This window comes from Polypterus senegalus, chromosome 15 (assembly GCF_016835505.1).
Source record: "Polypterus senegalus isolate Bchr_013 chromosome 15, ASM1683550v1, whole genome shotgun sequence".
NCBI classification, from domain to species: domain Eukaryota; kingdom Metazoa; phylum Chordata; class Cladistia; order Polypteriformes; family Polypteridae; genus Polypterus; species Polypterus senegalus.
In genome coordinates, this window is record NC_053168.1 from 70,628,401 (window position 1) to 70,700,489 (window position 72,089).

The window sequence follows — 72,089 nt, forward strand, 5'->3', positions numbered from 1 at the left end:
CCCTATAAAAATTTCTTACATCATATTATTGTCAGAGGACAGTGCATAATATAACAACTTTATTCTCGGTGAAGTTTAATCTACATATTTAAGTACATATAGGTTGTATTATTGTTTTTATAAGCATTAGTTTAACAATTTTATGGTTGTACTCACAGCTCCTTCAGTGTAAACTTAAGACAGAGTGACAAAAATCTGTTTGCTTTGTGCTCATTAAAAAGATTTTAAAAGAACATCAAATGTTAAATTAAAACATGTTTATGTGAAAACATCATACACTTAATCGTTTTCTTTTCATTCAGATTTGTTCTAGGAAAAGTGAATACTTAAACACACTGGCAATATTAGTACAGTGTAGCATTGTTAATCAGTCATGTTTGCTGCCCAAATATCAATAGCATTTTTGGTCTAAAAATATCGGAAATGTGCTACCTCAACTTTCTCTTATACTAAGATAGAAGAAAAGGTCATCAGAACCACTTCCAGTTGCCCAGTATTTCTCAAATATCATATCTGTTTCTGATCATAAATAATTGATAATATCGATACACAATCATTTATATCTATTTATGATCAAACTTAATATTAAAATAATATTTTTACCGTTAGGGAGGTCGAAAATGGTAGTGGAATTTTTTCATGATTACATATGCATTATCTAGATTACATGCAAAGTAAGAAGAGTTATAGTCACCTAAAAACATAGAAAAAGTGTTAGTATTATATCATATTTGTTGCAATAAAAATTTGGATGGTTGTTTAAATAAAATACTACTTCTGGTTGAGTAATTTTTCTCAAATTTCATATCTGTTTGCTTTTTATCATTATAAATATCTATACAAAATTTGAATCATCTATCTGCAATTATAACCATAGTTTACTTGAAAATTCACAACAGTATTCAGGTAAAGTACCATTTCCTGTTGTCGGAAGTGGCCCAAAAGTTGATAGGGTTCCATATTTTTGATATAAATAAAGTAGGTGTACAAAATCTGATTGACCTAGGTCAAAGCGTTTTTGACTTATTGTGTTTACACACAGACGCACAGACAGATAATTTCAAAATAAGTATTTTCGGGCTCAGGAAGGTCTAAAACATCAAGATTCATCGAAATCTCGAGGCGAATTTTTTCATGATTCCTATACTTTATCTATTCTATGTATACATGAAAGTAAAAATCTACCTCTGCACATGTGTACTTTTTAAAGCTTTTCTTAAAAAATTAAAGTACTAGCTGGATGTGGTCTTCAGGACAAAAAACAATCAGATGACTTTCTAGCAGTGTTATTATATTTGTGAGCTTGGAGTGGCATCAGCTGTTAAGAATTACTCAGTGCAGAAGATGTAGAACCACCTGTGCTTGCTGCTCCACTGGCTTTCGTAAGAAGACACTGGTGATACCATATCTTAGCTGTATCGCTAGCATATGAGTCTTATCAATCTTTGTCTTAAGAAAATAGCTCCAAATAGACAATGTTTTTAGTTGAAAATCTTGTCATATGTTGCTAAGGTGTTTCACTTTGTTTCATCATGGTGGCTCTGCATCTGTGTCATTAGCATGATGTAGTTGTTGTGTGGTGGTATTTACTGAACACAGGTGTTTCGTAATGAGAAGTGAGGTGAATGCATGCACAGAAAAAATTTTAAAGAGTATGTATGCTCTGTTCACACATAGGTCTTTTGTTTATATATGTCTAATTACAACGTTATAAATTACAGAACTATAATACTAATGCAGACTACAAAACATCAAGTTTTTTTTGTTTTTTAATTTGTGAAGTGAAGATAGACTTGTACAGTATATTAGAGAGTACAGATCTTTATTGTCACATGCACTGCAAGAGAATAAATATTGTAAGTAAACAATAGTAGCAGAAGATAAATACATAATGAGTTATAGAGTAACATACAGTACAATTACACATAAACCAGTGCAGGGTAGGTAAGATCAGGTTACTGGGAGTTTAGTCACCTTATGGTCTGGGGAAGAAGCTGTTCATGTAGCGGATGGAGTGAGTGGTGAGGCTCTGGTGGCTCTGGCTACTTTCCAGAAGGTAGAAGTGAAAACATGGAATAAGCTGGACGGCTGTCATCATTAACGATGGATTCAGCTCTCCTCTGAAATCTGGTTGAGTAGATGGTATGAAGCGATGGAAAGTCAGCCCCAGTGATTTTAGAAACTGTACAGACAATTGTTTGGAGGAGTTTGCAATCCTGGCATGTCAGGTTACCAAGCTTCACTATGATGCCTCTAGTAAGAATAATTTTAATAGTATAGTGATAAAAGTGTACAAGTGTTTTGTTCTCACCTCAAAACTCTTTAACCTCCTCTGGAAAAAGAACACTTGCTGAGGCATTTTGAATATGCAGTGGCATTGACTGACTATGAAGGATCTGGACTCCCAGAAACCTGAACCTGCTAACTGTCTGAAGAAGGGAGCTGTTGATGTGGAGTGGAGCTTGACTGCCTTAGTTCTTCATGAAGTTGGGTCTTTTACCTTTCTCCTGTAGGCAGCCTCATTATTCTCACTGATGAGGATAATCACAGTGGGTCGTCTGTTAACTTAATGATGCTGTTGTTCTCATGCATTGCTACACAGCTGTAGGTCCATGTATAGCGCTGACCTGAGGCAGCAGCCTTGCAGGACCATGATGTTGGTGAACAACATGAAGGAGTTATTTCTGCCAATCTTTACTGACTGGTGTTTATTTGTCAGGACGTCAGATACCCTGCCACAAATGACACTGCTCAGACCAAGGTCTCTGAGCTTTAGCACCAGGCTGGAGGGCACAAAGGTATTCATATACAAGAAAATATGAAATCAAAATGTGCATGGTTAGTTTGTCACAGTGTTTATTGCCCTTTGTGCACCATATTTCATAATAAATATAAATATGAGTCTGGTTGGACATGAGCATTGTTTTGTGAAATGACGTAAAATTCTTCAGAAATTCAGTTTTACAAAGCATAATATTGCATTATTCATTAAGACTGTAGTCCAACAGAGCCAACTGTAGGTGCTGAATGCCAGAATGAAATAGAAGCTACAGAAATACTACTTGACAAATATGCTTGCAATTCTAATGCTTGTTTTATTAATAGGTACATAACAAACAACAATCCCTCAAACACAACTAAGAACTTGTTGCTTGAATAATATGTTCCCTTTTCTATTGTTTTTTTGTGGAAAAAGACACCCTTAAGTCTAGGTTTTCTTCTTTGTAATACCTTGAATTATTCTTAGCACTAAAGCATTGAAGGAGAGATCCAAAGAGCTTTAATTTGTCTATGCATAAACTCACAAAATGTCAACAGCTACAGGGATCCTAGCCCATGCTGACTGTTTAGATAAAGATCAGATTCCCTGTAGCTACAAAAAAAGCCAAATTATAAGAGCGCAGTATTGCTTATAATGGTTGTCAGTCTGATCTTCATTCTTCTTTCTGCTGCTGCCTCCAGCAGGTCAAGAGTGTGTCCCTTAACTGAGCTTGCCTTTTTAATTAACTTTTTAATTTGGCAAGCCTAGAAAATTACAGTGACCATCACAAGACTGCAGAAAATGATAACCAGGCAGGTGTGGCTTCGGTGGACTTCTGTCATTTTCCAGTGTTTTAGTGTATGAATATTTGCAGCCCAGTAACAGAACTGCAAGTTAGGCAGTACCATGTTGCCTTCAGCATTAGATCTCAGTAGAGATGCCTTTTTGATGATGTGGCTGTTTTGAATGCCAGATGAGTGACATTACAGCTGAGTCTAACTTTCATAAGGAAGGATTTGTTAATATATTTAGGGATGCTCTGGAAAAGATACAGGAACTGTGGCTGGTTATTCATTTTGACAGTTTTCAGGGAGGGCCATTTATGAACAACTTGTTTATTATTTTATATAGTACTACTGAAATTATGCTTAAAGAGATCATTTCATTTTCTTGTAATAATAATTGCAAGGTATTTAAACTCTTCTGTTGAAATGAGAAAAAAGTAAAAAGTAATTCAGCTTGGTCTAACGTGCAAGAGAATTGCATGTAAAATGAATAGTCTCATTCAAATTAATTTTGAATCCAGACACTTTGTGACAGAAGAACTTCGTATTTCTTACTAACGGCAAACATGAGCATGAGTCTCACATATAGAGCACCATACCATAAATATAAAGACATTTTCCATTATGATCCCTTTTACTTCTCGATTGTAACAGATTTGATAGCAAAAAAACATTGGTGATAATGAACATCCCTCTCTGATTCTACCTTCTAATTTGTAACAACCTGGATTTTTATAGTATTATTTATATGGACTGAGGTTCATGGACTATTATAGAGCATTTAATCCATGATAGAAAAAAATAACAAAATTAAATCTAAAATCTATAGAGAAAAAATAATTAACATTAACAAAAATAATTGTTCTGCGTGGCTGTGATTGTGTGAGTTGGCTACATGCTCCTGTTGCGCCTGGGAGCCTCTTGAACCCTCCACATTCAATAACGTTACCAAGATGAGCTGGGCAAATGAGGACACATACACATAGCAAAGGGTAGGTGCAAAAAGTTGAACAGTGCTTTTATTTAAAATCCAGCAATCAAACAGTGTCCAAATGTTCAGTGCTCCATCCATGTCATTAAACCAATAAATAAATAATCCAATTAAATTGTGTTCAGTGGTGGTTAAAAACAAAATCCATCCACTAAATAATCATTTTACAAAAATTGGGTAAAAAAAATCCTTTGACTACCTTTGCCATGTCCGGCCTTGTGGGGGAGTCATCCAGAGTATTGTGGTTGCTCCTGCTCCCTGGCCTCTTAGCAGGAGCAACCAGTCCCCTCTTCAGTGGTGGCCGCAAGCTCCAATCCCAGGGCTCCATTTCTGTGCAACTGCTTCCCTTTTACATGTACTCGCTTGTGAACTCGTTCTTGCCTTTCTTTCTCCATCTGTTAACCTCTGTTTTCTTTTGTTTTCATCTCTTCATTCTTTCATTCTCTTTCTGTTCTACTGACTCCCTCTTATATGCCTCCGCTTGGTGCAGCGCCTCAGTCGTGAACCACAGAAAGACAATGAAGCAATCAAGACAGACCACAACCTCACGTGCAGGATTTCTGTTTCAATCACCCTACCAAAATCCTGCAGACATGTGAGCATGCACACCCACACCCGCAGAGATCAAGTCAGCTATTCAAATATTTATTTATTTCAAAACAGGCTCTGAGCTGTTTAGCCGTGGATCCACTATTCCACAGTGACAAGTCTAGAAAAACAATTGTTTCCAACATACTCATTCTGACTTGTCTAGTGCCTACAGCAAAGCTGCATAAAATGCTGTGCAAACTTCTGCCCTTTCCATTCACACTCTGAATGACACATACAATCCAACTTGCCTTAAACAAAACTATCTGCACATGTGGTGCTATCACTGATAGAGAATTCAGTTACATGGGAAGAGCAGGTAACAAGTTACCCTCTTTGTGCATATTATAATAGTAATTTATGTTTAGTGAAAGTAAAACAAAAAACAAGGAAAACTGAGTTAGGAACAGGTAGATAGGAAAACCTTAACAATTTTGTTTTTTTAATTACTGTATATACTCGTGTATAAGTCAGGTCTTGGAACCCGAAAAATCGATCATAAAATCAGACCCCGACTTATACACCTATTCAAAAATATGACACTTCTCAGACACATCAAATTTTGTTGCAGCAGCGCAGTTACCAATTTCTTTCACCACTTCAATGACTTTTAGTTTAAAACCATCTTCATATTTTCTTCTGATCGAACGCTCCATCGTAGATAAGGGATGCTGTTACAATAAAGGTGTATGAGGGCGTGAGATACAAAAAGCACAAAACAGTGCAAATGCCGCTTCGGAATTATTTGGGTATTACCGTGTGGTCACGTAGGCACAATGCATAGAAAAAAAAGTCAGTGTGCTCCATAGTTACTCTCTCAGGTGGGCGTCAGCATATTATAATCTCTTAGATCAATAGCGTGAGTTTGACTTATACAACCAACATTATAAAATACCGTAAATTAACCGGTAAAATAAAACCCAGACTTATCCGCGGGAGAACTTAAACACAAGTATATACAGTATGTGGTCTATGTTACAACCAATAAGCATGCTTTTCCATTCAAGTATATATTCTTAGGTAAGATATCCAGGTAACATAAGTTGGCAATATAAACCAAAAACAGACACAAGTACATGGGCAAGGTTCAAATGTAAACAACTGTAGATGAGAGAAGGCAGAAATAACAAAACCTGTAGTTCCTTAGCTTTAAATTTGTTAACATTTTATTTCACTGATATTGAACACTGGCAACCACAAACCCTTACCTCAGATGGTGTTGTGTCTTCAAAATTCTCACAATTGACATTATCAGCAAACATTAACAAAATTAATATTAAGGAATCCAAACATGGCAAAAATCACAAAGTCCCATTATGCTCTCAGAGATCTATAGATCCTGACATCTCTGTGGAACCAGGCACAAGTTCAAATGCATTTATTTCCAACTTGTTTGGAAACAATTGATAATTATACATTAAATCAAATCTAAATTAAATCTAGCAACCTTGTGATTATTTATATTAAAGCTAGAAGCTACAAAAAGGAATTTAAGACTTGTAACTTTGCTGAAAAACATGAACATGATATTGGATATCCAATAGTAACATTTCAATCAAAAATGATATTACCTTCATAGCCCTGTTGTGTGAAGTGCATGTTTGTTTGCATTCTATTTGAATATATAATTTATATGTGCAAAGCAAGTTTTCAGTGTTGATTTATTTTTTATAATTATGTCTTTCATTTTTCTATTCTTTAATATGTAAAGCACTTTGAGCTACTGTTTGTATGAAAATGTGCTATATAAATAAATGTTGTTGTTGTTCAGTCAGCTTTAAAACAACTGGACCCAAGACTTGCATGGATGTATTCAGCAGTTAAAACCAGCCTATAATGTACAATTGTGGAAAAAGTCAACAAATCAATTAGCAAATACAAAAGGCAATAAAAAGGTGCTAGTATAATGGGGAATGTAACAGCTTTGGAGACATAAGGCTTCTGTTAGAAAATAAATACTATATTATCAGAATAAACCATTTTATACTCCCTCTATACATGATTGCTTCTCAGCTGTTATACCTAGACATTTCTTCTATTCTATTTCTTTATGGCTTTTACATACTGTATATGGTTTTCTGTCATTTTGCCCTGATCTCTTCCTGAGCGCTGCTGACAGACATCTGCAAAAGCATATTAATAGGTATACTATTTCATTTAAATCAAGTTAAAAAGATCTGCAAATTTAAAACTGATGCATTAAAATATAATAAACTGTGCAGCGTACAGATACATACTGTCCATACTGGGTATGTATAGTATGACGGGCAGCCGGGTCCCATTCTCGGCCGGGATGCCCCTTCTACACATGTTCCGGGGGAGCAATCATGGACTGCTCAATACCTTCCCCGGGACGCTTGGTGGCAGCCTCCCTGGCTGAGGATGGTGCCTCAGTTTCCTGCAGGGCTCCATGTTTACAATTGTTTGTTAAGTCTCCTAATAGTAGCAATAGTAGATTGTAATGTCAATCAGTGACTGTGTGCTATTTTGAGAGAAAGAAACAAAGAGGTATAGGAGGGGTGATGTTGACATCATAAATGAAAAATGTTTTAGGTTTTAGTTATAGCTGTGAATCTGGTGAGAATTAACTTTTTGAAATCTGTGATTTTTCTCATAACACATGTCGAAAGACATAATACATTTACTTTTAAATGAAATGTAGAAAACCTTGTGCAACTACTCATTTCAAATAAAAACAGACTAGGGTATTTAAAAAAATCTGAGAAAATAATAGCATATTCATGCAACATCTTTTTGGTTTTAGGTTTATGACAAATAACAGCTTGCTGCCATTTTCTAATTATTCAGTTTTATGTAGGTGTATGTGTTTAATGACATCAGCCACCATTTTCTCTCTAGGTCAAACAACAGTTCCTTATGCAATATATCTTAACAGTAGCCTATACAGTATGTCGTTCAATGTGATAATGTTTTATAAATACTGAAATATTTACTTGAAATGCTTCAAACATTTATGCACAACATGTAGATTATTGTTCCCACCTACACATTATTCAGAAACAAGAATCCTTACTTAGGGGAAAATAGAAGAAATTAGATTAAATGTGAATTTTCTCCTGGCATTAACCCATTTATGAATATACTCAAACTTATACAGTATATGCAACTACACTGGCTGTGATCAATAAAACTCAGGTCCTTCTCTTCATTTTCTGAATCCTCTTCTTCATCCATTACTAACTTGCAGGAAACCATGGCATATCCTAGAGCTATAAGGCACAAGACAGTAACAAGCCCATGATGGGATTACCTGTCTATTTCAGAGGGGGTACTCATGTATAAACTCACATTGCAATTGAAAGTTGCCAGCTAACTTAAGATGTATATCTTTGGGATCCTGGAGTACATAAAGGTGTTCTACTGCACCTTATTTGTGTGACGGGTAGCTGGGGCCTTTCCTTAATTGAAGGACCGTGGGAGCAGGGCACAGGGCACTGTCTCCCCCAGAGCACCAGATGGCAGCAACTGAGTTGCAGCAGTTCCTCAGGTTACCACAGAGCTCCATTGTAGTTGGTGTTTGCACATTCCTGTTGGGTTCCATGGGGGCCACCTGGGGGAGCTGCAGAGACCTACTTTATTGGGCTTCTGCCTCAATTAGGAGTACATTCGGAACTTGTTAATGAGCCACCTGGGGTACTCCCAGGTCCAGCATAAAGGGAGCCAGAGTCAGGAAGGAGAAGACGACGCTTGCCAGAGGTGGAATGAAGAAAGAAAGAAAGAAAGAAAGAAAGAAAGAAAGAAAGAAAGAAAGAAAGAAAGAAAGAAAGAAGAGTTGTGTTGTATTATCTGTGCTGATCGGTGTTTTTGTACTGCACATTGCAGGTGGAAAACAATTGAAAGCGTTTCCCACAGACAAATAAAAGCGTGTGTTGCAGACTTGTGCCTGTGTCTGCTTGTATCGGGTTTTGGGAATGGGTGCGCCCCATGGTGGACACTCTTGTTTGTAGTGAGATACTGTAGATGGTGATACCCAAACAAGCCCTGATTTAAATACTCACCAGGGAAAAGATAACTGTAGCCCAAAGAAAAGACCTGCAAGGGCACATCCAGCTGTACAAAACTAGAGACAGTCCTAATGGTCACAGACAATAATGGAAGCTGTGAAAAATAAAGGCATGTGTAGTAAATTGTAAGGAACAGACAAGTAGGAGGTACAAACAGGAAATAGTTCTGGTAATCACAGCAATATTACAAAAAAAGAAAGAAATAACATTTCCAAAAAAGATCATGAAAAACTGACAACTTACATGCTGCAGATCAGCATCTTTTAAACCAGGATTGCTGCAGAGTTCCAATACATGCTTAAAGACCTGCCTAGTAAGCACAATCCTGTCAATCGCTGTGGTAACGTTACAGCAGAAGGCAACAAGCAAATCTGGGAAGCTTACCTTGACTATTTAAACAAATAAAGCAGATAGAAAGTGCTACCAGCTGTGAAACCTCAAAGAGTCCCTATTCCATGACAAAGCCTCTGGAAGTGCTCATTCAGCCTGTGTACATTTTTTAAAGTGAAGGTGCAATAAGAGTTCTGAAGTATGTTGGTCTCCAGTGGTAGCAAAATATTTATCCTCTGCACAATAATGCACCAAAGATCTTTTGTACTTTATAGTTAGACTGACCCTTAACACAGCAAAGAACATCATGAAGATGGTATCTAACAGTACATGAAAGGACTGGGAAAAACCTGACAACTCATTTGGTGTACATCAACCATTAATGATTAATGGAACGTCAAAAACTTTGCACAGTGGACCACTTGTGTATGTATGGTAACAAAGTACATTCAATGTGCTAATACCACTGCAAATACAGGAGACAGCAGGCAAGCACACCCAGTGAGGTACAATAAAAACCAAATAAAGTATCCAGCTGAGAAACCTCTCACATTTAGTGATCAAGCTGAAGGTTCTTGAAGCTTTGAGGCAGCAGTTTCAATTATTTATATACAGAAACTGTAGGGAACATGTCAAATCCAGACTATCCAAGGAGGCATTCATATTTACAAATGGATTTATTATGGATTGTATGGATGAAACACAGGAATAAAGAAAAGAAAAAAACAACACTATCTGAAGCTTTGGGCCTATCTGCATACATCTGGACCCTTGTCTGGAATGATGTAGTTTTCATACCAGTCAACAAAAAATTTATTTCTACACATTCCAATTCTCTTTCTGCATCTCTCTCTCTATCTCTCTCACACACACACACCATCACCTCCCTTTCTTTCACAAAAAGAATGTTCATTCCCCCTTACCTCTCTACTCTTTGCTAAACAGGCCCATAGGGTGTAAATCACCAAAGCCCACCCCCGGGGAAGGTCCTGAGTCAGTCTCACTCTAGCACTGCCAAAGTACCCCTTTATTCTAGAGCCCCAGTACAGAAGTAAGGGTTCAGTTACTCCTTGTAACTGTAGCATTGCCAGCATACCCACTGCAGCCTTCTACTTCCACCCAAAGATTTGGAGGAGTTTTTCTAACCTTTTCTGTTTGTTGGTGCACTTCTAAAGCCCTTTTAGAGCACTTTTTTCTTAGAGATAAAACACCACCCTCTGACACGTGTCTTCCTTTTTCAATGTCATGAAAACCTACGTCCTTAATTCTAGAGCATCGGTGTCCTACTGAGTGAAACTCCTGAACTCTGATCTTCATATCACAATATATGCAAAATAAGCACCCCTCAGAAGCTGTAAGTGAATAAGTAAAACATAAAATTAGGTAAGTCTAGTCAAAAGTGATGGATATGATCTTTGTGTTTTTCCCTCTTTAGATCTGTTAGGGACTCATGCACTGCAGTTTTTCCATTCAGCCTAGAGCAGTGTTGGTTGTTCTGGCCTTTATGGTTAAGACTAAAATGTGTACATTGCCTGCCATTAGTAAAACTTAATATAATGTTCACTTGTAAGTGGAGATGACGGTGACTGGGTTTAACTATCACCACCTTGTGTGGTGTTTAAGCTTGGGGATGGAAAAAAGTAAAGAAGGGCTTACATAGTGGATGCTTGGGAAGAGAGTGAGGTGTTTATATTTGAAAGCTGAAGGGTAAGGCCACCTAAGCTTATTGCTTAGTCAGGTCCGTAGTGTTGTGAAGAGGTGACACAAACATGATGAAAATGGTGAAAGGCCTCCAAAATGACACACAAACCAGGCCAGGACATTCACTTGCCTGCCAAATGATAGGCCTCACCCGAGGTAATCTGACCCAAAACTCCCCAGGCAGGCTTCATCCTACACAGACACAAAATGGGGGAACAGCTTTTAATATCCAAAAATAATGAATAAATAAAAATAAAAATATTAACAACACGCATAATAACAAAAAAATGCATGAAAAAATAATAACAAAAAAAATAATAATCATAAAAAAAGCTAAGCATAAACCCGGCAACAAACCCTGTCTGTAACATCACATACTGGACAGTCATCCATTTATTTTTTCAGCATTTTTACACTACCTTACCTCCATTACTCCTGTCCCGCATGTGTCTGAGTGTGACTGCACAAAAAAGAAAAAGAAAAAATCAAGAAAAACATTGATTGCAGCCATTCTGTTCAACATAGTAGATGGTACTAAGTGATAACATTACGGCAACAAGATTATTTGAATAATTTCTCCAGTTTTCATATTAAATGATAAACAAAAAAACAATTAAAAGTTTTTTCTAGCACTTAAAAAATTAAAAATAGCAAAAAATAAATCAACATCCTGTAACCAAAGTACTACATAATAAACCATGCTACTGCATATAATAATTAGCTTTTCAGAAAAAAACAGACTTTTCCTTTATTTATTTCCATATTTTGAGAATGTAAATATAAAGTGTTTAAATGTGATTAGTTATTATAAATTTTGGGATAATTATTAATGAAGCATGCCAAATATTGCTATCCATTAATATTCTGTAGTCATTTTTGCATTAACGCATCACAGGATACTGGATCCAGTTCCATGCACTGTTATGTTCAGCATTCAAAAGAAAACAGGGTGAAGTCAGGAAGAAGAAGCAAACTCCACCCAGAAGAAACACCAGCCAAGAAGTGAACCAAAGTCCTTGATACGTGGAAATGCTACATGCTGTAATTCTTTGAGATGCTAATTTCTCTGGAGTCAGAACAATTCTGGCTAATTCTTTGGAGTGTTACAATTCTCACTTTTTCACCTTTTTCAGCTGATCACACTAATTAATGTACGATTAGCCATTGTGTCTGAAGTGTGCAGTGGCTTTGCTGCATGCTTCTATTTTTATGGGGAACTAAAATGACAAGAATGTACCTAACACAAAATAATTACATTTTACAACACCTCAACAATTTAACATAGGGCACACATCCTGGGATATGTAGCTCTGATCAGAGATTACTGTAATGTATTTGCTGTACAGCAAACACCAAGGCATTTTTCTGAGACTTGTAAGCATCTGCATGTAATATTGTGAAAATACACAAGCTCCTTTCACAGTGTAAATAAACATAGGTATTATTTCAAGAAAAAATATCTTGCTTAATGTCAGGACATTGATCATTTACTTACTGCTTTTAATACTTTTTCCATTGGTGGTTACCTGCTGTGGGCGCTGGCCCGGACACCGTAAGTTCACCCAACACACGTTTATTAACAATATATTTACAGTTTTCGTGCACTCACAAAACCCCAGTGCCTCGGCCACACAGTTCCAGTGCCTTTCTCCTGGCCACCTCTAGTCCTCCCTCCAGCTCCGTCCTCTTCCACCCGACTTCTGCCGACGACTGGAGAGAGGCGGCCCCTTAAACGGGAACCCGGATGGGCTCCAGCTGCTTCCCGGCATTCCAACGAAGCCACGCCCCAGTGTGGCGGAAGTGCCGTCTGCGTACCCGGAAGCTGTCCGGGTGTTCCCTGTCGTCTTCCCCCCAGCACTTCCTGGTGTGGCGGAAGTGCTGGGCTCCCGGGATATTCAGGCACTGGGGCACCGCCTGGTGGTGGCCACGGGTCCCTACAGGGCTGGGCTTCCAAGCCCTTCACCCAAGCCCCCAACATAACCAGGAAGGACGCCTCCTCACGGTCTGGGTACCCACTGCTCATAACTGGGATCTAATGGAACTAGAACCAACAATTTCAAGGTAATAAAATAATACAAATCTGTTGCCACTCTTGTAGGAGAAACACTTTTTACCAACAGTTTCTGAAAATGTACACAAATGTGACAGAGTGCTGATAAGTGATGATGAGTGGCTTGTATTTCCATGTCCTGGGCACAAATCTTGGCCCAGGCACTGACTGTATGACGGTTTTCTGTGTGTTCCTGTTTTCCTCTGAAATACTGAGTCATCAAGTTCAAGTTAAAGTTCAAGTCTATTGACATGCGTTCACTGTACAATGAAATTCTGATATACGTATATACAATTTTTACATTAAATGCAAAATTGAATGATATAACCAAAAATTCTGATACACTTTTGCAGTTGTTTGTATGATTAAGATGTTAAGTAGTGTGTGCTGAATAGCCTCATGAGTTGAGGGGGAATGCTGCCCTTGAATCTAGAGAGAACCAACAGTACTTTTTACAAGAACTGCAGTGGGAAAAAACTGACTGTGCCAGATGGCAGAGGTTTTAATAATAGAGGTTGCCAATCTGAGACCGTTTGTATTAATATTTCTTAGGAATAAGGCAACTGTGCTACTTTAACAGTCATTTGCAGTGCTTGCCCTCCTGAGCTGACGAGGTGCTATCCCTAGATATTATGCTTCCAGTGAAAATGGACATCTATAGAAGCTTGTGGACAAAGCTGAGGACATTTGAAGCAGTAGAGGCATTGGTGAGCCTTCATGATGAAAGAGGAGATGTGTTGTGTCCATGTTAGGTAACTCTAAAACAGTTAAAGTTTCTGACCCTTTCCACAATATACTAATGGACATGGAGGAAGCGATGTTAGGGCCTGCCTGCATATCCAAATCCTTCCCTCTCCCAGCTTTCCATTTGACTGTGTATATGCTGTCCAACACACTTCCTCTTACTCATTAACTTGCCATAATTTTCTGGTAAACACGCTGGCCTCCTCAAACTGTTAAGTTTTAGGACTGTTGGGTGACTAGAGTCTGCACCTACAAGGCCCTGAAATCATTTTTCTACATATACTGCAATAGTTATTATATTGTACTGGTGCAATACCATAGACACCTCTCTGGGGTAGTAGGATCTGTTTTTAAATTGTAGGAGTAGAAAAACAAGCACTCAACTAGCAGCTGGACAGAGACGCACAAAAGACAAAGAGGGGTAGACAATTAAGCAGAGATGGCAGGCAGACAAAGTGGTCATGTGGCTGAGGCATAGGCAAGTAACAATATACCACCACCCAGATAGGCAGAGACACCAAACATGTATTGGGGAGGTCAAGGATAACTTCAAATGTTTGTTGTCTTTGTTCTAATGCTTTGTATTGATATTTGCACTAGTGCATCCCTTCCTATTAGTCCATTGATCCTTTTGGTTGATATTTTAGTTTGTAATTTGAGTTCAGGAATGGCCCAGGATGACCCTCTGTGTTTCATAAGATATTGCAGCAGACATTTTAATGCTATATGCATTTGTCAAAGCCAGTCACCTATTACAATAAATTATGACTTTATTCTAAATGCAGGTCCCAGTCATGACATTCCCAAAGACATACTGTTTGTAAATAATTTGTACCAGTCTATTTCTTCAATTATTTCAAGCACATTCATGTTAAGTTAATTAGTGATTCTACACTGACTTTCTGTGTTTATGTGTACTGTAGGTGTATTCATGCATAAATGTGCCCTTTAAGGAATTAAGACCCATGCAGCATTTGGTTGTCCGACTGCTGCAAGTGCTCTTAATAAAATTACCTTATTACCTCAATCACTCTAAATATGAAAACAAAGTATAGAAAGTTAAAAACAGTGTGGTATTTATTACGTGAATAATAATACCAAATAGAACAAGGAATAATAGAAAATAATATTCATAGTAAAGTCTGAATATACTGTATATAGTCTTTAGAAAAAGCTTATGAAAAAGTAAAGATATCAAGGATGAATGTCCCAGGTGGCTTGTGATCTAGCACTCGAAGTTGTTCATGAGATGCTTTGCTGACAATCAGATGAAAAACAGCCACACATTGCTGGCGCCTTCTCCTGACATCGCTCTCGCCCTCTTCTGACGTCATTCTGTTCTCTTCTCTTTCTGATGTCCCTCTCAGATGAGACATATTTATTATAAAATTTCCATGGGGGTTTTGCAACATGTGATTGTTAAATATTCCGATTGGCTGGCCGTCAATGTGATGGATGATATCGGTACAATTCAGGAAAACAGATTACCTTTGATATTAACCTGCCAATGGACGTGTCCTGTATTTAATTTCATCTGTTGTTTTATCTTGAGCAAAAGATAATAAAAATATAGACGAAAATGTACAGATCTTGCTTACCATAACTGTGGTGTTGGGTAAAAACACTACACACTAGCACAAGGGAGAGTCATCCCAATTTGAACAGCTCATAGCACAGCAGTGGTAATGCAGTAATAGGTAGACACTGGTGTGCATGATGTTTTTAACAGAGATTGACAGTTAATCAAGGTCAGTATATATATATATATATATATATATATATATATATATATATATATATATATATTTACTAGCAAAATACCTGCGGTTCACAGCGGTGAAGTACTGCCTTAGAATTTTTATTAAGAAGAAAATTAAACCGTTTTAAACTGAGGAAAAATATACCAATAATTATTTGTTAAGGATCTCTTTTTATACCACATTGTCAGTTCGGCCCTCCGGTTGTAATATGACCAAGCTGTGTGCTGAGCTGACTCTTGAACAATGCAACATACAGTTGGCCATGTGAACAGTAATCTTGTTTCAAATCTCACAGCTTGGATTGCTGCTGTCATAATCAGTTTGAGTTTCGTGGTTTGTTTCAATTATGACAGTATTTGCAGGACTTGTGTTGAAGTGACATTCGGCATTTGTCAAGCGTTGTAAGTATACAACCGGTTTCATCGATAACTTCACATCCAGCTTTTTATTTAAACATTCATAAACATCAAAGTGTCCACTACTGAAATCGTCACCTGTGAATCTAAGATGTTTAAGAGGCATTGGCGGTTGTCCAAAGGTGTAAAATATGTGGCCATTTCGGTACACTTGAAAACCACAACCGAACAATTCAGCGGCAGCCATCAACTCACATGCAGAACCATAGGTGAAGGGCTGAAACATTTCACTCTTATAGTGCTCCTGTGTAGTATAATTATCTCCTGTACCGTAATCAGTCCACACCTTGAACCTGTCCCAGTCATTCAATACATAAGACACAATGTTCCTCCGGATATCAAGAGTGAGCCTGATATGGCCGTGCAATATGTAAAACAGAGAATGGAAAAGGCAGGTGCCATCTTCGGGCACGGAAACCACTTGGTAAGTGACAGTTCTTTGATCGATGGCGATCACCTTGATAGACATGTTAATAGGGGTGTGGTGGGAACGATAAAAGAAATGGGTACCTGAACAATGTAAAGTAAGTCTAAAATACCTAGGCAATAACTATAATCGTAATAAACAAACCATAAAACAGCGGGGAAGCCGTGGATTAAATAAAAAGGCTGTAGTTATCAGCAGGGAGACGTGAATCCCGTGGCGAAGCAAGGAAGGGAATGTAGAGATCGAAGCGACGGACGGCCTTATATAGGCAGGCAGCCAACAACGTGGGAGGCGTTGGGATGGGGAACCCAACGCCGCCTCACACGGCGACCGAGCTGCAGGCTATGGACGTATATATGTACGTAAGTAGGATTCCGTTAGAGTTGGGAACCGACGTACCAAATTTCTTGAAGATGGGACATAAGTAACAAAGACCGTTGGAAAATTCAATATGGCAGCCGACAGTGGCGTCATACCACTGAAATAAGTACGTACATTGGTTTCGGTTAGCGCAAGGAAGCTGCCTACCAAAGTTCATGAAGATGGGGCCATAAATAAGAAAGTTCAACATGACGGATGTTGTTGACCGTTATGCGTAGAATTTCGAAATGAAACCTGCTTAACTTTTGTAAGTAAGCTGTAAGGAATGAGCCTGCCAAATTTCAGCCTTCTACCTACACGGGAAGTTGGAGAATTAGTGATGTTGGAAAGTTCAATATGGCAGCCGACAGTGGCGTCATACCAATGAAATAAGTATGTACATTGATTTCGGTTAGCATAGGGAAGCCGTCTACCAAATTTCGTGAAGATGGGGCCATAAATAAGAAAGTTCAACATGGTGAACATTGTCGATCATTATGACCGTTACGCGTAGAATTTCAAAATGAAAACTGCTTAACTTTTGTAAGTAAGCTGTAAGAAATGAGCCTGCCAAATTTCAGCATTCTGTCTACACGGGAAGTTGGAGATTTAGTGATGAGTGAGTGAGTGAGTGAGTCAGTGAGGGTTTTGCCTTTTATTAGTATAGATATGTATGTATATATATATATATATATATATATATATATATATATATATATACTACTAGCAGAATACCCGCGCTTCGCAGCGGAGAAGTAGTGTTTTAAAGAAGTTAGGAAAAAGAAAAGGAAAAATTTTATAAATAACGTAACATGATTGTTAATGTAATTGTTTTGTCATTGATATGAGTGTTGTTCTCATATCTATACATATATATATATCTATATAGCAAAATACCCGCGCTTCGCAGCGTAGAAGTAGTGTGTTGTCAATGTAATTGTTTTGTCACTGTTGTGAGTGATGTGATGAGTGTTGCTGTCATATATATATATATATATATATATATACAGTGGGATGCAAAAGTTTGGGCAACCTTGTTAATAGTCATTATTTTCCTGTATAAATCGTTGGTTGTTAGGATAAAAATTGTCAGTTAAATATATCATATAGGAGACACACACAGTGATATTTGAGAAGTGAAATTAAGTTTATTGGATTTACAGAAAGTGTGCAATAATTGTTCAAACAAAATCAGGCAGGTGCATAAATTTGGGCACCTTGTCATTTTATTGATTCCAAAACTTTTAGAACTAATTATTGGAACTCAAATTGGCTTGGTAAGCTCAGTGACCCCTGACCTACATACACAGGTGAATCCTATAACGAGAAAGAGTATTTAAGGGGGTCAATTGTAAGTTTCCCTCCTCCTTTAATTTTCTCTGAAGAGTAGCAACATGGGGGTCACAAAACAACACTCAAATGATCTGAAGACAAAGATTGTTCACCATAATGGTTTAGGGGAAGGATACAGAAAGCTGTCCCAGAGATTTAAGATGTCTGTTTCCACAGTTAGGAACATATTGAGGAAATGGAAGACCACAGGCTCAGTTCAAGTTAAGGCTTGAAGTGGCAGACCAAGAAAGATTTCGGATAGACAGAAGCGACGAATGGTGAGAACAGTCAGAGTCAACCCACAGACCAGCACCAAAGACCTACAACATCATCTTGCAGCAGATGGAGTCACTGTGCATCGTTCAACCATTCGGCACTTTACACAAGGAGATGCTGTATGCGAGAGTGATGCAGAGGAAGCCTTTTCTCCGCCCACAGCACAAACAGAGCCGTTTGAGGTATGCTCAAGCACATTTGGACAAGCGAGCTTCATTTTGGAATAAGGTGCTGTGGACTGATGAAACTAAAATTGAGTTATTTGGGCATAACAAGGGGCGTTATGCATGGAGGAAAAAGAACACAGCATTCCACGAAAAACACCTGCTACCTACAGTAAAATATGGTGGTGGTTCCATCATGCTGTGGGGCTGTGTGGCCAGTACAGGGACTGGGAATCTTGTCAAAGTTGAGGGACGCATGGATTCCACTCAGTATTAGCAGATTCTGGAGACCAATGTCCAGGAATCAGTGACAAAGCTGAAGCTGCACCGGGGCTGGATCTTTCAACAAGACAACGACCCGAAACACTGCTCAAAATCCACTAAGGCATTCATGCAGAGAAACAAGTACAACGTTCTGGAATGGCCATCTCAGTCCCCAGACCTGAATATAATTGAAAATCTGTGGTGTGAGTTAAGCGAGTGAGTGTGATGCTCAAAAGCCATCAAACCTGAATGAACTAGAGATGTTTTGTAAAGAGGATTGGTCCAAAATACCTTCAACCACAATCCAGTCTCTCATTGGAACCTACAGGAAGCGTTTAGAGGCTGTAATTTCTGCAAAAGGCGGGTCTACTAAATATTGATTTCATTTCTTTTTTGTGGTGCCCAAATTTATGCACCTGCCTGATTTTGTTTGAACAATTATTGCACACTTTCTGTAAATCCAATAAACTTCATTTCACTTCTCAAATATCACTGTGTGTGTCTCCTATATGATATATTTAACTGACATTTTTATCGTAACAACCAACGATTTATACAGGAAAATAATGACTATTAACAAGGTTGCCCAAACTTTTGCATCCCATATATATATATATATATATATATATATATATATATATATATATATATATATATATATATATATATATATATATATATATATATATATATATATATATATATATATAGATAGATACTTTATTAATCCCAAGGGGAAATTCACATAATCCAGCAGCAGTATACTGATACAAAGAAACAATATTAAATTAAATAGTAATAAAAATGAAAAAATTAAAATAAAATTAATGTTAGCATTTACTCCCGGGTGGAATTGAAGAGTCGCATAGTGGGGGGAGGAACGATCTCCTCAGTCTGTCAGTGGAGCAGGACAGTGACAAAAGTCTGTCACTGAAGCTACTCCTCTGCCTGGAGATGACACTGTTAAGTGGATGCAGTGGATTATTCATGATTGACAGGAGTTTGCTTAGTGCCCGTCGCTCTGCCACAGATGTTAAACTGTCCAACTTTAATCCTACAATAGAGCCTGCCTTCTTAACAAGTTTGTCCAGGCGTGAGGCGTCTTTCATCTTTATGCTGCCACCCCAGCACACCACAGTAGAAGAGGGCACTCGCCACAACCGTCTGGTAGAACATCTGCAGCATCTTACTGCAGATGTTGAAGGATGCCAACCTTCTCAGAAAGTATAGTCTGCTCTGACCTTTCTTACATAGAGCATCAGTATTGGCAGTCCAGTCCAATTTGTCATCCAGCTGCACTCCCAGATATTTAAGGTCTGCACCCTCTGCACACAGTCACCTCTGATGATCACAGGGTCCATGAGGGGCCTAGGCCTCCTAAAATCCACCACCAGCTCCTTGGTGCTTGTAAGTGGTTTGAGTCGCACCATTTAACAAAGTCTTTGATTAACTTTCTGTACTCCTCCTCCTGCCCACTCCTGATGCAGCCCACAATAGCAGTGTCATCAGCGAACTTTTGCACGTGGCAGGACTCGAGTCATATTGGAAGTCTGATGTATATAGATTGAACAGGACCGGAGAAAGTACAGTCCCCTCGGCGCCCTGTATTGCTGCACACAATGTCAGACCTGCAGTTCCCAAGACGCACATATTGAGGTCTGTCTGTAAGATAGTCCACAATCCATGCCACCAGGTGTGAGTCTACTCCCATCTCAGTCAGCTTGTCTCTAAGGAGCAGAGGTTGGATGGTGTTGAAGGCGCTAGAGAAGTCCAAAACATAATTCTTACAGCACCACTGCCTCTGTCCAGGTGGGAGAGGGATCGATGAAGCATATAGATGATGGCATCCTCCGCTCCCACCTTCTCCTGGTATGCGAACTGCAGAGGGTCGAGGGCGTGGCGGACCTGTGGCCTCAGGTGGTGAAGCAGCAGCCGCTCCATGGTCTTCATCAGATGTGACGTCAGAGCAACAGGCCGGAAGTCATTCAGCTCACTAGGACGTGATACCTTTGGGACAGGAGTGATACAAGATGTTTTCCAAAGCCTTGGGACTCTCCCTGTTCCAGGCTCAGGTTGAAGATGCGCTGTAGAGGACTCCCCAGTTCCAACGCACAGGCCTTCAGCAATCGTGGCGATACACCATCTGGACCCGCTGCTTTGCTGGCACAAAGTCTTTTCAGCTCTCTGCTCACCTGGGCTGCTGTAATTGTGGGTGGGGATGTCTCACCTATGCTGGTATCAGCAGAAGGATGGTTGGAGGATGCAGTACTCGAGGTGAGAGTGGGTTACTGTGATCAAACCTATTAAAGAAGTTGTTCATTTGGTTTGCTCTCTCCACGTCTGTCTCGATGGCGGCACCCGCTTCGAGCTGCAGCCAGTGATAATCTTCATCCCATCCCACACTTCCTTCATGCTGTTGTTCTGCAACTTCTGCTCCAGCTTTCTCCTGTACTGCTCTTTCGCCACCTGAGCTGGACTCGGAGTTCCTTCTGCACGCACTTGAGCTCATGCTTATCACCACCTTTAAAAGCCCTTTTCTTCTGGTTCAAAAGGCCCTTGATGTCACTTGTAATCCATGGCTTGTTGTTAGCATAGCAGCATACTGTTCTTACTGGAACTACAATGTCCATACAGAAGTTGATGTAATCAGTTGTGCATTCAACAGCCCCTTCAATGTTCTCACTATGTGACCCAAGCAATATATCCCAGTCTGTAGTTCTGTAGAGCCTGCTCTGCCTCAGGGGACCACTTCCTGAATGAGCGTGTAGTTGTAGGTAGCGCCCTCACTCTTGGTTTGTATTGAGGCTGAAGCAGAACCAGGTTATGATCTGCTTTCCCAAGCGCAGGCAGCGGGGTGGCGCTGTATGCGTCTTTAACGTTTGCATACAGTAGGTCGATAGTCCTGTTTCCCCGAGTGTTACAATCCACATACTGGGAGAAGGCAGGTAATGTTTTGTCCAGCGTTACATGGTTAAAGTCTCCAGCGATTAGCACAAGTGCCTCAGGGTGCTGCGTTTGTAACTTAGCAACTGCGGAATGGATGATGTCACTCGCCATCTCCGTTCGCTTGAGGGGGGATGTAAACAATAACAGCAATCACGTGTCCAAACTCTCTGGGCAAGTAATAGGGGCGCAGACTTACGGCCAACAGTTCGATGTCCCTGCAGCAAGTGGAGATTTTAACGTTTACATGTCCTGAGTTGCACCACTTTGTATTGACATAGAGAGCGAGTCCTCCTCCTTTCTTCTTTCCGCAGGTACTTGCGTCTCTGTCCGCTCTAACTGTGCTAAACCGGGTAGCTCCACGTTAGCATCTGGGATGATAGACGTTAGCCATGTTTCACTAAAACACAGCAAGCTGCATTCTCTGTAGGTTCTGACATTTTTCACCAGCACAGCCAGTTCGTCAATCTTATTTGGTAGTGAGTTTACATTTCCCAGGCTCACAGAAGGCACCGATGGTTTATAACGCCATTTTCTCTCAAGTTGTCTCTATTTAATCTTATCTTTTATCTTTGCGCCGGCTCGCCTGCCCGATATCGTCTTCTTACCTCGTCAGGTAAATAAGGAACCACACCGGCATAAGCATTTCTTCTCAGTGCTTTAAGCTGACTACTTGAATAGGCGATTCTCGGAGTGTAAAAATCCATGTCAAATAGTAAAATAGTAAAAAGTGTCCAGGGAGCAATTCCACATAAAAGAAAGTGGTAGAAGTGATCAGTGAAATAAAGAAAAATAGAGATAAAAAGGTAAAAAGATAAAGTCATATACGGAGCTGCTGGAAAGGCTGCCACTTGGATGCGGCGCCGGAAAGACACTGTAGCCGCTTTGTGTAAGGTGAAGTCAGGCACGGGTAAGACGGGTGTCGAAGAAATCTTTCAGTCCAAAAGTTTGTTTTAAAAATATTTAGTGAAAGTTAAAGGCAAATAATCCATACAAGAATAAAAAGAAAAATAGTTACACACAAAGAATAAAGGCAAAAAAAAGGGAAAAATGTATCTTCTATAAACTTAGTTTTTCTTATGAAGCTTTGGTTACTTCTGTACTTAAAGGTTATTTATTTCTTCTTCTGTATGCTTTAAACATACGGTTCAAAACTTAGATCTTTTAATTTACGAGTTAGTTTACACTCAGAAGACCCTTAGGCCGTTGGCACTTAGATATGCGCCAGGCTCAGTACCGTGCATAAGCACGAACGCGAGCATAAAAGAATTCTTTCAAGGACACGGTTAAAAAACCGTATGCCTCTATACCTTACACAAGGCAAGGCAAAACACTTACTAAAGAACATTGTTTACTCAAAAACTGTTAAGAAATGACAGGAAAATACCAACTCAATTCTATTCACGGGGGTTTTAGGAACCTCCCATATTTTATGCATTATCATCTAGTAAATATTCATACATTTATAGAACTAGGAAAATGGCTCTTACACATCCGGCCCCTAATTGTTTATGCTAGGGCAGAAATCAATTACTTAACTTTACTTAATAAGAGCCTTCATTACTTTACCAAACTTAAAACAAACCTTAAGCTTAACTTAGTTTCTACTATAAAAACACAAATATTAAGTTTAGGAAAATTTATAGCTTAAACTCTAATGTATAAACACAAGCACTAAATTTAAAAGGCTTTAAAATTAGGCATGCAAAAAGAGAATGAGTCATTTTAATCATTGTTGCTTCCTGGAGCAGGCACAGTTTGTTCACAAGTGTGCTGGTCTGGATCTGCACACAAACTCTTCTGACTGCCCCTTTTGCAATTGGCATTGTCTTTACCCAGGAGTTTCAGGTTGTAGCATCTTGTAATTACACCCACAATGTCCAATTTCTTTATGAACTTGTAGCATAATGAGAGTGGCAATATGTGAATTCTTCTGAATGGTTGCAGGGTGGTTTGCCTCTTCTGGCATTGCTGATTTGCTGAGCCTCAATACACTTTTGATTTCCGGATCGTCGCTAGTAGACAAGTCCACCTCATCCAGTCTCTTAGGCCATTCGTGCTCTGGCTGTAATACGAAATTCGGGCTTTGTATCCTAGTCTTACTTTTAATGAAGCTTTCTATTGTCAAACCTCTTGATGCCTGATCCACAGGATTTTGCGCAGATGAGACGTACCTCCATTGCGAGGGTTGCGTGTGCTCTCTTATCACTGAGATTCTGTTGGCAACAAAGGTTTTGTAGCGTGCACTTTCATTTGCGATGTACCTTAGTACTGTGGTGCTGTCAGTCCAAAAGATTGTCTCTTGCAGGGGAATCTGCAGTTCACGTTTTAATATTTTGTCCATTTTGACTGCAATCACTGCTGCTGTAAGTTCCAACCTTGGTATAGTGACAGATTTTAAGTGTGCCAGTCTTGATTTCCCTATTAGAAATGAACAATGTCTCTCATTTTCTTTGTTAGTCAAAAGGAGGTAGGAAACAGTGCCATACCCATTTTCTGAAGCATCTCCAAAATGATGCATTTGTGCGGTCATTATTTGACCAAATCCAGGCAGTTTAAAGCACCTGACAACATTAAATTCCACAAGTAGCTGCAAATCGTCCATCCATTTTTTCCATTGCCGAACGTACTTAGCTTCCACTTCTTGATCCCAAGCATATTTTTCTTTACACAGTTCTCTTAGAATAAGCTTGGCAGGCAATATGACTGGCGCTAAAAATCCAAGTGGGTCATATATTGAACTGACCACTGACAGAATGCCACGTCTTGTAGCAGGCTTATCTTGCAGCTTTACCTGGAACTTGAAACTGTCAGTCTGTGTGCACCATTGAACACCCAAAGCTCTTTCAACTGGTAGCAGATCATGGCTTAAGTCCAAGTCTTTTTGATCTTTTGCCCTATCTTCTTCAGGGATTGACAGCAAAACTGCTCTGCTATTACTTATCCATTTTGTAAGATAAAATCCTCCCTTTAAGCAAAGGGCTTTAAGATCTTTGGCCAATTTTATGGCTTGGTCTTCAGTAGCAACTGACTTTAAACAGTCGTCGACGTAGAAATTATTTAGCACAGTGTTAACTGCTTCCTCTGGAGCTGTGCCTCTTGCATCCTCTGCTGTTCTTCTTAAGGCATAAGAGGCACAACTGGGCGACGAAGTAGCACCAAAAAGATGCACTGTCATTTTGTATTCCTCAAGTTCATTGTTTAGATTACCTTCGGGCCACCACAGAAAACGAAGAAGATCCATGTCTTTTTCTGGTACTTTCACTTGATAGAACATTGATTTAATGTCCGCCATGAGAGCGATTGGTTCCTCTCTGAATCTTGTAAGAACACCAGTGAGTGTATTAGTTAAATCAGGTCCTTTCAACAACTGTTCATTTAGAGAAAACCTTGATAGGTGGCTGTACAATCAAACACTACTCTTATTTTGTTTTTCTTTGGATGGTATACTCCATGATGAGGGATGTACCATATTTTTTCATTTTCGAGGGTCCGCTGTTCAGTGGGTACCTTTATGGCATAACCTTTGTCTAAAATGTCTTTCATGAACGCTTTATAATCCTCATGAAACGTCGGGTATCTTGTAAGTTTCCTTTTAAGTCCTATAGCACGTTGTTTTGCAATACAATGATTGTTTGGCACTTTAAGTGTTTCATCTTTAAAAGGCAGATTAATGCAATAGTGTCCGTTCACTAGACTTGCAGTATCTGAGGCTATGCGCATGAATTTAATGTCTTCCTGTGACATTTCCTCTTTTTCTTCACAGTCGCGTTCTGGAAAGTCTAAATTGTATTGCTTGAGTAACATTTGCGCTACTTGCTTTATTGTTACACAATTGACTGAACATGTTTGCAGTCTTTCTTTTTCTTTAGGGATGTTCTCCCTTCTCACTGTTACAGAGTTCAGTGTGTACACTTTTGGTGTATCAAAAAATTTATTTTCTTCTATCTCACAGACTTGTAACTCCGTTAAGATTGTACACTTTACTAATTTCTGACTATTTACTGTGTCTCTTTCTACAGTGCTGATGTAGATGTGAGACTTTCTTCCTGAAAGATTTAACTGCTTTTGCAGACTTTCAGTGCCAAATGTAGCTGAGCTGCCAGAGTCTTTTAGAGCCGATGTTTCTACACATTTTTCATTCGTTTCAGACTTAACTTGAACTGGAGTCACAGCTAAGACACACTCTTTACCGGCCCCGGTATCAGAACAAGTCTCTATTGGTTCAACAGAAATATGGGCAAAAGAAATGTTTTTCTCTTCCGACATAACGTTTTCCTCTTTAGGAGGTGTGGCTGTATCGCCGGTCCCTTTTTCCTTATTCATATGCAGAATTACTGGATGTAACTGAGAGCATATTTGGCATTTAATCTTTTCTTCACATACTTTACTAAAATGTCCTTGTTTAAGGCACTTAAAGCATAAGTCTTTAGATTTCAAAAAGTCAATTTTACTTTCATAAGTTAATGTCTGAATTGCACTGCATTCGTTAAGATCGTGATTTTCATTGCAAAAAAGACAGTGCTTACCGCTTATACGTCCAGCTGTCTCCGCCGCTTTGACTGAGGTGTCTGTATCCATTTTTTCGTCCGCTGCAGAAAAGTTTGTAACAAAGCTGCTTTCTCTCTGGACGTTTTTAAAAAGATTCTTCTCTTGGTCAGTTTTGTCATTTTCCTTTTTGAAGGTATGGCTTTGTGGAGCTGAGCTGTACGCGGGATCTAAAGTTGATGTTGGCTGTTCGTTAAGAAAGTTCACTGGATTGGCGAGAGGTGTTCGCCTGCTCTCCGTATTTTCAATACTCTGTACTTTGCATTGCCACGGTGCTACTAGGTCTTGAGGAGGTTTGGAGACTTTAGTAGGAAGGTTATCCTTATTTTCAATTTGTTGTCCGCTTTGTAAGTTGGGCATAATATTTATACATTCGCCAAGAAAGTTTGCATTATCGTTCTGTTCTTCTCCATCGTTTGGCTTTATTTGCGATCGCCCTTTGTCTTTTCTCATATAGACATCGGCTTTCTGTAGCTGGTTTCCATAGAGACTTTCAAGTTTCTTTCTGGCCCTTTGATAACCTTCTAACGGTGACAAGTGTTTACAGTTTTTAACAATCTTGTGAGGTGAACCTTTAGTAAACTGTGCCAATAGGTCCAATTTATCTTGCGGGTTCCTTGCCTCATCGATAGCTTGGTCAAATGCACTTATAAATTCCACATATTTCAAGGGATCGCCATCAAATATTGGGATCTTTTTGCGTGGCATATAAGGCGGTTGCGGGGGGTTATTTTTACTTTCATTTGTATTTGTAAAGTTGTAACTGTTCGCATCTGATTTCTGGTTCAGTCTATTTGGACTGCGATTGCCCCTTTAAGTGCTTTTAATTTCGCTTCGGATTCTGCAATAGCTGCCTCTAAAGCCAATTGATCTCTTTTAGCCTTCAGCTGTGCTTTCATCTGTGCTTCTTCTATATCTAGAGCCTGTTGCTTTCTTTGATTTTCTGCTTTAATTAACAGTACAGCGTGTGCTGCCTCTTGAGATCTGATGGCGCTCATAGAAGTCCCGGCTGAACTTGTACTACGTTTAGATTTTGCGGAGATTTGGGAGGCTTTGGCTGAATTTACAGCCGAACTTATATGACTTTTACTTTGAATGGAAACCTGTGAGACACTATCTTCTGGAGAAATGTCAGGAAAGTCATTCGTCGTTCTGTAATCCTTGAATTGATTAGCCGAAAAGTCAGGCTGCTGGTTGAGGCTTATATTTTGACGTACTTCAAAAACCCATTCTATCGTATTTTCTGAAAATGTGCGAAAAGTTTCCATTTTAGCATCAAAGTCCTTTTGTAGCATTTTCCGTATATCTTCGTTGCTCTGGAGGGATAAGAGTTTGTCAATTAACCTTTTATATTCAATTCTCTGGTTAAAGAACGAGTTCTTGATGATCGATTGTATAGTTTCACAGTTATATTCATTTTTTTGAAATTCCTTCACAGCCTTCATCACACTAGATAATTGTTTATATTTGCAGTCTATTTCAGATTGAAGTTTAGATGTTAATGAATTGGACGGCTTTATGTTGTCTTGGAGACGGTCCTTTGTGACGTCATATTCAAAGCGATTTTCATTCACACCATGCCGACGATCGTTCTGGCTTCTGGATTGAAACGCCATGACGATCCCACAAGGTACTGTACTTAAAATCCTTTGTAATTTATACAGTCTCGTGAAGAGCACTAACAATTTTCAAATATGTCCAACTCCGATCAAAGACAAAGATTAAAGATACCTGTTGAGTCTTTTTTAAGTCGTCGTTTTCTTTCGTCGCAGTCGATTTCAGGCATTGAAAATACAGGCTTGCTTTCTTTTATGATCCAAAGCAATTTTAAACTTTCAGTCCTAGGTAGGTTCAGATATTAAGCAGGTTTCAAAACTTCAGGCTGTTTTTTTAACTTTAGTGTAGCCGCTTTGCGTAAGGTGAAGTCAGGCACGGGTAAGACACGTGTCGAAGAAATCTCTCAGTCCAAAAGTTTAAAAATATTTAGTGAAAGTTAAAGGCAAATAATCCATACAAGAATAAAAAGAAAAATAGTTACACACAAAGAATAAAGGCAAAAAAAAGGGAAAAATGTATCTTCTATAAACTTAGTTTTTCTTATGAAGCTTTTTACTTCTGTACTTAAAGGTTATTTATTTCTTCTTCTGTATGCTTTAAACATACGGTTCAAAACTTAGATCTTTTAATTTACGAGTTACCTTACACTCAAAAGACCCTTAGGCCGTTGGCACTTAGATATGCGCCAGGCTCAGTACCGTGCATAAGCACGAATGCGAGCATAAAAAGAATTCTTTCAAGGACACGGTTAAAAAACCGTATGCCTCTGTACCTTACACAAGGCGAGGCTAAACACTTACTAAAGAACATTGTTTACTCAAAAACTGTTAAGAAATGACAGGAAAATACCAACTCAATTCTATTCACGGGGTTTTAGGAACCTCCCATATTTTATGCATTATCATCTAGTAAATATTCATACATTTATAGAACTAGGAAAATGGCTCTTACAGACACATATAAACATATATATATACATATCCATACATATATACATATACACATATATATATATACACACACACATATATACATATATATATATATATATACATATCTACACACACACACACACACATATATATATATATATATATATATATATATATATATATACACTCTTTGGGGTGCGAGCAACCAGGGCCGCTGCTGGTCAAATGGGTGCCCTAAGCAGAAATTTACGTTTGTGCCCCCTCCACCAAATACACCATATGGTCATTATTAATCAATAATCATAATTGCCTCTGTGTTTTAATATAATGCATTTTAAGTCATTTTGTTTATTTTGATCTGCTTGTATTCATATTAAGAAAGATGCGTTAGTCGTGAAATTATTACCGACATTAAAACACATTATCAACTTTGACAGAATAAAATAAAGTTTCATACGATGATGAACGTACCTGAAAGTGATGCACGAGCTTCATCTTGGGCTTTTATTTTCTTTCGTTTCTCGGCGCCGGACTGTTGATATCTCTTTCCAGGACCAGGCATATTGTTCAATTATTATCATTTTTGGCCAAATAGGCAGCCGTAACAGAGGTGAGGGCGTGCCGTGCGCGTCATCACGTGTGCTTAGCCTACTCTGCGTTCACCGTAAAATGCAATATATACGTTTATATTTTTGTTTATTTGTATATGTATAATATTATTATTAATTTATTATTATAATATATAAAAACGATTTTTTTGAGCAGCAGGGATGGTGCCCCCCTGGGAGTTGGTGCCCTACGCAGACTGCGTACTCTGCGTATAGGGGGCGGTACTGCGAGCAACTGTTGCTGGGGGTGCCAGAATCCATCAAGGAAGAAAAATGAAAAACATTATTTGTACAAAATCTTAATTTATTTATCCATTCCTAAATAATTAAATGGGCAGGCTATTTCGTATCAGTGCAATACGCTGTTTGTTAAAACGAATGACTCCCGCTCTTACGTGCAAGTCTGCGTGGATATTATGAACTATGGTATCTGTTGAAGTTCTATTTAAATTTTAAACAAAAGGAATTTTTATTTAGTCGACAGAAATATCTTTGGTAGGAATGTAAGTTAAATGTAGGCATCATTACATAAATTTTTCTTCACCATACAAATGTAAATTTGCCTTACTTTCCAACCAAAGATATTTGTGTCGACTAAATAGAACTTGAAAAGATATATTTTTTCGAATGTGATTGTGCAATTCAGATCGAGTTGACACGCACCGACGCATCGAGCACGCGTGCTATTGTGGTTTCGCCTGCGTGCCTCAATAAGTCACCCTCCCCTCGCTCTTACTTTTTTGCCATTCATCTAATGAATATGGCTTTACCAAAACAATCATTGATGGCGAATAAAGTATTCATTATTCATAAAGCTTTAATTGGTGATCTGTCTGTCTGCGTTAACCACATTTTTTTCATATGTCTCAAACCAAGGGGATGCGAGGGTAAAATAAATCAGGAAGCGCGCGTACATACTCAGTGCACCCCCTCTCGGGAATCGAACCTCAGACATCGGCGCTAGAGGCAAAGCCTCTACTACTGCGCCACGGCATGTGGTTGTTTCTTAATGCATCAGTAAACAGCTAGTTTTCCTCTTTATCTGAGATGTGACACACTGCATGCACGGGTTTTTTTTTTACACGGTCTTCCTTTAGCGTAACATTGACTTTTTCTACCCCACGGCCGTATTTAATGTTAGCTAAGTTTCTCTCGCAGTTTCGCTGAGTTTGTGCCAAACACCACCCTGACCATCTCATCTTCCTCTGCATAAGCACAGTCCTTCACCCATGAATATTTAGTGGCAGTGTTTCTATTGGATTGCTGCTGAAGGACGGCCTTATATGGGCAGGCACTAAATTACATGAGAGGCGTAACTCTGCCTCCCACGGGCATCGAGCAGAAGTCTATTATAGTATATGGACAAAAAAATAGGTTCCAGTTATGACCATTACGCGTAGAATTTCGAAATGAAACCTGCTCAACTTTTGTAAGTAAGCTGTAAGGAATGAGCCTGCCAAATTTCAGCCTTCTACCTACACGGGAAGTTGGAGAATTAGTGACGAGTCAATGAGTCAGTCAGTGAGTGAGTGAGTGAGTGAGGGCTTTGCCTTTTATTAGTATAGATATGTATAGAGAGAGAGAGAGAGAGAAAGAACACAAGAGAGACACAAAGAAGCTTTGGAGATCCACCCTGTATACTTAAACTTTTCTTTACTTTAAATGCAAGGAAAACACCATGCATGTGTTAGGTGGATTTCTCTTCTAGTAATCTGCAAAGGAAGGAAAAGAGGCATTAGTGCACACTGTCAACCCTTGGTCTGGTGTAACCATACACTTAGTAAAACCTATCGACTGCTTCCCAAGTGCCCATGTGTGACTCTGTCTCTCTCTGTCTATATATATAAATGCAATAAAATGTAATGATTTTACTTTCAGTGAAAATATATTGGTAAGTTTCTTCTCATTGCTTTGCCAAGTGCTCAAGCAATGATTTGCAAGCACATGAAGTGTAATGTACAAACTAAAAGCTTGTGTGGCAATAACTAGAATTCTTGCACTTCTCAGATCAGACACAACTGATGAAACCATGGCTCAGGTTCATAAAAACAACCTCATCTTTCACTTCTCCCATTATTAAGCCTCAATATTAATCCATGTTGTTAATCACTTTCTACTTCTCACTTTTCTTTCATCAGGTGAAGTGAAAAATGTCGATGTCATAAAATGGACATCCATGCCTGCATGAATTCTGGTTTCCCACATCCTATAGATGTGTATGTTAAACTGTTTGGAAACTCCAAATAGACCTTGTCTCACTGTCTTGCTTGCAATACTCAGATAGGCTTCAACCTGAGAATGTTATATAAAAAAATTCTATAAATTTAAATCCGAATATTTTCATTCTTTAGAGTGTTTCCACTTTGAATGTGCCTTTTTTAAAGTAAAAATTACATTGCATGACTGCAAATGTTTTTTCTGTTTTGATTTACTCAACAAATGTAATGATCTTACTTTAATGTTCTCTGCCTAAATCTGATGGGTCCTTCTGCCCAAGAGAAGACATGTTCTACAAATATTATTATAACATTATGTAAATGACCATTAATTACTCCACCAAGAAGATGCTTATCAACTACAATTATTTCTGTATCATGCTTGATTGAGTGTACAGAGTAAATTATACAAAAAAAATCCATTAATATTCCTCACACACCTGATGTTCACAGATGGCTTGTTCTTCCATTTTTAGGCTAATTTACATTTTTAATTATAGGCGGGGGTGGTAAATTATTACAACACAAAGCAGTTAAGGGAGACAGTCACAATAAACAGAATTAAAGCAGAGGTAGAATAAAAACTGAATTATATAATTGTGCAACTAAGCTAGCTTTTAACTGATTCTTCATTAGAAACAAGAAATTGTGAAAAAAGAAAACATACTTGACATAATGTGACTAACGCAATATTAAATCTTTCCTGTGCTCATACCTTGTTTTATCTCACTTCTGATCATTTGAGACTTTTCTGGCAGATGTTAGCATTAGGTAGGAAATAATTCTGGATAGGACACTACTTCGCACTATGTTACATTCATGTTACATGAATAGGAAACTCAATCTCTAGATAAAACCCAGTTACGCAGATGTGCAGTTACGGATCCGATTGTTACCATTAGTTTTTTTGTGATTTTAGTAGAATTTGTTTATTACGTTTGTTCTCTGCTTTGTTTGTTGTACTGGATCATTTTCTTTATATTAATTTCATTTTCTTATTTAATTTGTCATTATTACAGGAAGGGGTCCGAGTGGGGTTTAGTGTTAACCTGTTATCTAAAGCAAATATATCACCAAAGGCATTGTAACTTATAGAAATATCATCCTGGATAGGGTTATAACTGAAATCACAAACCACAGAATGGAATGCCAATAGCAGGACATTGGACAGAGTGACAAAACAAGGTAGCAGCACTTGTTAAAATATCATATATGATCCAAACCCTAATTAAGCCTTACTGAAAAGTCCACAAGGGCTTGCTTTACTCATAACGTCCAATGCAATCAGCATAATTGGCTTCTTAAACAATTATTGTACAAAAGTGAGAAAAAAACAAAAGGAAACATAAAACAAAGACGTGCTCAAAAACTGAAAGAGTCACAATAAAAAGCAAGGTAAACAGTCAATTGGATGATGGCTACCCATCTGATAGACCCAAAAAAACCAAACTTCTTTTCAAGAATAAAAGCAGAAGCCATTATTCACACACCACTGCATTCACAGTGTACAATAAGCCCATGCCACACAGCATGTCCATAGCACAACTTACAAAAGCTGAAAAATATTGCAAAACATAGAGAGAATCTTAACAACACCTCAATGTCTCAGCTGGAAACAACATGGTAGGTTTTCATTAATAATTCTCTATAATAATTTCATTGCCTTTTTACTGCTGAATAAAGATATACGGTTTGCCATTTGCACTGCTTCAGTGGCATTTCATCTAACCAAACACGAGTTCTTTTATGATGTTTGCAATGCTTTATACATTTCTAGTGTGTTATATATATTTTTCCTTTGGTTTGAAGGAACTGAGGTTTGGAACCTTTTAGAACTAAGTTTCAACTTTATTTTTTACTTTCATTTTTGATTTAGGATTAGTTATTTTATGGTCATGTTTTGGAAGTACTACAATGCCATCTTGTTGTTTAGCAGGTGCTGCCATTTTGGATAGTTGTTGACATGATGTGATGACCCCTTCTTAGGTGGCACAATCCTGGTAATTGAGCCATGTGACACTATCACCACAACAGTATTTAATGCAGCTCTGCATTTCCTTCTTTGATTAAGTGTGTGAATATAATCTAAAAACCTCTATGGGTGCTTTTGTGTTATAACACATTTTTGCCTAGGTTTTTAAGTCTTGCCACAAGATTGTTTGATTCCTGGTTTGACCCCTGCTAATCTTTAAATTAAGATTTGAACGCAACCCTGAAACATCCATATATGGAGCATCCTTATCAGCCTCATACATATGCCATCAATCTCAGTTGCGGAACTTCATTGATTCTGATTCATTGGCCAGTATAGCAGCCTCCAACCTGATGCGTCAAGCCTCTGCCACCTGTATTGATGGGAATCTGGCTGTACCTTGCAATTGAGAGAGCAAGATCATACTTGGCATTACTGCACCTCTCCTCTGAACTCTGGGGATGCAGGAAAAACAGAAGGTGCCAGTGTCTGTGCGGGTGGCCACTATCACCTGGCACATGTAATGACATTACAATGTCATATGATGTTACAATGAATAGCACAGGCCATATGAAACACTCTGGGTTTAGCCAATTACCTTACCAACAAGCCACTCACCACATACAGTACGATCACATTTACCAAAACGTCTTTGACTTAAAATAAATTAATCATGGGTTGACCTAGGCCACTGAGACATGACATTTTTCAGCCACTTCATGGCATCATGAATGATTTGTGCATTAATGGAATGTAACTACTTACGGTTAGCAAAAGCAGCTTCGCTCTCACTAGGTGCCCTTAATGCAATACGAATTAAGTCAGTTGCTCCGAGGAGATCCAGAAACTGCTGCAAATTGCCTTTTTATGTTGGCAAAAACATGTTATATTTTATGTGCACCCCCACCATACAAAAACTGAGTGTAGTGCATCACCAGTTGGTTTATGGCTACCAATATAGTGAGTATGATAGAGTGAAGCTTGGCTGAGATATTCCTGACCTGTCTGCCATTTCTTTGAGAAATGACAACAAGTACAGAATAAAAACTGATGGAAAAAATGTTCTTCCACACAGCATTGGCCCTCTTAAATAGGAACTAAAGTCTGTACATCATCGTTTTTAAGATTGTGGCAGACAGCTGGGATCGTTGCCTGGCCGGGACACCTCAATGATGGAAGGACCGGGGAAGAGGACATATCCACAACAATACCTCCCCCGGGATGCAAGAGGGCAGCCTTCCTGGATTGCATCAGGGCCACGGGCTTGGAGGCTCAACCGTGTTGGGGCCCATGGACACTGCCAGGAGAGCGCCTGAACAGTCCCTGAGCCATAGACTGCAGCACTTCCGGTGCTGCCGGAAGAGGATCCGAGAAAATGTGGAGTACTTCCGGGGACCCTTAAAGCACTTCTGCCACACTCGGGTGCACTATAGGCCGACTCACTCCATTCCAGGAACCGGAGTCAGGAGATGGTGGACAGAGCTTGTGTGGAGGAGTGTAGGTGATAAAGAGAAGAAAAAAAGAAAGAGAGAGGAACAAACTGAGGTTATTGGTGGTGATTGGTGCACTGTGTGCTAAGAAAAAGAAAATAAAAGGGTGTATTTTGCACTTGTGTCTTTGTGCCTGTGTGTGTCTGGGGCTGATACTCCACAAGATTTAATATGTTTGTCACAACAACGCACATTCTAATATCAGTGATATGAATTATTACACGTGAGTCATCATTTAGTTGGTTTGGCTGCATTTCCTTGCTTGATCAAGGGTGTCGTCATTTTCCAGTTTTTTCTAACAGGTTCTGTATGGATGGGTCAGAGCTGCCTTAAAAATATACATGTTCCGCCATCAAGTTTTCTTTTATAAATCCAGACAATTGTGTGCACACATTTTCTAAGTGTCCTTTTGTGCATCCACAACCTTTATAAATAAGGCCCCTGATCCTTATCTTTCTTTTGCACTTTTGACTTGCCAATTTAATCTGTGTTTAAACAAGTTCACCCTTGGTGCTCTCCATAGTTCTTCCACCACACTCTTATTCACTTGTTCTTACATGGTAAAAAAACTCTTTTGAAGGCACTAAAGCCCATAAATTAACAGGCACACTTAAAAGGAATCAGCAGTCTTATTGATTCTTAAACAGATTTGAAAAAAATATAAATGGTCCATAAGGATTTGCTTCACTTGCATATCCCTCAGTAATCAGAGTGAATATCCAGCTATTAATAGCCTAATGGGCACAGGTATATCCCAATACTGAAAAATGTAGTAAAAACAATATTGGAGACAACTCAAAACAAAACATTTAACACAACTTAAACAAAACATTTAACACATTCAGAATGATAAAGTAAACTGGTGAATATCAAAGAAGCTGAAAGAAACAGGTTTTGGGCATCTAAAATAATGCAGGGAATAAAAAAGTGTAAAAATGCTTGCATAGTCTGTAATATCTATTATATGGTTTAGCACACAAATATCTATCCTTTCATAATTAATGTTACAGGTGACAACAGGCTAATAGTTCAAGTTTGTAATTGAAAAACACCAGGGGCCTCATGCATAACGCCGTGAATAGAATTCGCACTATAACATTACGTAAGCACAAAAGCCGAAATGTGTTTGTGCACAGAAAAATCTAGATGCAGGAATCTGTGCGTTCGCCAACTTCTGCGTTCTTCCGCTACATAAATACCGATCAGCGTGAAAAGTAACGCTCGTGCACGTGCGTACTGTCCCGCCCCAACTCCTCCCAGATTTACGCCTCTTTGAATATGCAAATCAATATAAATAGCCCTTAAGCTCAGCGTTCTGTGAAAAGACAATAGGAAAAGCACCGGGGAAAATATAAGAATTTCAGTGAATACCAAGTGGAGGCAAAGGAAAAACATACTATTTGTTGATTTAAACAGTGGTATAATCAACAGAAGGAAGCTGATCGAGTGACATAGCTTGTTGGAGAAACTCGAAAGCTCAAGTTCACAAAGTCGCACAGTGCCAAAATAAAAAAGAAGTCACATATCAAAGTCGCTGTGAAAAGGCGAGTCGTAGCCCACCGTTTGAGTGTCATGTCAAAGCTTATTAGGGTACAGACAAAAAAATAGGCACACAGTGGGGAAAAAAGCACGAAATGTCAACTTTAATCTCGAAATTTCCACTTTAATCACAGTTTATTTTGTCATTAAAATAGAACATCATAAATTTCATCTTAAAATCATTTAATTTAGTAGTTTCTCAAACAGCATCATAACTAAAGTAGCATGTTAAATGCTTTGTTTTATATTTGATCTTCAATGTGCTCTATGTGTGTGAATCACTACGTGCTTCCGTTCTTTCTCCTTCTCCGACAGGACACAGAATCCATTACATTCGTGATATTACAGCTCTCTGAATAATTAAAATACTGAGATGTATATGTGATATAATTTTCATTATGATTGGAATGAAAGCATGTTATTAAACATGGGAACACGATGGCGCAGTGATTGTTCATGTCTCACACAAGATGCTGTTGCACCATGCACGAACTTCGATGAAATAATTTATTGCAGCAGTACTGTCTCTTTCACACGTACTAACCTCCAATTCCTGTTGTTACTTTTCTTTCCCCAAATACCCAATCGCCACACAATCAGCTCTGTAATAGATGTTAAGCCATCTGTAAGCTTACAACGACGATTCTTCAAAACTTTTAAGAAACATTGAAATATCTTCATAGTACGTGTTTAATTATTCTATCCTTCTATCCTTCCAGTGTCACGCCTGCCTCAGTAAATATACAGCGCGATGCAGGAACAATACGTGAACTTGCTAGCACTGCGTCTTCACATGTTTAATTACTAACAATACAGATTATTTACATGAAGTTAAAGTTTTTTATCTGTATAATATAATCAACATATTTTGCTACATTTCATCTTAAAAAAGATATCGTCATCATATGTAAATACGCGCTTTATAAAGTGGCGCAGGTTGTGCAATATTATAACTGTAGTGCAAGTTTACAGTGGGGTAATTGTACTTATAAGTACAAACAGTTCTACAAGTAGCAATTGATTGAATGTGTTAATAGTTCTTGGGATGAAACTGTTTCTGAACTGCGAGGTCCGTACAGGAAAGGCTTTGAAACGTTTTGCCGTGGCTAAGGCAGCATTTGCTTGATGCTGTATACTGATAATTCTCTTTCCGATCAGCTGCTGCTGTGATTCCCCACTCAGATACAGTGATAAAAATACTCTGAGTGGTGCAGTGAGAGTAATATGGAAAAAGATGATCCGCTGTGGCAACCCCTAATGGGAGCAGCTGAAAGAAGAAGAAGAAGAAGAAGATGTTGCAGTGAGAGTAACACTAAAGCAGTTATAGTATTTGGAATACTATGGCTATTCCCTGGACCATTATATTGTTACAGGTTAATTACAATCAGATGCATTACACTAATAAACAATATGCGTTTAATTTCATTGTATTTATAAAGCCGCGTCAGGAAAAGAAAGAATAACCACACAGGAACAGTAGCACTGCTTTGGCTGGGTGCCACCAGTCTGCAAAACCGAGCAGAGAACTTGCGTACGACAGGGTATGAGGTACCGTGGAAATGTGATAGATAGATACTTTATTAATCCCAAGGGGAAATTCACATAATCCAGCAGCAGCAACAATATTAAATTAAAGAGTAATAAAAATGCAGGTAAAAACAGACAATAATTTTGAATAATGTTAGCGTTTACCCCCCTGGGTGAAGTTGAAGAGTCGCATAGTGTGGGGGAGGAACGATATCCTCAGTCTGTCCATGGAGCAGGACAGTGAAAGCAGTCTGTCGCTGAAGCTGCTCCTCTGCCTGGAGATGACACTGTTCAGTGGATGCAGTGGATTCTCCATGATTGACAGGAGCCTGCTCAGCACCTGTCTCTCTGCCACAGATGTTAAACTGTCCAGCTTCATTCCTACAATAGAGCCTGCCTTCCTCACAAGTTTGTCCAGGTGTGAGGCATCCTTCTTCTTTATGCTACCTCCCCAGCACACCACCGCGTAGAAGAGGGCACTCCCAACTCCTCTGATGATCACGGGGTCCATGATGGGCCTGGGCCTCCTAAAATCCACCACCAGTTCCTTGGTCTTGCTGGTGTTCAGGTGTAAGTGGTTTGAGTTGAACCATTTAACAAAGTCCTTGATTAGCTTCCTATATTCCTCCTCCTGCCCACTCCTGATGCAGCCCACAATAGCAGTTTCGTCAGCGAACTTTTGCACGTGGCATGACTCTGAATCGTATTGGAAGTCTGATGTATAAAGGCTGAACAAGACTGGAAAAAGTACAGTCCCCTGCGGCGCTCCTGTGTTGCTGACCACAATGTCAGACCTGCAGTTCCCGAGACGCACATACTAAGATCTGTCTGTAAGATAGTCCACGATCTGTGCCACCAGGTGTGAATCTACTCCCATCTCTGTCAGCTTGTCCCTAAGGAGCAGAGGTTAGATGGTGTTGAAGGTGCTAGAGAAGTCCAAAAACATAATTCTTACAGCACCACTGCCTCTGTCCAAGTGGGAGAGGGATCGGTGTAGCATATAGATACTGGCATCCTCCGCTCCCACCTTCACCTGGTATGCGAACTGCAGAGGGTCGAGGGCGTGGCGGACCTGTGGCCTCAGGTGGTGAAGCAGCAGCCGCTCCATGGTCTTCATCACATGTGATGTCAGAGCAACAGGCCGGAAGTCATTCAGCTCACTAGGACGTGATACCTTTGGGACTGGGGTGATACAAGATGTTTTCCAAAGCCTTGGGACTCTTGTTCCTTGTTCCAGGCTCAGGTTGAAGATGCTCTGTAGAGGAATCCCCTCCATCTGGACCCGCTGCTTTGCTGGCACGAAGTCTCCTCTGTCTGCTGTAATTGTGGGTGGGGATGTCTCTCCTATGCTGGTATCAGCAGAAGGATGGTTGGAGGATGCAGTACTTGTAATTGTGCGTGGCTTTACGGCAAGTTTAGGTTTTATACATCGCGATTTGAACGTGGAAACGTTCTTACGCAACATTTCTGTGCGTACGCACCGTTTATACATGAGGCCCCAGGACCCTGGTTGACTTACTGATTTCGCTTCCTAGTACAAATTCAAAATATTTTTAGGTGAATGATATGCTTTGGTTTTCTCTACAATACCAAGCACTAGTTGAGAAAAAAAAAAAAACTTTCCCAGTCCTGTTCCTGGGATCCTGTGACAGTGTTATCAAGAGGACTTCAATTCCCAGCAGTCACTAAAAGTGTGCAGGGACTGACAAGACAACTGTCTGCACTTTAAAAGAAGTTGCTGTTTAGACTTCAGTGGGAAACTAAATAGTAAAAGAGAAGTTTCAGCAGTCTTTAACAAGTAGCATTTAAGTGTGCACATGTCACAGAAAGTTACTTTTCTGGCTTGTTTTTTGCTTGTACAATGTGTTTAATGTAATTCATATGCTTAAAATAAGCAACTGATAACATTCTCCATATCTAACTGTATATTCTGTAGTATAAGAGTAAGATTTCATTATTCAGCAAACAGGACGTCGCGATTACCATGAGGTATTTCTCACACACTGGCCATGAGCCTACTAATGAAGATGTGCCAAGTGACCTGCCACCCACAGACCCAAGTAGAAATAAAGATATGCAGTATTTAAATAAAAATGATAAATAAAAACTCTAGAGATCCAAAATATGCCATTATTCTTATGATAACACTACACGAGTTTTCCCCCAAATTGCAACAGAGTGACCAGGTACAGTGTGGCCCCTGAAAAGAGCACTTATTTCAATTGTTTCTCAATTCAGTAGAGAGGCAGGGCTGTTTAAAACAAATAGGTTTTTTTTCGGGGTTGTTTTACTCTAGTGGCTGTTCCCCATATTCACCTTAAATGTTTGTGAAATGAGAGACATGGATGATTTACTTGGAAATGTAGTCCTTAATCGGTTTTATATTCCAGGATTGCTTGTGATTTTTCCTGAAAGGCTTCAATTAACAAATTTTCTTAATTGTGAGAATAAATGTATCTGGTTATTGTTTCTTTGTAATAAGGGTTTTAACTTCTTTCCTTTACAAATTTACTTTTGCACTACACAAAACACAAAAAAAGAAAATGTTCTGTATATATACTGTAAACATACAAATTACATCTGTGATCTGTTTGCAGTCTCTCATGGAAAAATATAAACGGCAAAAAATTTCAGCATGCAGAAATATACATAAACAAAGGCAGCTTCCTGAGTTAAATAAGAATATAATGCTATGACAACACTGAAAGAGCACTCTCACAGCTGAAGAAACATATTATGGAGGTACTGACTTCTTTTAAAATGAAAAAACATTTATATTAAAATAAGAATACATTTAAAGTTTGTAAAATACTGTTTAAAGAACATTATTCATTGGATTGCCATCATGCAAATATAATCAATTAAATTCAAATCAGTACATCTATTATATAAGTAAATACTTATATGCAGTGAAGAAACAATTTTGATGACTAATGAAAATAAAAGTGAAGGGATGTGTATTATAATTTCCTACTGATGTATGAAGTAGGTAATTCAGTAATTATGAAGCTATATACTGTATGTGCAACAAGAAGAAGGTACATTAATAAAAAAAATGTACAATAAAGCCAGAATATGCATATTGAAGCATCATATTTTATGATAGTTACTCTGTGTACATTAGAATTATTTATTTTTATAAATTAAACACATTTATTTTAGATATTTTAATGTACCATTTTGTTGTTTAAAAATTCATACGGTATGTTCATTCCTTCTCTTCTCAGCAGCACTGGAGCAACACAAAGAACAGTCCTGTTTCCTTTTCTCTTTAAGTTGTATATCTCTTACTATAAATATAAAACCAGGGGCCTCATGTATAAACGGTGCGTACGCACAGAAATGTTGCGTACGAACGTTTCCATGTTCAAATCGCGATGTATAAAACCTAAACTTGGCATAAAGCCACACACATTTCCACGGTACCTCATACCCTGTTGTACTCAAGTTCTGAGCTCGGATTTGCAGACTGGCAGGACCCAGCGTCAAAGCAGTGCTACTGTTCCTGTGTGGTTACCCTTTCTTTCTTAGATCCACATTCCTGACGCGGCTTTATAAATACACTAAAACTAACCGCATATTGTTTATTAGTGTAATGCATCTGATTGTAACTAACCAGTAACAATATAATTGTCCAGGGAATAGCCATAGTATTCCAAATACCATAACTGCTTTAGCATTGTTACTGTCACTGCACCTTCTTTTTCTTCTTTCAGCTGCTCCCATTAAGGGTTGCCACAGCGGATCATCTTTTTCCATATGACTCTCACTGCACCACAAAGAGTATTTATATCACTGCATCTGAGTGTAAATCACAGGAGTACAGCAGCTGATCGGAAAGAGAATTATCGGTATACAGCATCAAGCACACGCTGCCTCAGCCACGGCAAAACGCTTCAGAGACTTTCCCGTACGGACCTCGCGGTTCAGAAACAGTTTCATTCCAAGAACTATAAACACAGTCAATCAGTCCATCAAGTGCTTCTTGTAGAACTGTTTGTACTTATAAGTACAATCACCTCACTGTAAACTTGCACTGCAGTTATAATATTGCACAACCTACGCCACTTTATAAAGCGTGTATTTACATATGATGACAATATTATTTTTAAGAAGAAATGCAGCAAAATATGTTGATTATAAAGATAAAACTTTAACTTGATTTAAATAATCTGTATTGTTAATAATTAAAAATGTGAGGACATGGTTCTGCAGCGCTAGCAAGTTCAGAGATTGATCCTATCTCGTGCTGTATTCTTGCTGGGCTGGCGCAACACTGGAAGGATAGATAGATAGAATAATTAAACGCATACTACGAACATATTTCATTGTTCCTTAAAAGTTTTGAAGAATCGTCGTTGTAAGCTTACAGATGGCTTAACGTCTATTACAGATCTGATTGTGTGGCGATTGGGTATTTGGAGAAAGAAAAGTAAGGACAGGAATTGGAGGTTAGTACGTTTGAAAGAGACAGTACTGCTGCAATAATTTCATCGAAGGTCGCGCACAATCACTGTGCCACCGTGTTCCTATGTTTAATAACATGCTTTCATTCCTATCATCATGAAAAAGATATCACGTATACATCTCAGTATTTTAAGTATTCAGAGAGCTGTAATATTCTGAATGTAATCGATTCTGTGTCCTGTCGGAGAAAGAGAAAGCACAGAAGCACGTAGTGATTCACACACATACAGCACATTGAAGATCAAATACAAAACAAAGCATTTAACGTGCTACTTTAGTTACGAAGGGATTTGAGAAACTAGTAAATTTAACAATTTTAAGATGAAGTTTATGATGTCCTACTTTAATGACAAAATAAACTACGTGATTAAAGTGGAAATTTCCAGATTAAAGTTGACATTTCGTACTTTTTCCCCACTGTTTGCAAATTTTTTTTCCTCTGTACTCTAATAAGCTTTTATAAAATAGTGAGCTACGACTCGCCTTTTCACGGCGACTTTGATATGTGACAACTTCTTTTTTATTTCGGGCACTTTGTAAACTTGAGCTTTCGAGTTTCTCCGACACTCTGTCACTCAATCAACTTCCTTTTGTTGATTATACCACTGTTTAAACCAACAAATAGTACATTTTTCCTTGCCTCCACTTGGTATTCGCTGAAATTCTTATATTTTCCCCCGTGCTTTTCCCATTGTCTTTTCATAGATGGCTGAGCTTAAGGGCTATTTATGTTGATTTGCATATTCAAAGAGGCGTAATTCTGGGAGGAGTTGGGGAGAGACAGCAGGCATGTGCACGAGCGTTACTTTTCACGCTGATCGGGATTTATGTAGCAGAAGAACACGGAAGTTTGCATACGCACAGATTCCTGCATCTGGATTTTTCTGTGCGTACGCACATTCCGCTTTTGTGCTTACACCATGTTATAGTGTGAGTTCTTACGCACGCCGTCATACATGAGGCCCCTGGCCATGTCACTACGCAGAAATTCTTAGATGATTCTGCACTTATAGAGTGTATTGATAAAAGAGGATGCGACAGAGTATAGGGGTCAGGTGAAGAAATTTGTTTCTTCATGCAAAGAGAATTATCTGCATCTTAACATCAGCAAAACCAGGTTATTGACTTTCACAGCACCAAAAAGCCTCTATGTTCAGTCACTATTCAAGGAGTGGATAGACTGGTGATGCATTCCTACAAGTACTTGTGGGTCCATATCAGTGACAAGCTGGACTGGTCTCGGAACACAGAGGAACTACAGTAGACCACCACGAAGTTGTGGTTCAGAGTTCGTGGATTTTTCCTTAGAAACAATCTAATAATTGTATATCCTCTAATATCCTCCACAATTTCTATTGCTTTTTTCATGGCAATACTGTACTGTAGAGAGAACAGGACGCAACTGTAGAGGAAAACGCGGCTTGGGATGGTGAAAGTAGGCAATAAAATTTGAAACTGCAACTCCCAGCAGTCCCTGCAGTGGCTCTGATTGGTTTTCTGCTGAGGGTGCTGGGCCTGTTGGGGTCAAAGGATGTCAGTGCGGCTTTTGACAAGGGGGCCAGTGACCAAAAGCAAAAAAAAAGTTTTTGTAATTTGTGTTTGAAGTTCCTGTCTGTCTGCCTTCTGTTGGGTTACCCGCACTTATTAGTTTTGTACTGGATCGTTTCTTGGTTGACATCTGGATTGTCTGCCATCTGCCAATGTACATGAGGACCGTAAGTGGATTCATGGCCACCCTGCAAAGAAAGGAGTGCTCCACCCTCTTCACCATTTCAGGAACTAGCAGTAGGGCTATCTTTACATTCCCATTCAACATGCGGATTTCTGGACTATCTATTTTCATCATTACATTTCATCCATTGCCGTTTTTCATGATTTACTGTGTGTGTTTTGTTTGTGCTTTGTTGTATTTAATGTGTAATCACTGTAAGGGGAAAAGGGCTGGTATCATTATTTTCATTATATTCTTTATTTGCTGTTTGATTACTGGTTTGCTTTGTTTTTGTCTCTGTTTGTGAATGAATACAGGTCGGGCCAAGGCTGGGTGCCTCCCTGGAATCTCCACCATAAAAATAAATAAATTGCTGTCTTCTCAATGGTGTAAATCTTATCAGCACCGGACCACTACAGCGTTATTCATTTCTCCTTGCTGCTGATTGACTGTGATGCATCTCCAGCTGAGTGTTCTTGTGTTTTCCGTTTTGTTCCTCTTAAACCACCACAACCGGGTGTAGTCATTTCCTAGTGCCATTTGCGAGCACGCAGGAGCTGATCAGTCAGTGCCGTACATTCATTGAGCAACCAGCTCACGACCACTGCCAGGCCCTTGTGAGGAGGAGGCTGAACGCATCCCTATAAGACACGGATGCTTCACAAAGAACGCCTCTTAAAAAACGCTGATAAGTTCCCTTACTTGCTGGTCTTACTTGCAGCAGTGCAGTTGCGTGATATGCTTCTCACACAAAAGTACATTCACTTAAAAGCCCGAACAGCATCTGTCCTTTTTGGCTGATTGCTTTGTTTCTCTCTCCTCCCCCAGACATCGTCTGTTCCTGTTGGGTGTCCCGCTCCTGTTGATTGCTTTGTTTCTCTCTCCTCCCCCAGAAATCCTCTGCTCCTGTTGGGGGTCCCGCTCCCATTGTGCTCCCTTATGATGTTTGTCTATTTTATAATCGAGAACTAACTGCATACTGAGCTTGTTTTACTTCTGAAAGAGACATGTTTGTTTGCAGTGTTGAAGTGTTCTAAATCTGGCCTTGAGTTAACTGTACATGTGAGTGGATTTATAAAATTTTTTTTTACAGACAACAGTGCCATATTAAACTTATGTACTTATTACACAAGGTTATCAGTTGTTTTTGTTTGCAATTCAGAAAAACACCCCTGAATCTTTCCTGTTTCTTTTCCCATGCAGCATTGTTTTATTTCATTGTATTTCTAAGTTATAGTCAATACTTTTAGTGAAAAAAAGTTCAAAGTACTACTTCAATGATAAATAAATAAATATAAAACTTTTGAAGAAAACTACACTTGATTAAGTTTTTGCAGCACAAAAATAATAATAAAAATACCTCCCATTTCAGACAAACCTCCCACTGAAGTCAAGAAAACATCTGGCCACAACATTTTTCAGAGATTTATAATTACTTAGTATTCTTAGAAAAGTAACAGATAATTATTTGCAGAGACGTATTTACATGAAGATGCCATCTGTGATCAATTACTTTTGCTGGTGTTTTGTCAGTAAAATGGTACAGTGATAGCGTCTTCAAATGGTACACCCAGGATTTGCCTAGCAATGAAATGAGGTATTTTTAATCAACATTTTTATATTAGTCTTGCAGGCAACAACATATTTTGTAATTGTCTAATATGAAATCAACTTTTGGTTCCAAAAACAAATTAAATAAAATATATATTCACAATCATTAGATTACCAATCACTTGCCACAATCTATATATATAATTCATTAAGGCAAGACACCAATGGAAAGCACGCTGGAAGGGACGTGGATTCACTAAGCCGCCGACAAGTAAGACGCCCATGGCGCACGCAGGAAGGAGCCACGGCCACCAACTCTAAGACCATTGGATACAACGACAACTTGCAGAACCACGCCCACCAACTCGGACGCGACGACACAGGAAAAACTGCGTCATTTATGTTCGTCTGTCGTAGAGTCCACATACACATCTCAGCCATGTTGACTGTTCATAGAGGCATGTTTCTCGCGGAAGTGAATCGCTATATGCAGCGTTTAAAACAGTTTGCGAGGGTTATCTCATGGGATCCTTAAAACAATCCTTTAAAACTGAGGTTAAAACACAATGAAGGAAGCAGTCTTTAAAAACCAATAAGCCCTGTGCCTCTGTTTCATTACCGTCTCACCTGCTTCACCAATGCAGGCCCTGCAACAGTCAAGACGCTATCTCAGCAGCTGACCTTCTCTGTGCCTGACCGGTTCACACAGAGGCAGCACTACCAGGCAGTGTGTATGCTTCGAGTGCGAGGGTGGACGCGACAGGACCGTCTAAGAAAAATCATGTTGTGGATGTGAATCACTGTATGCAGTGTGTAAAACAGTTTGTTTGTCACAGATGTGAATCGCTGTATGCGGCATGTAGAACAGTTTGCGAGGTCTATCCCATGGTCTTACAGTTGGTGGACGGGTCTCTGTTTGTTGCTCTTGTAAGCGGGCATATGATCAGGCAGTGAGTATGGTTCGAGAACGTGGGTGGACACGACAGCACCATCTAAGAAGAATCATATTTGTCGCGGATGTGAATCGCTGTATGCAGCATGTAAAACAATTTGTCGTGAATGTGAATCGCTGTATGCAGCGTGTAAAACGCTGTATTGTATGTTGCCCTCTCCAGAGTTACATCTTTTCATTCACCTGCAGTCGTATACACAATGAAGTAAGCAGTCTTTAAAAACCAAGTTTTCGGTTACAACGTACGACCGCGTGCACCATAGCAAACTGTTTTACACGCTGCATACAGCAATTTGCATCCGCGACAAACATGCGTCTTCTTAGATGCTCCTGCACTTTGTACACACCCCCCTCCCACCTCGCTACTACCGTGGTCGGGTGTCTTGGTGGATTATATATAGAAAGGCAGCCAAAACCGCACAGAGCAATGAAAAGTCTATGTGAGTCACAGGTGCATCTGGACTGTGCAAAGACGACAACGACTTGAGTGATGAGTTGGAGGTGGGCACATGAGCAGGCAGTGCATACTGGATGAGAAATCAGCAGAATAGCATGATGGAGGGAGCGGAGTGGACGTTCTTCTCCTCTCCTCCCATTCCACCCTCCACTCCTGAGCGCTGCACAGACGATTGTGTGTTGGTTCGTTCCGTGCATTGTTACAATGTTGCTTTTCTTGCTGATTTATTACATTACCGATTTTTCAAATGTTAATTTTCTCCCTGTGCTTAAAATTCATTAAAAAACCGGTCTGATTTTGCGGCGTATGGTACGCCGCAGGTTGGCTAGTTAAGAATATTCAGGTAATACAATTCAGTTCAGTGTTTGATCACCCTAGCAGTATTTGGTTCAAGGTCAGAAGATGCCCTCGACACAGTGCCAGTTCATCACAGGACCCACCCACACAGATACTCATGGTTTAAATTCACACAAAGATCAATTTGCCCCTAATTGGCATGTTTTTGTTGATGTTGCAGGGAAGCTAGACTACCCAGACCACCCAGATGAAAATCCACAGAGTACCAAACCAAGTAACATCTATGTGTAGAATTCACATCCAGGATCTTAAACTGTTTATCTGTGCCAAGATAAAGTACAAATCTAAATACCAGTAAACTGCCTGCCTATATATTACATGTCTGTCTGGTTATATGTGAAAGTGCTATATATTTATCATACTTCTATAATCATTGTGTTTATTAATACATTGTCTTATTTTGTTCCTGAAAACGCGTGTGCCTCAGTTACCTTGATATAAGTCTAAAAGCCAGAGACTCCATCTACAACAGAGAAAGGTAAGATAAATAAAGTAGGAGCCTTGCCAAATCATTTGAGTAATTAAAGGTATTGCTGAAGGCAGAACTGGTTAATAACCAACTTAAAATTTACTCAGTTCCTACATTTAAATTGACTGACCCTATGTGAGCAACTTAAAATTTGCCCCTAATTGGCATGTCTTTGTTGATGTTGCAGGGAAGCTAGACTACCCAGACCACCCAGATGAAAATCCACAAAGTACCAAACCAAGTTACATCTATGTGTAGAATTCACATCCAGGATGTCAAATCTGTGAGGCAGCAGCACCACTTACTGCACCACCATGCTTCTTCTGATTCAGCAAAATGTGACAGATCCTTCAGATAACTGCAAACATTTCATGTAACAATACTGAGGAAAATTAATGTTAATGACCATGATAAATAACTCAAAGGGCATTGCTATTCAGAAGTTGGCGAAAATTTAAAAGTCAAGTGAAGTCTGAATGCATGCCACTGAACACAATACTTAAAAACATACAGTAATAAAATTATTATCAGTATATCTGTTTGTTATTAGCCATTTAGAGTGCTATGTAAATGAGACCTTTGAGGTTCTGGAAGATCATGGAGGTACAGATGTACAGAAAAGCGCCCTGCATATTTGGTTAGTTACACAGTGAAAAATATGCAATACACATTATAAGTCAAGTTCAAGTTTGGGTCAAGTGCACTAAACACACAAAATAAATGTACAAAGTCTATCTTTTTTTAATTTAAGCCTGGAAACTAAGCACTATAGACAGTCTTTGTTTGGCAAGCTGTGTCGACTATAGTAAAGTTACTGGTTTAACTGTCATCACTAACTCTTTATGTGAAACTGTGCAAATAATCTTAACCTGAATTTTTTATAATGTTGAAGTAAATATAAACAATTTTATTGCAGAATGGTGCTCTATGAAAAGTGCTTGATTCCACAAAAGTGTAAACTACAGTATAGCATTATTGTTTTTATATTGCACTTAGGGTGCACTAGAAAAAAAACAATTTTAAGGAGTAATCTTATTCAAACCTAATTTTAATCTAACTTCCTTAGATTTAAGAAAAGCATAATTTTAGCAAAACAAAAATATTTACATTTAATCTAATTGATTTGTGTAACTGTGCCATGTATTAATGCAGTGAATGAGAGTACACTGCAAAGTACTTGATGTTAATTTGGATGAGTGCTGTTAACATTCATTAAATCACAGATAACAATCCTCCTGAACATACAGAAACCTCATAAGGGAGACATGGGCTCATTTTTTTGAAAGGATGACCACTGGTAATATCCATCTACTGTATATACTCACATATAAGTCGGGTCTTGAAACTCAAAAAATCGATCATAAAATCAGACCCCGACTTATATGCCCATTCAAAAATGCGACACTTACATTTTTTTTATATCTTCTTTCCTCCTCCAATCTCACATCAGTTTCACAGAAGCATTGAATTTTGTTGCAGCAGCGCAGTTACCAATTTCTATTGCTACTTCAATGACGTTTAATTTAAAACCAGCTTCATATTTTCGTCTGATCGAACGCTTCGTTGTAGATAAGGGATGCTCTTACGATAAAGGTGTATGAGGGTGTGAGATACAAGAAACACAAATCAGTTGCTTAGGTATTACCGTGTGGTCAAGAAAGCACAATAGAAATAGAGAGAGAAGTTAGGAACACGCTCTGATACAGCACATTGTCGCAATCACATAGAAAAAAAGGCAGTTTGCTCCGAAGTTACTCTCTCAGGTGGGCGTTAGCATATCATAATCTCTTGGATCAATAGCATGAGTTTTCCACATTCGACTGATACAACCGACATAAAATACAAAAAATTATACGGTAAAATCAAGTCCTGACTAATCTGTGGGGGAACGTATCTGTGAGTATATACTGTAATTGACAAACCAGTCAGGTTTATGGTGATTATGATGCTTTCAAAAAGTTTCAAAACACTGTGTAATAACTGCTTGGACTCATTTTTACACTGTATTGTACTTTTATATCTCCCGTTGAAAAAAAACTATATACAAGGTAGAAAGACTTCCACTTAAAAGGAAACTCATGCCATTTTATTCATATTAAAAATCAAAATGATCATCAATAATAATAAAAATATTAGTCTAAGGCTTATATACAGTATATTTTATGTGTTAAAGAAACAAAATAAATAAATAAAAGTATATACAGACCTATTTTCTTCTTAAATGCTGATGCCAAGTTTCTGTTTGTTTGTAGAAAGTATTGCTTTCCATAATTTCTAATGACGGAACTGGGTTATTTAAAACTAGGCACTGTTTTTTTAATCTTTGCTGTATAGTTAATGTAATATACACAATATATATCAAGCAGTATTATTCAGAGGCTGGCCGTAGCATTTGTGGGACCCTAAGCAGTGATCTTAACTTGTTCCCCCCTTGGCAGATATTGATGAAGGACAAAGTGGGCATTGCCTTTTGACAGGTGACCTGACACCTCTGCAGTGGCCCCTCTGCAGAACTGTTAATCTAGAAGGAGTGAAATGGACCCAAGAAACAACAAATACCTAAGAGATGACATCTAAGATGTACATATAAGAACTCACCTATTAGAAGACACTGATTTTCTAACTGGATGTGACTATAATGCACTCATGAGAAGGTTCAAATTTCCTTTAAAACCACATTTACCTCATCTTGCAAAAAGAAGAAAGAGAAATAGAGAATTGGGAGAAGCAAAGTGAAGCTTGGGAATCAAACACACTCACTGAAGTTCTCTAGGAAAATTTTAGAGAACTCTGGGACTCTTCCCAAGGGCACTTTGTTCTCTAAAATGACTTTTTAAAATCTTCTCTAAAACTAATAAGCTGTGTGCCACCTTCTCTATAAAGAGCTGAAAAGGAGAAATTATCTTCTCTTTGTGGACCAGAAGCTGAAACCCAGTCTCTCAAGCCAAAGCTGTTTCAGTAGTCTCACGAGGCTGAGAAGCCATTACTTTCAGATGGGAACATGGGCCAGAATGAGTAATGTCCTTTGCATTGAAAGAAGAAGGCAGCTAAAGGAACCTGCAGCACAGCACTAACAAGAATTAAGGAGCCAAGAGAATTATTGCACTTCAACAAATGAAGAATCTTCCATATGAACCCAAAGCAACAACAAAGTAACAACTCCATAAAACAAATCTTTATAAAGATTTGGTATCTTAAACTGTTTATCTGTGCCAAGATAAAGTACAAATCTAAATACCAGTAAACTGCCTGCCTATATATTACATGTCTGTCTGGTTATATGTGAAAGTGCTATATATTTATCATACTTCTATAATCATTGTGTTTATTAATACATTGTCTTATTTTGTTCCTGAAAATGAGTGTGCCTCAGTTACCTTGATATAAGTCTAAAAGCCAGAGACTCCATCTACAACAGAGAAAGGTAAGATAAAGTAGGAGCCTTGCCAAATCATTTGAGTAATTAAAGGTATTGCTGAAGGCAGAACTGGTTAATAACCAACTTAAAATTCACTCAGTTCCTACATTTAAATTGACTGACCCTATGTGAGCAACTTAAAATTTCTTTTTCAGATCTACATTGAAACACCTTTTAAAACTCGTATTTCATGCAGTTACAATACACAGACAATTGGTGCATATACATACATGCATACATACAGCTCAAGTTACAATTTTGAGCACACAGAGAAATGCCTATGTCTTTGATAGAAACTAATACCTTTTTTTATCAAGATACCATTAAACTGATTTTAAAAATATAGCCAAGACATTACTAGTGTTTCTAATGGCTATTATTTGTGGAAATGACTTTTTTAATTAATTATTCACATATGACTGCAAAGCCACATTTACAGCAACAATTCCTTCAGAGCCCTAATGGTCAAATCCCATAGGTTATCCTTAATTGGTTATTGGATAAACTGTTGCATTAGCACCACTGAAACCTGTTATTCTGTTCACCTGGGTTGCAAGATACTGGCAATTCTTGAGTTCAGTTCTGAGTACAAAAATGGTCAACATGAAACAGCTTTCTCAAGAAACATGTGGGTCTATTTTTTTTTTTTTTTGAACACTGCTAAGGAAATCACAATTTCATCCAAATTTGTCTGTTACTGTTCTGAGACAAGAGGGCAAACTGGGTCTAACCAGGAATGAAAGAGAAGGGGAAGGTCCAGATGCAAAACTGCACAAGACGATAAGAACATCAGAGTTTGCACTTTGAGAAACTTTGAAAAACAAATGCCTTACAGGCCTTCAGTTGGATCTTTCCTTAAACGCACGTCAAGTACCAGTGTCATCTGCAAAAGAGAAAAGATGGCTCCAGGATTCTGACCATATTACTGTGTGATACGTTAAAGAATTCCACACGGTCTAATGAAGAGTTGGGGAATTAATGTCCAGACAAAAATAATTGCAAGATAGCAAAATTTTATCAAAAAATAATCATTTGACAGTGTAGCATTCTATACAGTGGGTTTATATGGACAAAATGGTGGCAGGAAATGAGATTACAGGAAATTACATCACAGCAGAGGGACAGAAGCGATGTCATTATGGTGGGCCAGAACTGATGTCATTATGGCGGAGCCAGAAGTGACATTATTAGGAAGGGTCAGAAGTGACGTCATTCCTGGGAAACAGAGCCGGGATTGTGGAATGGAGGCCATTTTGAGTAACCAGATGTATGGATTGTAATTTATTTGTCTTCTTTATTCCTGTTGATACAGAGAGAGAGGGATTAGTACGTTCAATCAATCCCTTGTCCCTTATAGAATCACTCACCTTAGGATTTGTTGGCTGCCTCCTAAGTGCTTGTGTGTGACAACTGTTATATTCCGTCCAATGTCTGCATTATTTCACCATTTTAATTTTTTCTTAATATTTGCCAGTATCAGGTATGGTTCAACCTACCCCAAAGTGCTAGTGGTCCAAAAAGTATAAAGCATTTTAAGCGCATGGTATTTTATTTAAAACAAACAGAAAACACACAAGTAAAATATGTGAATTAAGAATGCTACACATAATGAAGTACCGAAAAAATGCACAGCCAGGGTGAAACAGCTGGTTTATTCATAGTATACTTTTGTAGAAATTGGTAGTTTTTCAAAATGGGGCAAATGGAGCAAGGAAAAAGGAAATGGAAATGGTCGGCTGGATGGTCTCTGAATACAGAACAACTATTTTGAAAATCAAGAAGATAAGGCTTACAACTAGACAGTCAGAGTTAGCTAAATTATCATTTAATTAGACAGCTCCTGTGAGTCAAGGAAGCCATTATCTGACATCTAATATTTTTCTCAACTGCTGTAAATTTATCAGTCTCCAAAATTTGGTGGAGCACTTCTTATGTTTCAGAAAGTGCATTGAGGTATTTCAGTCAGGTATATTAGATTAGGCTGAAAATCACGACTGGAAGGAATTTATGGAAAGGTATTTCTACCAAAACTAAATAAATAAAAAGGCAACTATGAAATAGATAATCGCATGAAAAAGTGTAGTGATGTCACAAAATTTGGAAAAACTGCAATGGTTTACATGGAAAAATAATTAATTTATTGATGGACAACAAAACCAGCATAAAAAGGAATTTTTTAAAATAAATCTCGCTGGCATTAATTTAGCTATTCTGAAGTGTACCTTCTGGAAAAGTCCTACTATGAAATATTAAGAGCATTTAAAAATAGGGTCATTTTGAAATAAAACTTGAAAAAGCGAAATAAACAGCAAGTACATTATTGAAACTGAATACAATGCTAATGTACCTTCCCATGATACCTAGGCATCTTTTATTTTTACAATGTAATACATCTTTTATATATAATGTTGCAGTTTTTCAAAAAAGTTTTGCATATGATTATTAATTTCATAATTGCTTTTTATCTTTTCACATTTTGACAAAATGAGCATGCCATAAAAGTAGGGTTGGGCAGCTGTGCCATATGCAACTCACTTGCATTATAAGTCAATGTTATTGACAGAGACAGTTGAATAATTAATCAAGTATAAATTACACATTATTATTTGAGATAATAATTATACTGCAACAAAGCTGTAACATTTGTATTTTTAAATATTAAATGCATGGGAATATGACAAGATTGTGATTATGGTAACATATGAAGTTGACACTTAAATCATATTTTCAGGCACAGATAAATCTGAAAATCAGCCAGGGTCATCTTAAATTCCTCCTGGTTTGGAAAGTTTAAACTTACTGTCAGGTGGATGTATATATATTTAATAATGTTCTGAAATTAGTTTCTGCTACAGTTCATATGGCTACATATTTAATAGCACAAACTATGCACTAATCAGCTAATCTATTACAGTCAACTCTACTGATGCCAATTTGCGTCTGCATTCATATGCAATACCTCACCTATGCAAACCAAATGAAAGTGAGGAAATGGTAAGGGATTTTGATTTTTATTTATTTAGACTATAAAATCATCTCTAGAGATTAACCATAGAATACAGTATACTGTATGTCAGAAGGACAGAAATACCATTTACTAAGAAATCATGACAACAAACAAAAAACTACCCAACAACATTTCTTGATGTGTATAACTGGGCCTTCAAATTTAAGAGGCTTGATAAATATGGTTCTGGGTTGGTGTACAACACAAAATGTGATAGTGCCTTTTGTGTCTGCTGTGCACTCTTTGCAAATGAAAGTGACATGGGGGTATTAATCAGTTATTATTCATTCAGTTATTATTATTATTCATCATCAGGTCCTTCCATGAAAATATGATGATTTATGTTAGGTAGAATGCCCAGAGGGGACTGGGCGGTCTCTTGGTCTGGAACCCCTACAGATTTTATTTTTTTCTCCAGCTTTTGGAGTTTTTTTGTTTTTTCTGTCCACCCTGGCCATCGGACCTTACTCTTATTCTATGTTAATTAATGTTGACTTATGTTTATTTTTTATTGTGTCTTCTATTTTTCTATTCATTTTGTAAAGCACTTTGAGCTACATTTTTTTGTATGAATATGTGCTATATAAATAAATGTTGATTGATTGATTGATTGATAGTTCTACATTTGTTAAGTAAAATGTCTGAAGTTATAGGCAAGCATAAACACAAAGCATTCATGCATTCACAAGAGCCAAGGTTTTTGTCTAGTCTATTGAAAAAACAAACTGTCAGGTCTAAGTCATGTTGGACAAAAAAATGAGCAGCAAACATCAAGGAAAGTATCTACCAAAGTCTGTGGTGGAGGCCATGCTCTGCTGTGGTTGTAGTGGTCTTAGAGGCAGCAGTAAATCTGTGAACTCAGGGAGTCTCCTGTCTTTAATGAGATTGCCAGCAAACCATGATGAAATATTGAACCAACATATGGAACAACTAAAGCTGAAAAATGCAATTTACTGTTATTGATTTATAATACTGTTTAGGTTTTTTTACTGCTGCTCCTGCTTTACATGTCGAAAAGTATGATAATATTATGATTTAGTTATCAAATATTCTGTCAATTTTACAATTATTTCACAGGGTTAATTTATTTAGTTCAGCGATGAATAAAAACATTGGCTACATTTTGTTTTTTTAACACTGACTTGACTGTTTTAAGAATCAGATTGAAAGACAAAGTTATGCACTGAATATAATCAACTATATAATGAAAAATTACTGTCTGTGTGTCCAGTCCCTCTGAGAACTTTGTTTGACTTTGGTGTGATTGGTCAGTTTGGATTTTTAACGATGCAATCGAAAGGAGAAGTGCGAGTGTGAGACGCACAAAAAGGAATAAAAGCGTACAAGACATGCTGAAAGAGTCACCCTTAGTATAAAGTATATTAAAGTATACACCAAGTATAAAACCAGAAAAGAAGTGAGAAACGCGCCTCAAAAATAATGACAGGGTTTGAGAAGTAGGCTTTACAGGAATGCATTCGAAAGAGGGAATTCCAGACAAGAGACATTAGTAAAAGTGTAAGACTTCTCTAGCACCTTCAACACCATCCAACCTCTGCTCCTTAGGGACAAGCTGACAGAGATGGGAGAAGATTCATACCTAGTGGCATGGATCGTGGACTATTTTAAATACAGACCTCAGTATGAGCATCTCGGGAACTGCAGGTCTGACATGGTGGTCAGCAACACAGTGGCGCCGCAGGGGACTGTACTTTCTCCGGTCCTGTTCAGCCTGTATACATCGGACTTCCAATACAACTCGGAGTCCTGCCACGTGCAAAAGTTTGCAGATGACATTGCTATCGTGGACTGCATCAGGAGTGGGCAGGAGGAGGAGTATAAGAAACTAATCAAAGACTTTGTTAAATGGTGCGACTCAAACCACCTACAGCTGAACACCAGCAAAACCAAGGAGCTGGTGGTGGATTTTAGGAGGTCCAGGCCCCTCATGGAACCTGTGATCATCAGAGGAGACTGTGTGCAGAGGGTACAGACCTATAAACACCTGGGAGTGCAGCTGGATGATAAATTGGACTGGACTGCCAATACTGATGCTATGTGTAAGAAAGGACAGAGCCAACTATACTTCCTTAGAAGGCTGGCATCTTTCAACATCTGCAATAAGATGCTGCAGATGTTCTATCAGACAGTTGTGGAGAGCGCCCTCTTCTATGCGGTGATGTGCTGGGGAGGCAGCATAAACAAGAGGGATGCCTCACGTCTGAACAAACTGGTGAGAAAGGCAGGCTTTATTGTAGGCACAGAGCTGGACAGTTTGACATCCATGGCAGAGCGACGGGCACTGAGCAGGCTCCTGTCTATCATGGAGAATCCACTGCATCCACTGAACAGTATCATCTCCAGACAGAGGAGCAGCTTCAGCGACAGACTGCTGCCACTGTCCTGCTCCACTGACAGACTGAGGAGATCGTTCCTCCCACACACTGTGACTCTTCAATTCCACCCGTAAACGTTAATATTTTACAAAATTATTATCTGTCTGTTATACCTTCATTGTTATCAATCTTTAATTTAATATTGTTCTTTATCAGTATGCTGCTGGAGTATTTGAATTTCCCCTTGGGATTAATAAAGTATCTATGTATCTAGGTGTTGAGAGAGATGCCTTCAAAGACTGAAAGTATAAAACTGGAGAAAGCGACACAAGAAAGGTGATGTGAAAATTAAGGCAGGGTCTGAAAAGGAGGCTTGAGAGAGGAAAGGCGCTGAAGGTACACGGAACAACAAGAGACAGCAAATATTTTTTAAGCATTCTGTGTTACCAGTACAAAAGAATTTTCCTCTTTCAAAAACTAGGTCTATATTATATCTCTATTGAATTTTGACTTTTCACCCTTAGGCCAGGGAAATATATAGAATATACTGAAAATTAACAAAATGGTAAACTAATAAAAATAACAAGTCCAGTTTTTTGGAAAAAACACCCACCCCATCTGGAAGGCTGCCTATGCAGTTATATTTGTCAGTGTATATATGAAACAGTATAAAGCCATAAAAACTTTGATATGACATTGAAGAAAGAATATGAAGTACAAATAAAAGTGAGAAGATTACATTTCCCAACAAAGCAGCTATTTTAAAGGCACCAAAATACAAACTAACAATGAGTGTAAAAGGAAATGTACCTTAGTAGCAGTAGTATATATTAACAATATGTAAATTGTACAATATGCATATAAAATGCAACAATAGTAATAATACAACAATAACAACCACATCATTAAATAAAAAATAGCTAAATAAATAAACAGCAGGGAGTTGTAGTGGTAGCAGAATAGAGAGCTATGTCTGTGGTATCTGCACAGTTAGGAACAAAATTTATTTAGAATGTTCATTATTTTTTAAATTACTTGCTGAATGGTTAGTGCTATAGTACATGAATCTCTTATGCATATGATATACACTGTGGTACGTTCTAATATATATATATATATATATATATATAATATTAAATAATATGAGCAATTTTAGTGTGAGAAGTTTATGCAAATTATGGATTTGACTCAGATGCTTGCATGCCATAAGGCTTGACTCTCTCAACAAAACTCACCGGCATTTTTATCATTCTTTGTGTACTTTATTCAAAATATTTTAAAAGTGCTCCTATGGTAATTCTTTAAGAGTTCATTAAAACAGTTTAAAATAATAACCACATTATCAGGGAAGTACTCTTTTTTCCACTATATTGTCATTGACAATAATGAATCAACAAACAAGCCATGCCACATTTGAAGAGAATGCTGAAAAATCTTTGTGCTATGTGTATAGATCACAGCCCATTAGGTTAAGCTTGCTTAGTAATAGTAGTAATAATACTTTTTATTTATATCTCGGTTTTCAGAGCCCAAGGATGTGATAAAAAGTATATCAAAAATAGGGAAACATGCAAAAGAGATAACAGAAAATGATAAGAAAGCAGATTATATGAAAATTTAGAAAACAGATATGTTTTTATTCTTTTCTTTAAAACTGGTAGATACTTGACTTTTTCGAGTTTCTGAGGAAGTGCATTCCACAGGGTTCTACAGAAGACTCTGTCAACCATTATACTCTTCCCACTCCTCAGAATGATAAGTAGGGGACTGTTCTGAGATGATTGGAGTTGGGGACAGGAACATATAAGTGTAAACGATCAAAGAAATAAGATGATGTTTATTCATTTAAGACTTTGTAAAGAAACTGAAATATTGTGTAATGAGTACAAAATTCAATTGGGGGCCAATGGAGTATCCTCAAATTTGCCAATATATGTTCCCAGGTATAACTTGGTATAACTGAGAACCTTACATGAAGAGTTCTGAACATGCTGCAGTTTGTTGTAAGAATGTACTTTCGAAGACCATATAATAAGACATTACACAAGTCTATCCTAGATGTAATAAAAGTATGGGCTAAACACTTGGCAACTGCTAATGTCAAAGATAGCTGAAGGAGGGCAAAATTCCTTAAAGGACAAAAGAAATAAGTTATTACGGTGTGGTAAAAATTACAGACAAGAATTAAAGCTAACACCCAGACTTCTAACTACAGCTGAAGCCTGAACAAGGTGGCACTAGTATGATGTCAGCAATGCTATCATGAATAGGCAGGAATATTAGTCCTGTACAATTAGAAGTTAACTTTAAGAAACCACTACTATACCAGTCATATTTTTGTCAATTATGTAAAATCACTAGCTGCCTAATGTATTCTACAATTTGGCATAATATTAATAACTGAATACCGGTAATGCCTTCAAATGATTCAGGCTATATTCCGCCATTTTGGTTTACAATTTCTGCATATCTTTCACTTACTTGAAGTCAGACATTATTTATTTACTGTTTACTATTGGTGGCAATGCTTGTGTTTTTCCAGTTCCTTTAACACTAGAATTACCAAAGCCTACGAAAACACAAAACACAAGCAGCCTGCTATCCCATCCCATTTTGTCAATTATTACTAAAACATGAAAAACGTTTCTGTTTTAACAATGTGTTTATATAGATTGTTGTAGACATGGAACACACATGAGATGTATGCATTCCAAATGATGATATTTTATTTGCTCTCTACAACTCCATGCAATTTGCTCCAACATAAACACTGAGAACTTTCTTTGTGAATTGAGCTGCGACAATGTGTGAAGGGGACAGGATAGCAGGCTGCTTGCTGCTTTTGTTGATCGACACATTTACAAGACAAAAGACGCTGACGAAGAAGTGTGAAGGGATTTAAGGTGGGCCAGAATTACAAGTTTATTCATAAGCTTTGGTAATTCTACTGTTAAAGTATGGTTTGTCTTAGCTCATTTGAGACATAATGTTTATTCTGTGATGTATGTACTCATGACATGTCTGGCTGTCTGCTGATTCACATCTTTTTCATTTGTGCCTAAATTTAGTTTTTTGTATTTTAGCAGCTCTAAGGTGGTAGTAACCTGGACCCAGAGGCTTATTTGCTAATATCTGTTTACAGCTTTTAGCATTAAAAATATTTGAAGCTGAGTTACCGATTGTTTGTGTCACACCATTGCAACACTAACCCAAATCTTAATCCTATGCAGATATTTTATTTATTGACCTATTAAGTTATGAAAACTGGGTAAAAATATTTGTGTTTTGTTTTTATGTTGAGGAAAAATGGGTTCACGGTGGAGTTTTAGTGTTGATTAAATGTGTGAATGAGATTTAAACTAGACACCTTTTTTACTTTGTTTTACCCACTTTGTCTACTTCAGGGTGGTGGTGAAACTGGTGAAGGCAGAAACCAGACTAATAGCATATAACGTACAGTATATGCTTGTATGGTGATTAATTGTACATGAATAAATAAGCATACTACTATACTTAATGAAGAAATAATATCATTATTAGCAAACTTCAAATAAAGATACATGTTTGATGTGGTACCTTTCTTATATGGTTATACTCAGTCATTACACCCTAGCCACACCTGACCCCACACCCGTGTCCTGTAGCTGTCATGGAACAAAACTTTCCTCCATCTTCAAATAAGGCAGTTATGGATCCCAGATGAGGATGCAGAACATTTCTTTATTTGCGCAGACTTATGCACAAATGTCTCAGTCCATGAAGTGAGAAATCAATTTAACAATTCATCTGTTTTTATACTTTTTCTAATTACTGTTACCTAAACTAATACATCATGTCATCCGACTCTTAATATGCACAACTTTTTATGCACAACACATACTCTTTTTTAATATGATTAAATATGATTACTTTCTCTAACCCTTCAAGTGGCTAAGTTTCGAGATAGTGGGTGTCCAGCACCTGACTCTCAGGGTTGACGATCAAAGCAAGCGGGTGCCAGAGCCACCTTAGTACCATAAAATTAAAAGCAGAAGTAAAAGTGGGCACTAATTTGTTTCCAAAATTAACATATTCCTTTCCTTTATAGTTCTATTAGTTTTTATTCCCCTCTATTTGGCCGTTGCCCACCAAAAGGTCTGTGCACATCATTGTATATTGAAGGTCAGTTCCTGGATGGCTTTATGCAAGTTCTTAATTATACTATTTGGTATGGGATTTGTAAAAGCAGTGTTAATGTTTGTGATGCACCATCTGTTGAAATGACAAATGCAGTGCATTTTGCTACAACAAGTGTGATGCGCTATCTGTTGGAAAGACAGACACATTAGCAACCAGGTGTACACACAGATACACTGACACACAGACATTAGACCTTTTATTAAGGTGTATTATTTTATTTTAAACTGCATTGTTAATTATGGGCAGTGTGCTAGATTTATTCAAAATTTCTAAGGTTCTGCAGCTTTGGTTTACTTCATAGAACAATTCAGACAATAGTATGACATTTGTTCAAATAATTCCACAATCCAAGTATCTTTGTTTTAAGACCTTTAGTAAAATTCAAAGTAAAACAGTTCACACAAAAATAGAGAAAAAAATGATATTACAAAGAAAGGAAAAGTTTTTTAAAGAAATTTCTGTTTAAGGTTCACTTATCTTGTTTAATTTCTCACTAAACATGGTCATTAAGTCATAGTTTCATATGTTCAATAAAATTTGTAGAAAGATAAGGAAACAATCAGAATGTTCAGAAAAATGTATGCCAATGTTCTACTTGTAAACTAATCTGACAGTCCATGCTTCTATCAGTGAGATTATATCTTAACTGGCTTAATTAACACACAGTTTTTACAGGAATAGCTAAGAAATTTCTATTTCATGCTAACTTAATGGGGGTAAAAGATTATACCAAAAGCTAAGGAACTATGTGGAGCTGATATTATATTCAAATTAGTAAACACTTAAATGAATTAACTTTAACTTTCTAAGACTGGCTCTTACAATACCCACTTAATTGTTTTTATAAAAGTGTATTCAAATTGTTAGATTTTCGAAGGTAAGATTTCATTAGCCTTCTCTCCGTGTTCACAGTAATGATGTTGTGATTTAAAGATGAGCTGTTCTGGTTCTTTTGTTGTCAAGAGGTTAAATTCTGATTGTAAAACCTGTCTTTTCTCATAAAATACCTCATTTGGAGACTTGGCGTATTCTTGATCTATTCTGATAATTTCACTGATTTACTCTGACGCCTTCTTGGTTTCCAATTTATTTTTGTGGGAAAGATATGAAATAATCTGTCCTCTTAAAATGCCTTCATAGTTTCCCAGAGTATTCCTGCAGAGACCTCTGAGGATGCATTTGACTCTAAAAAGTAATCAGTCTTCTTGGAGATAAATTCTGTACAGTTCTCATCACCTAATAACAGGGGGTTAAGATGTCAGCTACGAGATGAGTGTGTAGGGCATAATGATTTAAGCACCACGATCAGAGGGGAGTGGTCAAAGATAACAATAATGTTATACTTGCAGGATTTGACAATGGACAATAAATTATTATCTGTAAAGAAATAATCAATTCTTGAATAACTATGATGCACTAATGAGAAGAAGAAATATTGAGTTTGGATTTACAAATCTCCATGGTTCTGATAAGTTATGAACTATTACAATATGTGAGATTACTTTTGCAGTATTATATGTTATCACCACTGTAGTTGAAGATCTATCCAGAACCGGATTTAAAACAATTAAAGTCTCAGGCTATTATAATTTTATGAGTGTTCATATTAGGAAGAGATGCAAGTGCAGTTTGGATAAAATCTCTAACATCCACGTTATGTACACTGATATTTATCAAAAATAGATTTACATAAATTACCCGTCATCATGACATATTGGCCTTTAGCGTCAAATATGATGTATGATTCTACAAATGATATTGTTTCATGTATTAAAATTCCCACAGCTCTAGTTTTCTTTGTATACCAAGAGTGAAAAATGTGGCTAATCTAATCTCTTTGCAACCAAAACTTGTCCTTACTTATTAAGTGAGTCTCCTGTAAACATACTATCTTGGCATTTAGACTTTTTAGGTGAGAAAATACCTTTTTTCTCTTTAGATTGTTATTGAGACCTTTAACATTCCAGCTGACAAATTTCACTGTTTGGTAAGAGAGACACTGCTTTTGAACTTTTGAGAACATCTTGTAATCTTAAGTAAAGGTAGTACAGTGGAACCTCGGTTCACGAACGTCTCGGAACACGTACAGATTGGTTTACGACCAAAAAGTTCGCCAAACTTTTGCATTTGTTCACAACCACAGACTCGGTATACAAACAAGCCAGTTTCCCTTTTGGTGTGTGCACGCCGATGATTTCCGCACGTGTTCAGTCTCTCCCTGAGTATTCCCTGTGCATCGAGCAGAGAGAGAGAGAGAGAGAGAGAGACACACACACGCGCATGAAAGAGAGAGAGACACACACAAACACGAGAGACAGACGGCTGGACGCATAAGGCCGAGAAGGCAATTAAAGAATGCACCAGGCTTGTTTTTAAAGAGACAGATCCGAGCATTGTTTTAACCTCGTTGTATTTAATGAAGACTTTTTTCTATTGGATTTTAATCTCCACTTCACTTCTGTTTACAGCGATCGGTTCGTAGCGTGCATTGTTGCAATGTTACTTTTCTTGGTGGTCTATTAAATTACGGATTTTTTAAATGTTTATTTTTTCTCCTGTGCTTAAAACTCATTAAAAAAAGTGTTTTTAGCGAGCGGTTCGTAGCGCTATAGCGCAAACTCTTGCAGTGTTGGTTTTCTCAGTGTTATTCAATGTTTTTACATTTAGCTTACTATTACGCTGTGCATTCTATGGTGTAATTAACTATATTTGTGCTTAAAAATCTTAAAAAAAAATATATGTACATTCAGTTTGTACGGTCTGGAACAGATTAATTGTATTTACATACAATCCTATGGGGGAAATTACTTTGGTTCATGACCAAATCGGTTTACGACCAGAGTTTTGGAACGAATTATGGTCGTGAACCGAGGTTCCACTGTATGTTGTTTCACACAATAGCTTTAACCTAGGTATCATATTACTATCAGGTATTATGGTTAAGGAGCTTATAATTATATTGGCAGTTACAGTGGTTGGGGTTAAAAGGATGATTAAGAAGTAAGTTACTCTCTTTCTTCCCCTCCCCAATCCCTCCCCCAGATCTTAGCTCAACAAATCCACAAGCAGGAAGTTTACGACACAATAGCAGAAATTACCAACACAGATGGAGATAAAATCATTGACCATAAAAATATAACCCACACATTTAGAGAATACTGTAAGTCCTTATATTCTAGTCAGTTTGAAGAAGATAAGATGCAATCTAAGGAATTTCTTGATGCATTACAAATACCACAGCTAGATACTCTGAGTACAGAGGAACTGGACAAACCTCTGACACTCTCACAATTACAGGATGCTATAAACTCACTCCAAAGTTGAAAAGCAGCAGTTCCTGATGGCTACCCAGTGGACTTTTATAAAACATTTTCAAATAAGTTAGCTCCGTTACTACAAGCAAAGTTTATAGAAGACTAGCAAAATACCCGCGCTTCGCAGCGGAGAAGTAGTGTGTTAAAGAAGCAATGAAAAAGAAAAGGAAACATTTTGAAAATAACGTAACCTGATTGTCAATGTAATTGTTTTGTCACTGTTGTGAGTGATGAGTGTTGTTGTCATATATATATATATATATATATATATATATACACATATATACATACATATATATATCTACATATATACACACACATATATACACACACATACATACACACACATATATACACACAAATACACATATATATATACATACATACACACACACATATATAAACATATATATACATTTACATACATATCTACATATAGACACACACAGCTATTTCGTATCAGTGCAATACGCTGTTTGTTAAAACGGATGACTCCCGCTCTTACGTGCAATAACAAATCAAATCATTCAGTTGTCTTTGCTCATATGTCATTTTAGAGCTGGACGCCTGGCATCTTTTTTTGTCCACAAGTTCGTTTCTGTTTGGTGTGAGGTTCTGTGTTGTGGAGATTCTCAGGATGGATTGCAGGTGCTCATCAGTGAGGTGACTCCTGTGTGCTGTTTTGTTAGTCTTTATCACTGAGAAGAGCTTCTCACACAGATATGTGCTACCAAACATGCACAAGGTTCGAGCCGCATGTAGACGGACTTTTTTTGTTCTTCAAAGTCACCAAAGCGCCGTGCAAACTCAGTGCGCAATAACTGTAGCTTCGCAATAACTTGCAGCATCATAAGGTAGACTTGATTAACACGGTAAGTGTTCGGCAAGGCAGCTGAAGCGCTGCATTATGGGATCTGTAGTTTATTGTGTTACCAGCGCTTCATATACCCGGGCCATTAATAACAATAATACAGTATATAAAATGATCTCGGGCGGATATAATTACACGCCGGGCCGGATGTGGCCCGCGGCCCTTGAGTTTGACACATATGGACTAAATAGAACTTGAAAAGATATATTTTTTCAAATGTGATCGCAATTCAGATAGAGTTGACGCAGCACTACAGCCTGCATGCCTCAATGAGTCATCCTCCCTCGCTCTTACTTTTTACCGTTCATCTAATGAATACACTGAGTATGGCTTTACCAAAACAATCATTGATGGCGAATAAAGTATCCATTATTCGAGTATGTAGATCAAGATATATATATACATATATATATACCAGCGTATCGCAGGAGAAGTAGTGTGTTAAAAAGCTAGAAAAGAAAAGGGAACATTTTAAAAATAACGTAACATGACTGTCAATATACAGTATTTGTTTTGTGAGTGTTACTGAGTGTTGCTGTCATCAAGGATTTGATTATCATTATTTCTTTCAATCAGGTTCGTATTTGTAGGATGTGTTGTGTTCAAGTTACATTCCGTGTTTGTCAATCGTTGTAAAGATGACAGGTTTCATTCATCGATTCGTTTCTTACTGCATCAATAAACAGCTCGTCTTCTTCTTTATCTGAGACCTGACACACTGCATGCACAGGTTTTTACACTGTCTTCCTTTAGCGGGACATTGACTTTTTCCAACGTGTGCTTTGTTTCCGCAGTAGCTGGATTTATGAATATGCTTGTATGTATCAGACGCTTCATAATTTTTGCTGCCTTTTCAATTGTGTAATTCGGTTTTTGTTCAGCGCTCTTTGGAACTGTTGCTTTTTATCTGTGCACTGCGTCAGTTCACGTGAGCCGCTCGGTGTACATGCATCGAAGTTTCCCAGCTGTGCTGGTGCCATCTCGTGCTATGTCCATAGCCGAATTTAATGTTACCTTAGTCCTGGCACTTAAAACTTTCTCTCACAGTTTCGCTGAGTTTGTGTCAAACACCACCCTGACCATCTCATCTTCCTCTCCATAAGCACAGTCCTTCACCCGTGAATATTTACCCGTGGCAGTTTGCTATTGGATTGCCGCTGACGGACGGCCTTATATGGGCAGGCACTAAATTACAAACGCCAGCGGCAGCCTGTCTATGAACTTAATTTAAAGTGTAGGTTTACATCGTGCTTTGTTTCCGAAGTAGCAGAACTCATCAATATGGTTGTATATGTCACTCGCTCGCTTCTTATTGTTTCGCTGCCTTCTCAATTATATAATGCATGTTTTCTTCAGCGCTTTTTGAGGTCATCCTGGTTTTCTATGTACTGCGTGATTACGTGGGAGGCGTGATGATGTCACACGAAACTCCGCCCCCACAGCGTTGAAGCTCATCTCCATTACAGTAAATGGAGAAAAACTGCTTCCAGATATGACCATTACGCGTAGAATTTCGATATAAAACCTGCCCAACTTTTGTAAGGAAGATGTAAGGAATGAACCTGCCAAATTTCAGCCTTCCACCCACACGGGAAGTTGGAGAATTAGTGATGAGTCAGTGAGTGAGTGAGTGAGTGAGGGCTTTGCCTTTTATTAGTATAGATAAAGATAACAAACATCTACCTCAAACTTTTTGCCAAGCATTAATTGCCATCTTTCCAAAAAAATAATGACTTGTTATAATGTGCATCATACAGACCAATTTCACTTCTGAATAATGATGTTAAGGTACTCTGAAAAGTTCTAGCTAGAAGGATTCAGAAAGTAGTTCCTTCTGTAATATCACAAGACCAATCTGAATTTTTTAAAGGCAGACACTTAGCATCTAATCTTCAACATTTGTTTAATGTAATATACTCACCCATAAAATCTAACACACCAGAGATCTTGTTATCTTTGGATGCAGAAAAGGCATTTGATAAGGTTGAATGGGACTACCTATTCACCACATTGTACACATTTGGGTTTCGCCCAGACATATATGCATGGATCAAACTACTTTATACTAGTCCAGTAGCCTCTATTTTTATTAACAACATTATTTTAAACAACTTCAGATTAGAACGTGGTACTTGACAAGCATGCCCCATCTCACCATTGCTCTTTGCAATTGCTATTGAGCCATTGGCCATTTACTTTCAAAATGCATCAGGGATAAAGGGCATTACCAGAGAAGGACTTGAACAGAAAATATCACTATATACAGATGATATGGTACTGTATATATCAGACCCACAGACTTATTTACCAGTAGTCCTTAATGCACTAGAAGAATTTCAGAAGATATCTGGACTCAGATTTAATTTGATTAAATGTTTTCTTTTTCCAGTGAACTCTCTGCCATACTAGATTAGACTGGAAACCATCCCATTTATTTTATCAGATCAGTTTAAATACCTTGCGGTAAATAGCACAAGTAAATATAAAAATCTTTTTCAACAAAAGTTTGCTATCTGTTTGGAAAAAATTAAACAAAATGTGAACGGACAGTCTACCCTCCATCTGACATTAGCAGGGAGAATACTGTCAAGGTGAACATCCTTCCCAAGTTTATTTTATTATTTTGGAGCATGCCCATATTCATTAATAAATCATTCTTTGAGAAATTAGACACAATTCTTGCCTCATTTATTTGGAATTTGCAACATCCACACATCCAAAAGGCGACTGTACAATGACCTAAAGCAGAAGAGGCATGGAGCTACCTAACTTTCAATTTTAGCACAGGGCGGCAGCTATAAAGACCTGGGGCCTCAAGCATAATTCCATGTGTAGAATTCATACTAAAACATGGTGTATGGACAAAACTGCATAAAGCATAAAGTTCCACGCACTTCCCCATTATAAATCCCAATGACAGTGAAATTTAATGCATGTGCATGCGCCTGTAGCCCCACCCCGACTCCATCCAGGATTTTGCATATTTGAATATACAAATCAATATAAATAGCCATTGAAAAAATAAAGAATTTCAGCAAATGTGAAGTGGAGGCAAGGAAAAACATACTATTTTTTAGAGTAAACAGTGTTATAGACAACAGAAGGAAGCTATGGAGTGATACAGAGTTGCAGAAACACTCAAAAGTTCAAGTTCAGAAAGTTGCACAGTGCCCAAAATAAAAAAGAAGTCTGTGCTGAGGAACGCGATGATGGTGCTGCTGTGCCTAACACATCTTTGGGATCTGGCTGAAGATACACCACTGCCTCGTTAACCACAGGGCGACCATCTGGCTGTGTGCTGATGGACAGTGCTCTGCAGTCACAAAATGCAATACTGGATGCTATAAGAGAAGTGGCCAGAGATCTACTGAATATAAAGGCTGTATTATGTGATACTGACCACAAAATATAAAAAATGGTTAAAAAATAAATGCTGCATCTGATTACTTGTTTTTACATTTTGCTAATTACATTCAAACAAAGCTGTAACGCTGTCTGATTTGGCAGATTATTTGGTGGATCAGGGTCAGGTTCATCATACCATATCTCTTTGGGTACAAGCAAGCCATGATTGTGTGCCACATTATGCAGCATGCTACATGCTTGCACAATGCAACATACTTTCTGTGGACTATAGAGCAGCACATTAATAGAATGAAAATGCTTTCTATTTACATAAATAAATCCATTCTTTGAACTCACCTTTACAGTGTAGCATCAGTGCTGAGTACCACAATGGATAGATTCTCTGCTTTTTACAAATGTTTGAGGTGACTATCTATCCTTAAAAGGACTGCTTGTCTTTTGCCGCACTAGTTGGAAAAAGCACCTGCGACTGTTTGGAGCTGCTGTTCTCATAGGCTCTCCTGTTATAGATGATGTAATGGCAGCTCATTCTTTTGGTGATTCATCCTTGGCTGATGTAATTTGTCCAACGCTGTTGAAATAGCAATGTGCGAAAAATGTGGAAAACTGGATGTTGCTGCAAATTGAGCTTTCATGTTTCATAGTTCAACCACAGTGTAAAGAAATCTTATATATCTGGATGACAAGCGGAAAGGATCATCCTATACAGCTGGCATTGCGTGACTCAGTGATGTTTGTGAAATACCTGATTGTCAGCAATTTCACACTGAAAAGCTCCTATAGCTAAAAACCATAGGTTGAACAGAATTTGCAAAGTAGCAGATAGAGCATGATACCTCAAAGTCTGCCTTTGTAAACTCGTTTAGCCCACAGCTCCAAGAAGTTAGCTCTTGGAAAGTGAAATCGACTTAGTAGCCAGTCATCATCATCTACAAATACACATTCTCTTCTAATTCTTCCATTTGCAATTTCTTCTAACAACGCTAAAGTAGCTATGGTAGTTGGAATAGTTTGGAGGTTTTGTGCACCATTATATTGTTACAGAATGATTACGATCAAGTGAATTAAATTTCTAAACAATATGCAATTAATTTCGGTATATCTAATGAATCCCGTGTCATGGATGTGAATATGAAAATGAAGGAAAATGACACAGAAACAGTAGCACTGATTTGATGCTGGGTGCCACCAATTTGCAAAACCAAGCAGAAACGTGTGTATGCACAGTGTGAGGCTGCCATGAAAATATGCGTGGCTTTATGCAAAGTTTACAACAACAACAACATTTATTTATATATCACATTTTCATACAAACAATGTAGCTCAAAGTTCTTTACATGATGAAGAAAGAGAAAAAAGACAAAATAAATAAGAATTAAAATTAAAGGTTTAGTTTTTATACATCTCAAGATGTGTGTAGAAACTGGTGTACGCAACATTTTTGTGTGTATGCACCATTTATACATGAGGCCCCTGGAAACTGATACAAATTGATGAACATACAGAAGCCTGGTCTGCAATAAAAATAAAATCTTGCTTTAATTCTTTATATGCCCTGCTCGGTGATCCAGTAAATACAAAGTATCATCAATATACTAATAATCCAATTGCCCATCAATCACTCAAATATGGAACCAGTGCAGGAAGCAATTTAAGACAGAGATGCATTTGACTCAAACAGCATCTCAACAATACATAAAAACATTTTAAAGTCCTATCCTTTCAAAGATGCCTGGGTATGACAGGGAAAGGATCTTTCACTTAACATCTCTGAACAGGAAAGCTGTGAAACACAGAATGCACCTTAGCTCCATATGCACAAAGCATTCAAATATTTAACCTAAAATCTTTTATCAAGCACATTTATTTCATTTAAAACTGTCCAAAATGTATCCAGGCCAAGATTCAACCTGTGAACATTATAATCTAGCCTCACTGGGCCACATGTTTTGGATGTGCACCAAATTAACATCATTCTGGACAAAAAATCCCTATCACTCAACCTTGGTGTCACAATCCCTCCTAATCCATTAACAGCTGTGTTTGGTGTACTTCAAAATAGGCTTAAAGTGGAGAAGGACAAGTTGATTGAATTTGCTTCTACCATACTACTTGCACTTATGACTTATCATGCTCAACTGAAAGAATCAGAGTCCACCAGTTATAAGTCAGTGGTTAACTAATGTTCCATACAATTTGAAATTAGAAAAAGTTAAATTCTCACTTAGAGGATCTGTTCAAAACTTTTTTTTTTTAAATATGGCAAGATCTAATTAATAAAACTGTAGAATAAGCATTTGTATCGGGGAAATCGATATCCTCCCTTTTTTGCTGTTTTTAAAGATTTGCTTTTGTTGTTGGTTCCACTCTCTGTCTCTTGGGCAGTGTTTGAATTCTGTTAAGTTTAATTTTAAATTTAACTTGATTGTATGTAATGTTATTTTCTTAAAATAAAATCAATAAAAAAATAACTATTAGGTTGTCAATCAAACTGTGAGTATAAGAATAACAGTAAGAGCATATAGCACTCCGGCACACCTCCAGAAACTTATGCCCCCATCCAAACTTAAACACAACTATTTTTCTAAAACTTGCAACAGTCTTCTCATTGTTTACAGGGGGTATAGTGTTAATGCTGCTGTCTTGCAACAAGAAGGCCAAGGTTCTAGTCCCAGATACTACCTGTATGGAGTTTGCATATTGTGCTTGTGTCTACATAGATTTTCTCTTACAGTTCTAACCTGCCGATTAGGTGGACTGGCAATACTAAATTCACCCCAATGTACACAAATTGAAAGAAATGTGTACACTTGCTTAACTGTGCAATATTCTAATTAGTTGATCATTTGGCAGCAGTGCATAAGACAATGTAGATACAGGTCAGATGCTTCAGTTAATGTTCACATCAAACACCAGAATGGTGACAAAATTACATCTTTGCAAATCTGACTGTGGTATGATTGTTAGTGTGCTACAGGCTGTAACTGCTGATCTCCAGAGATTTACATGCATAAAAGTCTTGAGTTTGCAGTCTTGAGAAACAACAAACATCCAGTGAGTGGCAGTTCTGTGAACAAAAATGCACTATTGATGAAAGAGTTCAGAGGAGAATGGTCAGACTGATTCAGGCTGACAGAAAGGCTATGCTGACTCAGATAACATGGCGAACCTTGAGGCAGATGGGCTACAACAGCAGAAGACCACGTTGGTTTTCATTTCTGTCAGCCAAGATCAGAAAGCTTAGGCTGCAGTGGGCACAAAATCATCGAAACTGGTCAGTTGAAGACTGGATAAACATAGCCTGGTTTGATGAATGTTGATTTCTGCT